Source organism: Juglans regia, chromosome 8 (genome assembly GCF_001411555.2).
Source record: "Juglans regia cultivar Chandler chromosome 8, Walnut 2.0, whole genome shotgun sequence".
Lineage (NCBI taxonomy): Eukaryota > Viridiplantae > Streptophyta > Magnoliopsida > Fagales > Juglandaceae > Juglans > Juglans regia.
Window position 1 is genome coordinate 4864894 of NC_049908.1, and position 66301 is coordinate 4931194.

Sequence of the window (66301 nt, forward strand, 5' to 3'; positions counted from 1 at the left end):
TTCTTCTTTCCATAGGTTTGATCCAATTGATTTATATTCACCATCCGGGATCTGGTTTACGAGAAGTTGTAGGGTACCGACGGTGTAAATGTGGGGAAACATGGATGAAAGTGAGTCCAAAACTTCTTGTTCTAAGGCCTCAAACGTATTAAAGATAAGAGCAGAAGCCTTTCGAGCTCTCTCGGTTTCGACCATCGCAAAACTTAACATATATTCATCAGGATCTGTGGTTCTAATGAAGCTTGGAAGATCCCTGAAACGGATACCTTTCATACCAGGAATCCAATCTATGACCATATCCAAATAGCCATTGGTTAAATAACTTGCATCTGCACATCAAAGAAATTGCACAATCGATACATCAGATCAGTTCATGCCAATAGTCAAAGTTCTACTTACAAGCTTAGAGTTTAGCCGAAGATGAAACGAGAATTAGCGGGTATGAAAATAAAAGAATGAAGTTATGCTTGAATGATAAGTTAGTTGGAGTACCTTTGAGTGGTGTTAGACCTTCCTCCACGAGACGGCGATATTGAGCGTAGGCCATGAAACCACAGGCGCTGGTCGTCCAGAAAAGAACCTCAGGGACGCCCAGTTCTGCTGCTGCGTCAAGAGTGAAACTCATGACACCGTCGGAAACTATGCAAGAGACTGGGGGGACGTTGGACAAAGAGGTGTCGTTCAGTTTCCGAAGAAGGTTTCTGAAGGGAGTTAAGCAATGTTTTTTCGTAGATTCGCAGAGGGACGGAATGTCCTGGGTGGCTTCGGCATCGGACTCAGGAAGGCCGTCGGGAATTGTTGTGAATCGGAAGGAGGGAAGGCCGTCGAGAGAGTTGGGACCTCGGGATTTCAGGAGACGTTTGTGGTTGAACTCTGAGTTGACGAAAGTGATATGAAAGCCTCTGTAGTGCAGGAGTTTGGCCAACTTTAGCATTGGGTTTATGTGGCCTTGAGCTGGGTAGGGGATGCAGACTGCATGGGGCTTCTCCATCAATTGAGGCCTTGGGAATCAACTCTCTCTCTCCCTCTCTCTCTAGGTACAGATCAATTGAAAATGGGATAATCTTGGCGAGAGAATTGGCATTGTTTTTATAGAGCTAGCAAGAGAAATTACGTACCCGACCCTCCTATCCCAACTCAGCCGCCAGATATTTGGAAGTCGGCCTGAAATCTTTAATAATATTATCAGCCAAAACGTAATACGGTCAATCTACGGCTCTACACCACCGACGTCAAGTCGTCAAAGCTACAGATAAATAAAGATGTCAGAACGGAACGAATTACGAGAATCATTAACCACACGTGGTTAATATAATATTTCTATTACTAATTATGGAAATTTGTACATCAAAATCAGATTTGTTTTCGAAACTTTAATATTCGTTCATCCGACGTGACGCCAGCTTCTAATCATTGTTACTGTGCACAATTCGTGATCGTGATAAAGTTCTACACGATTTGTTTATTTTATTATTTAATTGTAGCGGTAGGTTTTCGACTCTAACAAATTTGTAAACCATAAATTTTATAAAAATAAATTTATAAATTAATATGATTTTATATAATTATAAAATTATTTTTATTTTATATTAAATTTAATATATTATATAAACTCATAATAATTAATAAATTTATTTTTATAAAATCTCAATTTTCTTCAACAATTAAGACTACATTTAGATATTGAGTTCAGTTCAATTTTTTATAAATAATAGAGGAAATTATGTAAGATTCATCTAAACTGAGTTTAAAATGTATTTAATTGGTAAGATGAATTTAATACTTTTTATGAGAAGGCTAAAAAAATTGTGAATTTCATATATAAAGATATATTAAGTTGAAAAAAGTTTTGGATCTCGCGTGTAACAATATTTTGAGTTGAAATGAGTTTAATAATTTGAGAATTAGATATTTAGATGTTAGATTTAGATTAAAATTATATTTAACTTAACTGAATTTTACAATCAAATAGAACCAAAATTTATAAATTGACGACGTGATCTTCGGATGAAAGCAATATTGACGGATACACCAGAGATTCAAAATTATAACTTGATGATTTTGTTGTTCATGACTTTGTCATTAACATGGTGATTTAGATGAGATTCAATATCACTCTAATACTTAAAAGCGTGTATATATATGAACAGTAGTGAATAGTAGCAGCCTTTTTTTTTCTCGTTATTTTTTCTCAGTTCCAATTTTAATCTTGTTCTTGTTCTTCGTTCAGTTCCGATATCCAGTTCCGATTTCCACACTCAAAATATCTAATCGTTACATACAGATAAATGTAAAATAAATATCTGATCTTTACATATAAGAGATGAAATATCCGATCTACACACTTTCATCTCAAATTTACAGAACACAAAATTTACAGAACAATTCTCAAACTCAACTAAGGAAGAAAAAAATTTTCCGTGCTCTTCAGATTTCTTCCCCCCGTTGGTACGATTTTCTCTTCTAATCTCACCTCTAACTTCTCCATTTTTTTTTTTTTTTTCTGTTTCTCGCATATTTTTTTCTTCTTTCTCCGTGTGGGTTTTGGTGAAGGACACGGAGGCTGCGTGTGGGGGATTCCGAAGGTGGGTGCGATGGTCGGCGCCTTGAAGGGGACTCGTCGGTGGTGGTCGTGAGCTTCGGTGGCCACGTACGGCGGCGTAACGTGAAACAAATGGGTTTCACCCATTTCCATTCGGTTTCCGTGGGGGAGACGGAGATCTGCGCGTGGTCGACTTCGAAGGTGGCTGGGATGGTCGCCGCCTTGAGGAGGACTCCTCGGTGGTGGTCGTGACCTTCGGCGGCCGCGTATGGCGGCGGAATCTCACAAAAATCGGAGAAACCCATTTCGGTTCTCCTTCCACGGAGGACATCGATGGCTGCGCGTGGGGAAGAGTGGTAGTGCCAGGGATGCTCGTCGGCGTGAGGGGAACAGGCCGGTGTTGGCGGTGACGATGGCCGGGGCTCGGCGGCGGCGGGCAGCGATGGAGGAGAAGGAGCGGTGCTCCCGAATCGCCTAGGAGAGAGAGAGAGTTTACGAATTTGCCATTTTTCTTTAATTTGTCCTATTTATATGTGTTAAATAATAGTATTTTTTTTTTCTTTACAACTTTACTTTTGTTCTTACTAGAATATTACATTGTTGAATTTTTTACATAGGTTGAGCTCCGTGAAGTTGAAAGTGGAAACAAGATATCCCAACAATTAGCCACTCATAAAATTATCAAAAGTATGGATCCTTTAACTTTTTAATTTCATACTGTAAATTAATAACTGAATTAATTTATTTTGCTTCTCTGATTTTAGAATTTTTTAAGTCATTTATTTAATATCATTTATTCAATATTTATTCTGTATGAACTTTGAACTATTTCAAATTATAATTTTGAGTTTATTCTTTTTAAATTATTTCAAATTTTCTATTTATTATTCATATAATAAATATTTGATAAAAAAATAATAAAAATTAAAAATAATATGGAGTGTAGAGTGTTAGAAGGTTGTGAATATTTTTTTATAATAAATACTACTAACCAATATAAATAGTAATTAACAATGCTACAGTATGTGATACAATAATAAACAGTACTGAACATTACTCATGAACAATAATAAACAATTACAGTAATAAACATTTCTAAACAGTAAAATAAAGCTCCATGAAATTGAAAGTAGAAACAAAATATCTCAACAACTAGCTGCTTATAAAAATATCAAAAGTATAGATCTTTTAACTTTTTATTTCATACTGTGAACTAATAACTGAAATAGTTTATTTTCCTTCTCTGATTTTAGAATCTTTTAAATCAATTATTTAATATCATTTATTCAATATTTATTCTGTTTGAACTTTGAGCTGTATTAAATTATAATTTCAAATTAAATGTTATTCCAACATATTTAAATGTTATATCTTATTAGTTACATATGCATGTTTATACAAAAAAAAAATTTAAAAATTGTTATAAAATTACCCATAAAATTGTACCGACAAATTTAATTCTATATGTAAATACTTACATCAATATTTACAATTTTACCCATATAATTATACATGGTTGGATCCGGTTGAGGATTTTGTGTCAGAAAGGCGGACCCAAACCGCAAACCAATCCAGCTTGAAAATCACACGTAGGACGGAACGTAAGAGAGAAATTTATGGGGCTTTCCACAGCTGTCGGCCAATCAGATCCCTTGGTTTGTTTAACAATCCCAAGGTGGTCATGGCTTCTCTTTGCTCACGTTCCGTATTATATAGGGAATAAAGCTACAGATACCGATAAAAGCCATCGATGGTGGTTATCGAATGATTTTATTATTTTTTTTTTAAATTAAAAAAAAAACATCTGGCCTTATCGTGAAATTTCTCGTGCTACACGACCCTTAAGGCCCTCAACACGTCAGCACCACCTCCCTCCCCTCTTCCTCACAACATCAGCCTGCAGAGCTCTGGTCCCTATTGTCCTATGTATGCGCCTCTTCCCTTCTGTGCCTCTGACTTATTTGTCTTGGGCAATTCAAATTTTGTGTTTATTAGGAAAGGAAATGATGGTACTCATTTATTATTTTTTAATTTTTTTTTATTTAATGATTAAAAAAAATATTAATAAAATTATATTTTTTTTAATAATTAAAAATATTTTTAAAAAATCAAATACACAATAAAATAGTAAAAATTTGATAAAAAGATAGTAAGTACATCATTATTTGGTTTTTTTTTGGTTCTTGCCTTAAGATTAGTGTGTTGAATTTTGTTTCGTACAGGCCGAATAGTAAGTACATAGAAGACTCTTGTTTCGTATCGGTCGGTATCAATCGATACATCAAATTTCGGCCTTTACTTTTTTTTATTTTTTCGAATGGTAGGCTTATTTTTAGACTTCTAATTTAGATAAAATTATTTATAATTTTTATGTATATGTATGTATATATAATTTTTTTATATATAAAATATTTTGAAACGATATTTAAAATAATATTGATATCGAAATATTTCGTTTCTATATTTCAATCGAAAGGGTATTCAAAACATTACTTGAAATTGAGCTAATAATAAGGTTGTTAGAATTTCGAGCGATCTGGACATTATTTGATTTGCATTTTAAGCAAAACAAAGTGGTTAATTGGTCGTGGTTTTCTTTGTAAGGACAAATTATTTTTTTTTCCTTATTTTTGGTTAATATAGTTAATTTATACATTTAAAAAAAATAAATAATAGATATATTAAATTATTTAAACTATATCATACCAGTCCATGCCAATGGTAATAACAAAATTTAAAATGAAAAATCGTATTTTTCATTTATTAATTATGACTCGTGAGTGATTACAAAGAGAAAAATATTTGAGATAATTCATATTAGAGAAGTACTGCTGCTACAAAAAGATTTTATAAATTAAACCCACAAATTAACTGCATGATTTCACGTGATATACTGTATCGAATCAAGTTCATTTATGCATTTATTTTTATAAAATTACTTCATAACAAAAAAACTCTCCTTTTTGAAATAGCAATTTTCATAAACATAATCATTTTTCTTGATCAACATTAATATTTAATTGTTAAAAAAGAAGGAAGTTCAATGCTTTTTGAGGGATGGTTTAACTGCCCATCAATCAATAAACGCAGAGAATTCAATTGGAGGAACAAAAAAATAATAATAAAAAGACCAAGACCAATCTTGTAATGTTGGTTTATATATATAGATATATATATACTAGCGGTTGGGTAATGTGCGAGGCACATTTGCCCAGTTAAAAAATAATTTATTTTGTAAAATATAAATATGTTTTGGATTAAAAAAAAGAAAACGTAATCATAAGTAAAATAAGTAATATATAGAGAATTTTTTTATGAACTCAATTTCTGTACCTAACAAGTGAAAAGAGATGTGGAGAATTTTTGTGATAGTGATAGTACTTCACTGCATAAATCGAAGCAATCCAACCGAAGAAAAAAAAATGAGAAGTGGTAAAATGAAAGGTTGGATTTAAATCTTAAAAATTCTATGTAGCACTATCAAGAGTCAAGATTTCTGCTTCAGTAAAAGTTCTTATAAGACCAGTATCAACTCAAAATTGTGAAGAAGCTGAAACAAATAATATTGTTTATAAAAAATTACTAACACTAGCATATCCATCATAAACTTCTGTAAGTAATCAAATTTCAATATATACCTCTCAATTGAATACAATTTGTTTTTCCATTATGTAATTTTCAGAACTTCCTGTTTTTCTATTATTGAAATTGTCTTATTTAAATTCAATTGTTTAAACTAATATTTTTTTTCTCTTCATTTATAAGTAGGCTTCAACATGCGGACTATCTATACATCAATCAAAGACATTACTCCAAGTACAAGAAATTGGAGCATCAAGATGATTGTGTCAGACAAATCTCCCAAACGTACTGCACAACATTCACCGACAAAATATCAAAATCTGACATTGATAGACCCTGAGGTAACACATTGATATCATTATCATTCTTGCAAAAATATACTTAATATTTATATTATATTCCTTCACATGATATATCCAAAATAAATATGTTTTCCCCTTACAACATAGATTCATTCTAACTATATTCTCAGATTAAATCTTATATATATTTAATAAATACTATTTTACAATCAATAGAATAGAAATAACTATTCATTTATACAATATTATGCAGGGCAACCGACTACAAGCAACAATTTTCGGCAAAGATATAGACCTACGTAATGACATGTTGCACATCTTCCGGTCTTATTACATCAGTAATGCTTATGTTAAGCCTTTAGATCCCAGGCATAGAATTGAAGCGCATGAATACCAGTGGATCTTAAATTCAAGAACAATCATCGAAAACATTCCAGATGACGAAGTGGAATTATAACCACCAGAATATGATAATATCCCATTCACCAATCTGCATGAGTACAAAGACACTGTAACTGAAATAGGTAAATATCACATCGATATATTTAACGTACATCTTGATACTCTTATTCAGTTTTCACAAATTTTTTTTTTAACATAATTGGACAGCTATTCTGGCGATCGCAATATACATGAAACCTCCTAGAGAAATTACCTCAATACATGGGCCAACAAAAATTCAAGAAATATATGTTATCGACCAGAGGTAAAAAAGATTTCTCAACTATATATGTGATATTAATAAATTCTTTAATTAACTTATTTTCAATACTATTTCATCATGCTACACTTTTAAATATTTTCTCCTAAAATTTACAGCCTAATGCCCATATGGTTGACTATGTGGAGTCGATTTGTGGATGGTGAATGCCGAACAATCTCTGATATTATTGAAGCTAAGCCAACTCTACTCGCAACACGTATAAAAGTTGGTTCATACAATGGTATATTACACAACTTATAATATCAGCATTTATTAAAAATAGAATGTTATTATCTACTAACAAATATCTTTTCTTTATAATATAGGTCTCTCTCTTTCGTCTCAACCAACAAGTGTATTTACCTTAAATCCTGTCATCCCTGCTGCAACTCCATTATGTCAATGGTTTCTCTCATTCATTTTAAATTATTCTAAAAATATTTAGGACAATGCTAAACCATGCACTGCTTGAAGAAATCGTCGAAAAAAATCTACATCACACAACGGCATCAGCATCAGCATCGGCATCAAATGTTAACATGAAAGACATAATTAAGCTTGATGATCTTGCTGGTTTTCTTAAATCATTACAGCCAATGACGGTACATTTCTAACCTTATCTTAAGACTACATATTATTTACAACCACTAAAAATATATATCTGTTGCAAAATTAATGCAGAAAGCAAAATTTTGGATTAAAGCAACTATTTGTGTGGTTGATCTCCATCAAATATTCTTCTACATGTCCTGCATTGGATGTAAAAAGGGGACTGGATATGAACAAAATGAAAAATTTCAATGTTATCATTGCAAATACATGAGTAATGCACAACCACGGTATACATCTTATATTCATATTTTACGTCGTAAATGTTCCTTTAATTAATTTTATATTATATTCAAATTATTGCTTAATCATTTAGACTAAAAAATATAGTTTGTTTATATAGCTGTCGAGCTTACATCGACGTTGACGATGGTAATGGACGACTAGGAGCTGTCATGTTCGGTAAAATCGCAGAAGAAGCTCTAGGTTGCACATCAATCGAACTAATGGAACATACAGGAGAGGTAATCAACTTATTCATATTCCAATTTATACTTTAAAAACATTTAATTTTAGATATTCAAATAGGAAGTTATTAAAAATATATTTTACATTAAATTTATTCACCATACAGGAACATTTACCGTATATCCAAAATATTGTAAAATTATGTTCAACAAAAAAATGGATCATACAATTGGGTGCAGATTTAGATCAACTCCAAAAACAACGTCACAAAAACTTCAACGTTCTCTCCATAAATGCTGCGAATGAGGAGAACAATGCTGTGAATGAGGAGAACACACCACTTTGAATCTAATATTTAGTCGTTTTAGACTAAATATTATGTAATATTTAGTCATTTTAGACTCTACTTTCAGTAACCAAAAAAACAATTATGTAATATTCACTTTCCTGACTTGCTTAAACATATAGTCTGTCTAAATTTATTATCAGAGACTTTAAACAATTATAATTTACTTAAACAATTAATTATGTTATCTTCATAGACCTTATCATTAAATTCTCTTATTCTATACTAGATGTTTATATTTTAGAATAACCTAATACAGGGCAAACGTGCATCGCACGTACATACACTGCTAGTATAATGAAATGCCGTGAAGACTGGCCAATTATCATTTGGCTGTGAAATAATTGTGACTTTATATTTCTTCTCAAATAAAAAGGATAGAATGTTTAGTCGCTTAAAATTCTTTGGATATGAGGTGAGGAGATTAGTTCACAATTTGCCATTAATATTGAAAAGTCGACGGTCGCGTCTACCGAAGAAACTATTTTTCTTTTTCTTTTTTTAATCTTTTCAAAACTTATCAATAGAAACAAAAGAGAAAAAATATGGTGAAAAGTAACTTGTAAAAATATTTGCAAAGAGTAATGATATTTTATAATATATAATAGATATATATAATAAAATAATGGTACATGTATAATACTTTTTATAATTTTTTATATAATTATATTCTTTAAAAAATATTTATATAAAATGAATTTATTTTGAAAAATTATTTTATAAAAACTTATGGGAACCATAACAACATTCTGCGACGAAAATACCCTTTCTCGTTGCTTTTTCAATCGCCACATGTTTGTTAGAAATTTTTTTTTTTTAATTTTCTTTTTGCATAAAATTAGCAAACCGCAAAAAATCATCACAAATAGTGTATTATTTCAGGTGATTTAGCTAGTTGCAAATAGTTAACAATTCGCCGGAAATGTGTATCCCTTGGCCATAGGAAATCGTTGAGAAAAATATATTGCAATGATCTTTTTTCATCGCAAATACTAAAAATTGCCGCAAATAAATTTTTTCAACGAATATTTTTATCACGCTAAAAAATTATGGGAACCATAACAACGTTTTGCGACGAATATCATTTGCCGCAATTATAGATTTCCATTGATCTTGGATTTGTGGCAAATACAAAGTCGTTTTTTCCATCAAAAATTTTCGTTGCTTAAAGCTTATTTGCGGAGAAAATTGAGTTTTTTACATTGAATTGTAGTCGGCGGAAAAAGCCTGTTACAAATTTTTTTAAAAAAATACCAGTGAAAGTGTATGGCTTTCATAGCCTAATTAAACACAAAAATTTGTTACAATATATTATAAATACACTTGGCAGAAAAGATTAAAAAGAGAAGATATTTTCAATATTAAAAAGAGTAGAAACATTCTCTAATGCCAATGTTGAAGTAACATGCTGTAGCTTTGTGCCCATCAAAAGAACAAGCAGCACACAAATATGTATAACTTGATGACAAGACATTTACATGATCAGGGGAACTCAGAGCTATGTAATGTTGACTTTTCATGCTTTTTTTCATTTGGGAATACATATCTATTATACAAGCTGCACACAAACATGTATAATCTGCCGATCTATTAGATGAAGGATGAAAATTGTCCAAATCAGTGGCACGTGTGGCTCACGCACGGCTTACAGTGCGAGTAGGCCTCACGCGCCTATGCATTAGAAGGGGTTTCCAACCGCCATGCGTACCACCACCATGGCTAGCGGGCTCGGATCTTTAAGATCCGCCTGCTCTTTTCTTGCTCAGTGCGGCGAGTGTCCTACACGCGCCATTGCCGTCGGTTACGATCTTTTGCCGATGTATCGGGTCTTTTAGTTGCTATTTTTCTATGTTCTTGTTTTTCCTAACCAGCGATCAAGATGATATAGTCGTGATAGTCTCTTACAATCGGATCAGATCAACAAAATGTAGTTCGCCCCTATCGACTACAGCGTTTAGTCGTAGGTTTATAGTTTGTTTATCAGACTATAGTAAAACTGTTTTTGAGTGGCATCCCCTTGTGGGATCGGGTTGGAGTCAAACATTTGAATTATCCCTTTTTTATTTTATTTTTATTTTGGTATTGTTTTTTGTTTGTGTTAAAAAAATTATCAGAGACTTTCATTCTACTGAATTTTATATCTTTATAACTGTGTAATTTATTTATACAATACTTAACTTGCGAAAAGAAAAATAAAAAAAATAAAAATATCAAAGTTACTGAAAGGTCTTAGAGAGCAAATAGCCCTACTTGCAGGTGAAAGGTTTCGTGTATGTTTGGAAAAGTCTGTATGCTTTAAATGAACGTTTGCAGCACTGGTCAATAACACCCGAGTTCTCTCACTGTCATAACATTATAAAAACAAGGGCATGAGAAGAGGAAAAAGTCATTTTTTCTAAAAAGGCGTAGCTGTGTCTGCTTTGGGACTCTTTTGTTTTGTTTTTTTTGGTGTAGACACTAGACAGAGTAGATGCTGAATACTTGGCCCCTTCGTTGCCGAGAATCATCAGCAATGACAAATAGATAAAAAATCAGAAATTATATATACAATAATGAAATATATAAGTTTTGTATAAATCTTTTATAAAAAAATAAATTATATCATAAAAAAGTAAGATTTTTTTTTTATGAAATCTATATTTTTATAAAAAAAACTTATATATTTAAAATTTATAACTAGCATTACTCAAAAATTTTTATAACTATTTTATATCTCAAATTTGAATAGAAACCACAGTAAAACAAAAGAAAATTTTTACTCTTTGACCGCATCGAGCATATGTAAAGTATTCAAATAGTACAATTTGATTTAATATTATAAATCAGAATTTTACAATTTAAATTATGTATATAATATACTTTACACATTGAATTAAAAAGAGAATAACACAAACAAAATTATAAAACTATTATTATTTTATAAAAATAAAAATAATTTGAAGAGCAATTATTAAAAAAAAAAATAGAAGTGATCATTGAAGTCTAGCCACTACTCTTCTTCAAGTGGCGTTCCCTCGTGGGTGTAGGGATAGAGGAAGTTCAAGAAAACATTGATATGCGGATATGATCAAGCCAGCACTTCAATATTAGGTTTTTTTTTTAAAATAGTAAAGTGATGGATATAGCATGCTACTCACGCCATACATAAATAATATTTAATAGGGCTGTATAGGAACTGTCGAAATCGGCCGTGAACCGATTAGACCGACCGCTGGAGCTTGGAATCGGCAAAAAACCGGTCGGCGGTAGAGAAGAATTGAAGGAAAACCGATATCGGCGGTTCGGCGCCGATTTGAACACCTGGAAAACCGCTTAACCGGCCGATCCAGTCTATTTATATATATATATTTAATATATGTATATAAAATGGCGTCGTTTCATTTATAATAAGTGACACGATATCGTTTTAGAGCCTGAAAGTTTAAAAAAAAAATTATAATAGAATGGCACAAACGGTGCCGTTTTAAGATGAATTAATAACCCCCCCACGCCCCTCTTCTTCTTCCCCGAGTCGTCTTCTTCCTCTCTAACCTCTGCAACTCTTTTATTCTTCCATGACAGCGATGGCGAGACACTTCTTCACTCTTCCTCAATTACTCCTCCTTCACAGAAGATGCCGACGTTGGACCGAAGACCACGCTGACATACGTCGAGACCGATATGATCGGTTTTCTCTTTCCAAACCCTCGATTTTGACCGGTTCAACAGACCCATGGCAGACGTCGGTGGTGTCTCGATTTTACGCCGAACCCATCGGCGTACAACCATAATATTTAATATGTGTGTATCTACCCATTTTAACATATAATTATAACTTTTAAAGGAATATGTTGTTCCGACGTCATCTTATTAATTTATATAATTTTTAAAATCCTTTTATCTGATATTCTTTTCTTGTTTGCGTAGATAAGAGCACTGATATTATCCTAATCAAATTATAGCTAAAAGTGTTAAAATTGATCTATATTGAATTAGGCTTGAGCTTTGAGCTACAATAATCCCATTTGATTTTCTAAATTTGGCTAGTTACTGTAACAGGACCAAACATTATTTTATTGTGTAAGATTGGCTCCAACTTACTGCAGCTTGGCTGTAGTGGCGGAACCAACAATTGTGTTGAAGGGGGTCAACTTTTCTACTGTATGACACATTTATGTAAAGAATAATAATAGATACAATTATAGGATGTGAAAGCATTACGCATTCCCTTTGAAAGAAGCGCGAGGTTTACCATTAAAAAAATTATTTTTTCATGTGAGTTATAGAATTACCTACTTTTTTTAAAGGGAGTGGGCGAGACTTGCACATCCTAGAACTGCCAACATCATTTCTCTTATGTAAATTAAAAAGAGATTGAAAAATCATAAAAATATAACTACATGTAAAAGTATATCTTGGTAATTTGCTACCGTACATGTAGAAATAAAATTATAAAAACACAACTTAATATATGTTTCAGATTCTGATGATAATGTTTCATGGAATAATATTTAATATTCATCCATTGTTATTTTTGTAATGAAATATTTACAATTTATTTTCTTCATATAAACTATCAAGAGATCTTTTGGAATGTCATCTTTTATTCTAGTACGTAAGCCAATTTATCAGATTTCATGTAAAATCTAAATATTTTCGTATCACATTAAACATATAATGCTAATTGAAAGTTTAAATAAATTATTTTCCTACTCCATGAAGTCTAGAGAATAAAATCTCGCAACTATTTTTCTTTTAGATTATCGACTTTAAATAATTTTTCTTATATTTTTATTTTGGATTCCATATTAAGAAGCCCAATATTGTATAATAAAAAAATTTTGGGATCCATATTAATAAGCTTATTATTTCTCATAAACTTAGTTTTAAGTTTAATTTTGAAAAGGTCACATTCTTGAAAATAAATAATATATAGAAATTAAATAGAATTTTGGGACTATAAGAAAAAAGCTAGAGAGGGACTTTTCTGGGAGATCATTTTCTATATTTATAGAATTATGTATAAACAAAAAATTTGGGAGAAAATCTTCAGACCAATGACTCCTATAATGATAGAATATCAGAGACTATAGGAAAACAACACATAGCAAGCGCACATCTACTCCCCCTTGCTCTCTCATTGGATTCGACTCGTTTCTCTCATGAGCTCCCCCTCTTTGCCCTCTCGATCTCTCTCTGCCCTCTCTGGATCCAAAGAAAATCCGTTCAAGAGATCCACCACGCCTCTGCCTCTCATAAAAAAGTTCAGGCTGTCTCTCACCTGCTCTCTCGTGACCGAACCTGAGATTCAACTCTCTCGATTTCTCGTTAAATTCAACTTGGGTCTCTCACGCTGCCTCTCTCGATCTGAAAACTCCATCTTTGTCTCTCTTGTGATTGAACTTTAACGTGACATCGAGATCGAATGAGAGAGAGGGAGAGTCTTAGAATTTGTCGATTGATTTTAGGAAGATGCCGTGCGAGATCAAAGGAGAGAGAGAGAGAGAGAGAGAGAGAGAGAGAGAGAGAACCCAAGTTTTTGAAATCGTAAAGAGAGAGAGAGAGAGTCGAAGTAGAGAGAGAGAGAGAGGCCTTTCTGAATTCTAGGAGAAATCGAGAACGAAGGAGAGAGAGAAGCTTACTCGTATGCGTCCCCACGTTAGCATGTCATGGAAGGCTTACGTGTCAACCTGATTGGTCTCTGATAAATCTAAGTTATAGGTGACTCTTGTCTAAAGCGTTACTCAAAATTTGTGGTTGGGGGTGGGGGTGGGGGAGGGGGAGGAGGGGGCCTCCAAGTTGTTCAACGTGGGTCCGCCACAGCTTGGCTATACTGAAAGTTGCTGACTTTGAGATATTGATACTTGAAATGTTGTTAAATAAAATCCTTTCATTATAAATTGTTTTTTAATGTGTATTTGGTCCCCTCAAGTCCAAGTTGTCTAACGTGGGTCTGCCACTGCTTAGCTAATACTGAAAGTTGCTGACCTTGAGATTTTGATAATGAAATTTTGTTAATTAAAATTCTTTAATTATAAATTGTTTTTTAATTAAAATCCTTTCGTTATTTTTTTTAATTAATCGGATTTTTCAAACTAATGTCAATTTAAGATATATTAGTGTTGGGAAACAATAATTTTTTTTATTAATTAATATATGAAGTGTATTTGTAAAATATTAAAAAAATTAAAAAAATTTATTATTTAAATATATAATATTATATTATTATTTTAACTTTGAGATCACTAGTCCAATATGATAATTTGGATTTGGCAATGAATTATATATGCCAAATTTTTGACTTTGGGATGACTAGATAAGATGATATGAGATGAAAAATTTATGAATAGTAAACATCCCAAATTACCAATTTATTTATTTATTTTTTTGTTTTCTAATTTTTTATTATTTAAAAATTAATAATAATTAGTTTAAGTAAATTTTTTTATTAAAGAAATTCCTAAATTATGAAAAATAAAAAAACTAGCATTATCCCACCCAAAAGAGGGGGTTGCAAGCCCTATCAATTTGAATGATGGCAACCACAAAGGTGGTAGCCCAGTTGACAAATGTTAGAAAATAGTGTTTACCTCTCTTGCCCCAAGTCGTAGGGGTTCGAAACACCTCAAACTAAAATCACGAGGGGACTTTTACACGTTGAAAGGCAGCAGTGATGGATTAGCTATTTGTTAAACATTCCAATTTTCTGAACCACAACCCTCAATTCGAGCCCAACCTATCCCGTTTTGTATTTTTCGAAATTCCCATATGACGGTGCGGTCGTGAATTTTAAATAAAAAATATTTTGTATACTTGGTTAAAATATCTTTCGCTACAATACTTCCACATATTTATTTACACAGTAATTCTACGTGCAAATGTTATATCACACGTCTTCATATAATTAACACGTAATTTATTATTATTTTTCTTTCTATTTTAACGCTTAAATATATTTAAATTAAATATTAAAAATCACATATTTATTAAATAGAAGTCATTAACTTTGTGTGGTAAAACTTTTTTTGTAATACTTCTCATAATTTATTGCCCTTTGCTTGCTATTTTACTCCCATTGTCCAAGTGCGTCAGTCATTATGAATAATACCAAGTACAAATCTTAAATAAATAAGTTTCATATAATTTTTTTTTTGTAAAAAAATGAATTTTATTAATAAAAAATTTACTTTTTTTAAAAAATTTATATAAAATTTATCTATTTAAAAGTTTTGAATAAAAATAAAATGGAGGATCGGGGCTTTTCTGTTCATTTCAATAACAGCCTGAAACAATTTTAAGAAGGCCCTAAAGGAGAAAACCGGCTCCAAGGGTTCAGATTCCAGAATGGGCTCCTTTGAATTGGGTTCACTGGAGGCATAGCCTAATAGAATTTTAGGCTTGAAAGTACTGTCAATCTCGGACACAAGGAAATCGTCGATTATATATGATTAAGTAGGAACGATGAAAAACCCACCTACGTATCAGCATGTCTAGTGTTTAAAACAACTGTACAGTTATAAGAAAACAAATGGAAAAATCCTTTAGCCCTCATACACATGCCGACAAATTGTTAAAAAATAAATAAATAAATAACTGCAACTTTGCATTACCACAGCAGAAATTCTTCAACTAAAATGCATTGTACGTGAACCAGCTCATCTTCAATTTATAAAGATTTTTATATAGGCATGTATATATCAGAATTATGCTGAAATCATAAACAACAACGTGGTAGTTTTAATAGAAACAATCATCGGTCCTTTCCTTCTTAGAAGGGTGATCAGGCAGTGAAGTAAGGTTTCTCAAATACTACCAACGAGTTCAACTCAATCATGTCTCATACATGACCAAGGAAGTATTCAAATTGCAGCTTTACTCCTATCATGTCTGATCGTATACGACTACATGCCAAATTTAAGCTTGCTATCTCACCTTCATGGGCAGCACTCAGCAGAATGCCTTCTCGATTGGAACCGACGGATGAGTATTGCAGTTGGGGCTTCTGATGGAATTGCCTATCTTCACCAACAATCCACCCCTCATATTATCCATAGAGACATCAAAGCTAGCAATGTGTTGCTAGATTCCAATTTTCAGGCTCGGGTTGCTGATTTTGGATTCGCAAAGTTAATCCCTGATGGTGCAACACATGTGACTACTAGAGTTAAGGGCACCCTTGGCTACCTTGCACCTTTTTTTTTTATTTTATTTTATTTTATTATTTTTATTATTTAAAAAAAAAAAAAAGAGGATGGTACCCCAAGTCTATTAATTGCCCTCACTTGTGGAGGAGGAAAATCGTGGTTACAGCCCAACACCAAGTGGTTACATAAAGTCCGAAACCCGGGTGTCAAAAAACCAAACTAAAGGACAAACACTTACTAAAATAACCATATACATGGTAACCTGCAAGGGAGAAACAAATGACAAAAGAGAGTCAAGAGCATAACCAAACCAAAGAAGGGGTTACCTGATACAAACCTTACTGGACTCGTAGATGTGGAAGACCCAATTTGTCCATGCGAAGAAGACCTCTTAAACGATTAGGCCAGGTGTGATTGTCAGACCATTCCGAGTTTAAACCCTCGGCCCCACACTTTGCTAGGAAATCTGCCACCATGTTACCTTCGCGAAAGATATGACGCACAATATAATCTAACCTATTCAGGTAATCTTGGAGATCGTCCCAGTAGTCTTCTAGGTACCAGGTGTAACAGTCATCCTTAGTGATCCAATTTACAAGCAATTGGGAATCTGTCTCAATTTCAATACGGCGAAACCCAAGGGTATAACATCTGCGAATTCCTTCAAGAAGGCTTCTGAGTTCAGCAAAATTATTAGTACCCTGACCCAGAGAGACCGAATAAGCCAAAAGGAGACTGCCATTCTCATCCCGAATAACTCCCCCGGCACCAGAAAGGCCTGGATTTCCAAGACTACAGCCGTCAGTGTTAAGCTTAACCCAACCTTATTGGGGCCGAGTCCATCTTACCACCCTGACCCTCTGTGGCTTGGGAGGCAAAATCGAGATCTCCAGTCTATTCAAAATATCAATGTCCTTTTTGGAAACAGTGGAGATTTTCATAATCTGGTCCATGATACAGCGGAGCCAAACTTTAGAAGCGTGGCAAACCGACTGAGCCGTATGGCCCTTATCCTCATATCGGGCGTTACAACGTCTCTCCCAAAGTTTCCAAGAGATAATAGAGGGGATAAGGCCAAGAATAGTACGTAACTGAGAGGAGATACCCGCGCGGCGAAACCAGAAATTTGTCTGTTCCTTCCAAGTGAGGAACGGAGTCATGTGGACCCCAACTTGAATAGCAGCTAGCCGCCAAACATGTCTAGGGAGATCCCCGGTGCAGAGAACATGATTTAAGTCCTCAGTATGACCCTCTTGGCAGCAGTTGCATTTGGAAGCTATCGAAATGCCCACCATTTTAATCTTTTCATCAACACTGAGACAATTATTAGTGGCCTTCCACATCATGATGGACATTTTCTTAAGGAGATTTGAATGCCAGATCCACTAGGCCCAAGGTAAAGGAGGCGCCCGGACCCTAATGCAATCCCAGGCACTCTTGGTAGCAAAATTTCCATCCGGATCTTTCAACCAAACCAGCACATCATTGCCCTCCTTTCGTCTAGCCAAGTACTCATACAACTCGCTAGCCTTCTGATGACCCACTAAGCTATTCAAAAGAGACATATCCCACCCATTATCAATACGACAGTCCTTAATCTTTTGCAAAGGATGAGCGATCACAGGGATGTGACCATTGAGGGGACCTCCTGTATCCCAATTGTTATACCAAAAGGAGATGTTCCTTTCCCTCACAACCCATTTCAATCTTTTAAGGACCTCTGGGATGTTGCGGACAACAGATTTCCAAAAACGGGTCCCTTTGTAGGGCTCCAACAGCGATAAGTGAGTATCTTTGACATATTTGCCTCTGAAAAATTCCGCCCAGAGAGAGTTACCCTTGATAAGATTCCAGGCAAGCTTCATGTGTAAGGCTCTTTGGACATTCCCAAAGTCTCTAATCCCCAGCCCACCCTCATCAGTAGGGGTACATATATTCTTCCATGAAATCCATTTCCTGCAACCTTTACCTTCAGACTCTCCCCCAAAAAAGGAGCTCAGAAGCTTGTTTAGGCTAGTAATCACCACTTTGGGAACCTCTAACACAGCTAGAAGATGAGTGGCCATACTAGTTAGGACATGGCGCAAGAGAATAATTCTATCACCAGCAGAGAGCAATTTCATCTTCCAGCCCGCAATTTTTTTATTTACTTTGCCTAACAAGTCCCCAATATCACAAGCCTTCAACCTACCATCCACAATGGGAACCCCCAAGTACTGAAAAGGAAACTGGCCCTCAGTGAAGCCAGTGAGTCTGAGTAGGGAAAATTTCCTTGAAGCCGGAATTCTCTTTGAGAAAAAGGTGGCACTTTTCTCTTTGTTGAGGACTTGGCCTGTCCAGGCCTCATACTTTTTCAAAGCCTCCATAAGCCCTCGGATAGATCTCTTACCACCATTTGCAAATATAACGATATCATCGGCATACATAAGATGGGAGATAAGGGGGGTCCCTCTGGCTTGAGTAAAAGGTTCGATTTTTCCTTCCTCAAAATATTTCTTGATGAGACGAGAGAGAACTTTTTGCATAATGATGAACAGGTAAGGTGATAGAGGATCCCCTTGTCTAAGGCCCCTATCTCCTTTAAAGAAACCCATGGTGGTACCATTCATCATAACCGAGTACCACGGGGATGAGATACAGACATTGATCAAATCACAAACCTGAGAAGAGAAACCGAACTTGTACAGAGCGTGCAATAAAAACTTCCAATCCACTCGGTCGTAAGCCTTAGACATATCAAGTTTAATCAGAACATTTCCTCCCGTCGCCTTCCTATGAATGGTGTGGACCATTTCCTGAGTTAAACTGATGTTTTCAAAAATACTGCGACCTGGGATAAAGGCCCCTTGTTCCTGCGAAATCATTTTAGGGAGCAGCCTAGTTAAGCGAGCCACGATAATTTTAGAACAAATCTTATAAACCACGGAGCAGAGGCTAATAGGCCGAAATTTGTCAAAACTAGTAGGCTTGTCCATCTTAGGAATTAGCACTATCGCAAAAGCAGTATAACACCTAGGAAATAAGTGGTTCTGGAAAAAGTCCTGAGTAGCAACAAGAAGGTTATCTCTAACTAGATCCCAACAGACTCTGAAAAAACCCGAGCCGAAGCCATCAGGCTCGGGGCTACTTTCAATGGGAATGGTAAAGAGGGCATCCTTAACATCCTCTATGGTAGGGACTCTGCCAATGGCCAGGTTCTCCTCATTAGTAATAATTGGAGAGATCAGGTCATTTAAGTCCGGTAAGACACTAGTGCTCGACTGACCCAACAAATCTTGAAAATAGTCCACTGTAGCTTTATGAACTTCAAAAGGGGTAGATAAAACAGTCCCATTTGACAAACACATGTTCTGCACTCTTCTCTGGTTTTTGGCATTCAATAACGCATGAAAAAATTTGGAGTTCTGATCCCCATCTTTGAGCCAACTCTTTTTGGTCAGATGAGCAAGCCTAGTATTCTCTCTTTCCCTCCAAGCTGAGAGATCCAGCTTGGACTTTAAGAGTTCCTTATCATCCTCATCGTTAAAGGAGGCTTGAAGACGGGAATCCAAGGTTTCAATGCGGTCCTCTAATTCTTTTATTATTGTGTCAGTTTTACCAAAAACCCTTTTGTTCCACTCTTTTAAAGCCACCTTGATCTTTTTCAATTTAAACGAAAGGTTAACTAACCCATAACCAAACCCCTCACTCTTCCAAACCCCCTCCACAAAACTATAGAAATCAGAGTGATCAGTCCACATATACTGAAAACGAAAAGGACTAGGGCCATACCTAGAGAGGTCTACTCCCGTCTTAATAATCAGAGGAGAGTGGTCCGAAGTAGTGCGAGCCAACACCTGATAAAAAACATTAGGGAAAGAGTTAAGAAAATTAGTATCAATAAAGCATCTATCTAACCTGGCCCAGGTCCGAGCTAATCCTCCTTGACCATTGCACCAAGTCATTTTTGCGCCTCTGGATTGCATATCTATCAGACCGCAGGATTGGACACACTGATTGAATTCTTCCATGGCTGAGAAAGGTCGTGGGCGGCCGCCAATCCCCACAGAGAAGCCACAGGGAGCAATATTCCCCGTAGTCTCCAAGTCCGCCCAAAGCGCTCTTCGTTCCATTTGACTACACTTCGCATATATGACGGAGAGGAGAAAAACATGGCCATTATCCTCTACCTTCACAATGATGTAATGATTTGAGCCTGCCACCCATTGTATTGAGACTTCTGAATTCCACAGTAACCAGATTTTGCCACCATGCAACTCATTAGTAAGAAAGGAATTGCAATTTAATTTACCCAAGAGAGACAGAATCCTATCCTCTAATAAAAAAGGTTCAGCCAAAGCTAATATGTTAGGAGTAAAATTTTTGATGATTTTTTTCAGCCTTTTATTAGACGTGCCAACTCCTCTAATATTCCAAAAAATAATAGGTTTGATCATAAATTAAATTTAGAGGGGCGAGTTACCACCCTGATGGAGCTCCTCTTCTGCACTGGGTCTCTGGGTTCCTCAGCCTTTGTAAGGTATTCCTTACGCAGATCATCTTTTAACTTGTCTCTTTCACTTTCTTGGTCTGATAGCGAGCCACGTATGTCCTGCATTCTAATGCAGGAGGCCCCATCTCGAGCCGTCACTTTTTCCTTGCTGACACTTACCCACCCATCTTCTCCAATATCTTTTCCTTTTTGCAGGTCGTGGTCAACTTGCAGGGTGTGCACCAGCTCTTCTCTTCGCATCTTCTTCGAGAATTCTGGGTCTAAAGCTCCTCCTACGTCCTTTCGGGTCTCCGTGCTCTCAGTGTTGTGTTTCTCCACTCTCTTTTCGAAACCGAGGTTCCCCGAGCTCCTCCGTGATTTATGTTTCTTCGACTTCTTCCTCAGAGTTCTCAAGGAATTTTCCCAATCTTCACTTGATTCTTCCTCTACAGCCAAATTTATTAATACCGTATTATCTTGTACATGGAATGTCGATTTAACAAATTGCCGGCTCCACTCGTCTTGCTCGTGTAGCATATCCCCTGTGTCTTCAACAGAGGCTGCTTCGGGTTCCGCCATTGGAGAGGAAAGAAGCTTCTCTGGAAAAACATGACTCGGTTCAAGGTCTTCAACAATCCTCTCAAATCCTTGGGTCTCAGTCAGGTTCGGTTTCCCCTCATCGTTAGCTTGATTCATAGCTGCCAAATCCCGTACCTCCTCCACGAACTTCACCAGTGCCCCTTCATTTTCCACATGTTGCTCTTCCAGCTGGATCTCTTGTTCCCCGAGCTCCTCCTCTGGCAAGGTGATAGATTGTTTGACTCGGTACTCCTGCCGTGTGCGTTTCCGTGATTCCCCATCCTCTTTTGTTGTCTGGTGTTTCCCATTTTGCCTGCAAGTATTGTGATTGTGGCCCTGCTGATTACATGTTGTACAATAAGCGGGCAAGGTCTCATAGACCACCTCTTGTAATCGGCTCGAGAGTCTTCCGGGATGACCAATCCAAAAGGATTTGAGCGGCGGTTTGGAGGCATCCATTTCCACACAGATTCGAGCTCCGTCAGTGTGAGTGACACATTTCGTAGAGTTATCGCGTCTTATAAATTTGCCGATCTCTGCCGTGAGGATTCTTAGCGTCGATTTATGGTATAAGTGCGGTGGTAGTCCTGGTAAAAATACCCAAACAGGAACCAAAGGAGGTTCGGACTCCTCACTAAAATCAGGGGTCCATTGAAAAGCACGGTAGGGAACTCCCTCCATCTCACAAGATTCTCTCGAAAATGCCTTGTTAAAATCTTCTTCATTTGTCATTCTCACAAAGACATTTCGAGATTTCCTCATTGAAGAGACTAGACAAGTACCAGAGAGGCCCCATCTTGCTCTGGTGAAGGCTCTTTCTTATCCTGTCTAGAGAAGGCCTCTTGCGCAGGAACTTGATGACCATGGAAAATCTGAATGATGATGCAGCTTTGTCTATTTCTTCCCGAGAGAAGAGGAAGCAAAACTCGCCATCAATGATTTTCGGGGGTCTCATTGCTATCTCCACTTCTGGAAGGGGCTGGGGAGCTTGCAATAGATCTGCAAAAGAGCGGGGACCAGCAGGGGGGACCCCCTCTTCAAGGGGGTCGTCGGCGGCCAACGAGAATTTTCCAAACCCTAGCAGAGCAGAAAGTTTCTTTTTAGTCTCTGAGGACCGGGTCCCCCAGTTGAGGAAAAGTTTGCCACTCCGGTTTTTTTCTACCTTGCACCTGAATACGCTATGTTATAGGTAAAGCAAATGAGAGTTGTGATGTCTACAGCTTTGGGATACTTCTTCTAGAGCTTGCCAGAGGCTGGAAACCCCTTGAAAAACTGAGTGCAACAGTGAAACGCTCCACTACTGATTGGGCGCTGCCATTGGTATGTGAGAGAAAGTTTGGTGAACTAGCAGATCCGAAGCTTAATGGTAAGTATGTAGAGGATGCGTTGAAAAGACTTATCTTGGTTGCACTCGTATGTGCTAACAGTCGTCCTGAGAAGAGACCCACGATGCTTGAGGTGGTGGATCTTCTGAAGGGAATTTCAAAGGAGAAATTAGCTGAACTGGAAAAGCTTGAACTATTCAAGTCCCTTCAAGCTGCAGATTACAATGATGGGGCATCAGTCGCGGAAGACAGCTCAGACTTCATTTCGGAGGAGAAAGATTTTAAGCCTGAAAAGAAAGATGATCGGGGTTGGAAATGAGCGAGCAAGATCACTGAAACTACTAAGTGCAGTATAAATTTGATGTGGAAGTATGTACAATATTTGGATTTCTTGTGTCAAGGTGTATCAAGAAAGCATGTTTTTTTGCGAGTGCAGTACTGGGCTTTGTTTGTGGTTGGTTGCTCATCATCTTTTCTTTCTTTGTACTGGAACGAATGACATGGAAACTGTGTTAGATTTTCTGTTGGATTTTTGGCTCGAGAACTTCTATATACTTCATTGAATGAATTAAAAATAAAAATAAAAAATGTCTCATTGGGTGAAGAGAAACCACTTAAACTTATTGACCTCTAGGAACGTCTGCCCAAATTATAAACAAGAAGCTTTATGAGAGTTCTCTCACAAAGTAAACCAAATCAAAATACAATAAAATCTTCTTGTATAATGGCTGATGCAGAATACTTATGCAAGTATAATTATAAACATTGTAAATAGAATAATTTTCTTTACTATAAAATACAAATGCGGGCTTTGTGTTGGGGGGCACATAGGAGAAGTACTACCCAACTCATGTGAATGAGGTGTCGAGGTTTAATTGGCCATGAGTACTGGCCTCGCCTTGTCATGTGCCACTATATATATATATATAGAAAGTAGTCATAAGAGAAGCGTAATTATTCTGTAAACTAAAAATAAATTCTAGAAATGCATACATCATACATGATTTAGATAAATGATTGTGTTCGATTATGCTTAAATTAAAATAAAAAGAACTGTCGTGCATCATGCCTACTAGCTAATTGTGACTTGGCAGTGTAACACAAAGCCTAACGATGTTTGTACTTGTCCTGCATGGCTGAATCAAAATCCATGATTCCTCATGATCATGTGTCTTTGATCCATCTCCAGGCCATGCAGATATCTAGCATAAAACTGATTGATTTTCTAATTTATACTATATATGTTAATTATTGGGGTACAATTTGTAATTTATGTCTTCTAGCTAGCTAGATCCTTAGAATTTTAGATTGTTCAAGTGATCAGCTAGAGACAAGTTCAAGTTTCGGACCGTCAACTGAGTCCAATGCATTCTAGCTAGATACTATATATATTCTATAGCTTCGGGCAAATTGAGAATTTCTTTTCTACTTTTGATAAAAAAAAAAATGGTAATAGATCAATATCTTCTTAAAGGCTTCAATCGCAATTGATATGCTTGGGTAATGAGATGAGACGAGAAATTGTCAAAATTTATCACAATTTACTTTCCAAACATCACTCAAACATAAAATATTTTTTAATTTCAAATTTTGAACTTTTACATATAATTATTATCTAATCATTATAATTTTTACAAACTTCATTAGAGGTATATAACTGCCCGGATTATGGCAAGATGCTCAATGTAAAATGTTGTCGAGTTATAATCACACTGCTCAAGTTGATATATATACATGTGAGGAAAATGCCAATATAATTCCAAAGGAAAAATCTTCACAGAAGCCATTATTTCGATGCATCCATTGCACACATGACGTGTAGACCGAGTTCACTTAGACACTGAACCGGTTTGAGGCGTTCCGTCTCTCAGCCTCATTCCCATTTGCCATTTGCCATTTGCCATTTCGCCCCAAAGCCCTCGAAGCCCCCTCCCGAACCTCCATTTCAGACCCCAAGCCCTATGTCTCCATCTCGATGCCAAGCCCTCAAATCCCCCCCGAATCTTAGCCATCAAAGAACGCCAGCCCTCCTGAGCCTCTATTTTGCCTCCAAGCCCTCGAACCTCTCAGCCCTCATTCCCTTCCTTCAGCCCCCCAAACCTGTCCTAAGGCTATAACCAAACTAAATATTTAATACGTTTCCATAGACTTTCAACGCTCAACAGCGCCATTCTTGCTAAATTAAGAAGCCATGGGCCAGAGGATTCAAACTTATTTTCCTTTAAAATCGAAAAATTGACAAAAAGTACTCACAGTTGAGGATTATGACCCCCGAAGCATTTCGTTCAACTGCAATATTCCAGCCATCCTCTCTCTCAGAGTCTCAGCCTCTCTCTCGCCAGCTTTACCTTAAATCATAATATCTACCGACCTCAACCAAGTCTGCCATCTCATTATAATGAAAACCACTTTCCATTTAAAATATCATGAAGTAGTACTACTCGATCACAGGTGAGTTGATGCTAGTATTGCGCGCTCGTATATCATGAAACCATTTGAAATTTCTTTTAGCTTTGGTCTGTTAGCTACCTCTGATCCAGATCATACTGATACTGAGCCCCTCAAATCTTTTTCCAAGCGTGCACCACTATACTGATCTTCATGTGGCTCAACTAATCCAGATATAGTAGCTAATAATTATTTGATACCCACTCCCGAAGAAATCCACACCGGCTTCAGTCACGCGTGCGAGCATATCATAGGCCGAATTGAAGGATAGCACATGCTGCGCATCTATGACTCCCAGGAAAGGAAATAAATATAGGACTGAGATGAGATGATTTTGAGTGGAATCTTAATAATTTTAGTTTTCTCTGATTTCAAAACTTAACTCGTGAAAGTGGGAACAGAGGGTCGGTCAGGAACAATCTTGATCAATTCGATGATTTTTTACGGATTCCAACATTTAATGTCATGAGATTAATATCAATGTTGTATCTTTTCGAATAATAGAAAATGTTCGAAAAGAATGGTAGAAAACTAGTATGGTCATGTGTTAACAACTTGATTTTTCGTCCTCCACAAATAATTGACGAATCTCCCTATCAAGATTAATTAGTGCCTATTTTTTCTTTAAAAAATATGGGATTTTTCAGTGATTTATTTTTGACAATGGTGATGGGGATGGATGCCGTACCCCATGATGAGCATCTGAGAACATTTGGGAAATTAGTGAGTAACATAATGGGAGGTCTAACATTTTTGGGAGGTATTGCGATATTGCATGTGTTTTGATTCCACACATGGAATTGGGTGACGTAACATGGATTTGCAATGTTGATTTGTAGCATTACTATATGCTGCTACATATTATTCCAAGTATATACAGCAAATCATGATCAGTTTTTTAGAGTTGGAGGGTTGGATTCACGTTTGAGATGAGATGAAATCGTTTCTATATCGACCATGGAGGGGACATTCGAACCCCCTGGGCTCCGGGTTTCGGGCCCATCACCAAGACTAAGCCCATCACTAAGACTAAGAAAGTAAGCCCAATGTTTAAGGTTAGAAGCTCTACGGTCAGGGGACTCGTAACCACAAACCATGTGACGGATAACTTATAAAGAATTGGAAATAGAACCCATAGTTGGATACGATTATCTTAAGCGAGATCATTCACAAAACATGAGGTATCTTCTCCATTTAATAAGGGATCATGAAGGATACAAATATGAGACTGGTGATTAGAGTTAGTTACTATCATGCCACGTCCTTCTATAAATAATTTACGAGAGGTAACAAATATATTTATCTTTATTTTATATACATTTATCCTTATCTGTTACTGACAGTTTACTCAGGGCGATGAACATCGTCTCTTGAATGCCGAAGGTTATTTGTGCGCATCGTAGTGGTCCTCGTGAGTTTAAAATAGTTATCCCTGAAAAATTACAAAGTGCAGTAAATTGGTTTGGGTTACATTCATTGTAGAATTTAGATTTAGAAAAACAAAATTTTAAAATTCTATTTCTTTTTTATATAAATAAAACCAACATTCATTGAGAAAAAAACTAGTTCAGACAATACATCAGATCGGATACATATACAGGATACAAAGTCTACTCTCATGCAGAACGAATTAGCACTTGATTAATCATTTTATCTAAATTCGCGTAAGATGAGCCAATCGGTTTACTTGTGGCGGCCTCCTCCGCCAACCTCTTCCATTCTTCAGCTTTCTTTCTAAACTCTCTCCCCTTTTCTCCCAGCATCAGCTCTCTCACAAGGCTCTCTATTTTCTCTCTGCTTGCATCTCCCTCAATCTCCATGCCCACCCCCCATTCATTGCAAGAGAACCTACAATTGGTTTGTTGCTCAGCAAAGAACGGCCAACATACCATTGGCACTCCGCTGCTCAAGCTTTCGATCGTGGAATTCCATCCGCTGTGAGTCAGAAATCCTCCAACCGACGGATGGCTGAGAACTTGTTCTTGAGGACACCAACTTGCTAAAAGACTCCTTTCTTTGGTCTGTGCCAAGAACTCAGGTGGAAGAATGGACAAATCACCATCCACGAGATCAGGCCTTATAATCCACAGGAATGTTTGATTACTATTTGCAAGTCCCCAAGCAAAATCAATTAATTGCTTGCTTGTCATGACCGTTATGCTTCCAAAATTCACGTAAACAACGGAGTAGGGTTCTTTTTTGTCCAGCCATTCCAGACACGAATATTCTTCTTTCCATAGGTTTGATCCAATTGATTTATATTCACCATCCGGGATCTGGTTTACGAGAAGTTGTAGGGGACCAACGGTGTAAATGGGGGGAAACATGGATGAAAGTGAGTCCAAAACTTCTTCCTCTAAGGCCTCAAACGTATTAAAGATAAGAGCAGACGCTTTTCGAGCTCTCTCGGCTTCGACCATTGGAAAACTTAACATATATTCATCAGGATCTGTGGTTCTAATGAAGCTTGGAAGATCCCTAAAACGGATACCTTTCATACCAGGAATCCAATCTATGATCATATCCAAATACCCATTGGTTAAATAACTCGCATCTGCACATCAAACAAATTGCACAATCGATACATCAGATCAGTTCATGCCAATAGTCAAAGTTCTACTTACAAGTTTAGTGTTTAGCCAAAGATGAAACGAGAATTAGCGGGTATGAAAATAAAAGAATGAAGTTATACTTGATTGATAAGTTAGTAGTAGTACCTTTGAGTGGTGTTAGACCTTCCTCCACGAGACGGCGATATTGAGCGTAGCCCATGAAACCACAGGCGCTGGTCGTCCAGAAAATAACTTCAGGGACGCCCAGTTCTGCTGCCGCGTCAAGAGTGAAACTCATGACACCGTCTGAAACTATGCAAGAGACCGGGGGGACGTTGGACGAAGAGGTGTCGTTCAGTTTCCGAAGAAGGTTTCTGAAGGGAGTTAAGCAATGTTTTTTCGTGGATTCGCAGAGGGACGGAATGTCCTGGGTGGCTTCGGCATCGGACTCAGGAAGGCCGTCGGGAATTGTTGTGAATCGGAAGGAGGGAAGGCCGTCGAGAGAGTTGGGACCTCGGGATTTGAGGAGACGCTTGTGGTTGAACTCTGAGTTGACGAAAGTGATATGAAAGCCTCTGTAGTGCAGGAGTTTGGCCAACTTTAGCATTGGGTTGATATGGCCTTGAGCTGGGTAGGGGATGCAGACTGCATGGGGCTTCTCCATTAATTAAGGCCTTGGGAATCAATACTCTCTCTATCACTCTCTCTCGGGAAGATCAATTGAAAATGGGATAATCTTGGCGAGAGAATTGGCATTGTTTTTATAGAGCTAGCGAGGGAAATTACCCGACTCTCCTTTCCCACCTCCGCCGAATTGGAAGTCGGCCTGAAAATCTTTGATTTTGAATGTGTTTAGATGTTGAAGGGAGTTGAGTTGAATTAGATGATAAAATATTGTTAAAATATTAATTTTTAATATTATTATTATTTTAAAATTTGAAAAAATTAAATTATTTATTATATTTTATATTAAAATTTAAAAAATTTTAAATTGGGTTGGAATTTAAACGTTTATCTGCCAAAACGTAATACGGTCAATCTACGGCTCTACACCACCGACGTGTAGTAGTCAAAGCTACAGATAAATAAAGATGTCAGAACGGAACGAATTACGAGAATCATTAACCATACGTGATTAATATAATATTTCTATTACTAATTATGGGATAACACTCGTTCATCAGACGTGACGCCAGCTTCTAATCATTGTTACTGTGCACAATTCGTGATCGTGATAAAGATCTACACGATTTGTTTATTTTATTATTTAACGCTCCTACTGTGGAGAGCTCCCGTTGGGTACTCGTTAATGCTCATTGAATGTGTTTTTTTTTTTTTTTTTATATTTTTATATTTATTTTTTTAACACATTTAAATATATTTAAAAAAATAAAAAAATTATAATATTATTAAAAAATACTTATTTAATCATTAAGTAAAAAAAAATAACAATAAAAAAATAAAAACTCACAACGGTAAAATCTAACTAAGAATAATATTTTCCTTATTTAATTGTAGTCGTAGGTATTCGACTGTAACAAATTTGTAAACTATAAATTTTATAAAAATAAATTTATATAATTATAAAATTATTTTTATTTTATATTAAAGTTTTTTTTGTTTTGAAATATATGTTAAAGTTAATATATTATAGATGATCATAATAATTAATAAATTTATATTTAAAAAATATTTTTAGATTAAGTTTGTATATTGACGATGTGATCTTCGGATGAAAGCAATATTGACGCATACACTAGATATTCAAAATTATAAGTTGATGATTTTGTTTTTCCTGACTTTGTCATTAAGATGGTGATTTAGATGAGATTCAAATCTAAAATGATAACATGAAATGCCGTGAAGACCGGGCAATGTTGAACAACAGGGTTTACAGGTCTGCTTTGGGTCTCTGGTCTGCTTTATATCGCTCCGCGGCTTGTACAACAGGGTTTACAGTGGTCGCCAGTATAGGCTGTGGTTTGACGGCAACTTGTGAGTAATCGAAGGGCTCCATAAAGTTGAATAGTGATAGACTTATCACTCTTTCATTATATTTTTATTATTTTTTAATTTTTTTTATTTAATAATTAAGAAAGTAATTATTAATAAAATTATATATTTTTTAAAATTTTTTTAATGATTAAAAATATTAAAAAAAACTTAAAATAAATAAAAAAATAAATACACTAAAAATAATAAAATGATGATAAAATAATTATAATTCTATCATTATTCCATAAAATTAAGGCTGGCTCACATTTATAGCTATCTGTACGTGACAGTACGTGGGTACCTTAGCCCACGAGACAAATCTCAAAAATTGCATTAAATAATATATATATTTTTTTTTTTAAGTAGACGAGGGTAGCAACTAGCACGGCCCTTTTGTTTTGTTTTTATGGTGTAGACAGTAGGTGCTGAATAATTGGCCCCACTCTTCAGCAATGGCAAATAGATAAAAAATCAGAAATTATATATACAATTCTGAAATAAGTTTCACGTATGTTTTTATAAAACAAAAAATCTTCACAACCTCCTAACACTTCACACTCCACATTATTTTTAATTTTTATTATTTTTTTATTAAATATTTATTATATGAATAATGAATAAAAAATTTGAAATAATTTAAAAAGAATAAACTCAAAAAAAAATTTAAAAAAATATTAAAAATTTAAAAAATTTAAAAAAATATAGAGTGTGGAGTGTAGTGAAAGTTGTGTAGCAATACTCTTTATAAAAAATATAGAATTTACATTTTTATAAAAAACTTAAATAATTAAAAGTTATAACTAGCATTACTCAAAATCTTTTTATAACTATGTTATATCTCAAATCTGAATAGAAGCCACGATAAAACAAAAGCAAATTTTTACTCTTTGACCGCGTTGAGCATATGTAAAGTATTCAAATAGTATAATTTGATTTTAAAGATCAATTTAAAATTTAAATATTATAAATTTAAATTTTACATTTTAAATTATCAATATAGACTATAATATATACTTTACACATCAATTTGAAAAGAGAATAACATGAAACAAATTATAAAATTGTCATTATTTTATAAAAATACAAATCATTTGAAGAGCAATTATTAAAAAAAAAAAAAAAACTCTACTCATACTAATAGCTCGGTCTAGCTTTTCACACTCCACATGAAAATCCACCTGACAAACCGGTTCGTGTTCAGTCTCCGGTCCAATTCGAAATTCATTCCCAAAACTCATTTCTTCTTTCTTCCTAGAAAACCCTCCCCTGGACACTCCCTCTCTCGCCTTGCCCTCCCTGAAACTGAACTTCTTCCTCTCTCAATTGGGAGTAGCAGGACTCTTTCTTCCAACCCCACTCTCTTCTTCCTTCAATTTTCATCATTTTGTTTCATCCTCTCCCATATTCTCATAATCATGATCACCAGGTCGTGGGCTAGAGCTGTTGGAGCTACAAAGGCAAAAACTTTTTTTTATTTCCCAAATGCTTATTCTTAATATAATACACCCACTTGTTGTTTCTTTGCAAATTAACTTAGCTTTTATTGTTTTTTTGCAGAAGATAAACGAAGCCAAAGAAGCAGTACCACCACCAGGAAGCTACCAAAGTGCGGGCTTGGTGATTGGCGTGACTGGAATTGTGGGCAACAACCTCGCCGAAATCCTCCCTCTCCCTGACACTCTGGGAGGCACGTGGAAGGTCTATGGCGTGGCGCGTCGTCCTTATCCCAAGTGGAATGCGAAGCATCCAGTGCAACATCTCGAACTCAGAGGAATGAAACCTATCAAATATATTGTGATTTTTGGACAACAGTAGGAAAAAAAAAAAAACAAAAGTAAAGAAAAACCTAAATTTTATCTACTATTATTTTCGATGCTTTATTTTCTTTGCAATAGTTGACACAAGGGTAAATCGGAGCCCAACGTAGAACGGAACAAGCAGCATTGATGTGGAAGAACAAGCAGCACGTAAAGCCCCAAGCACGTCTAACATAAAAAAAAAAAAAAAAAAAAATGTCACATCACATTTCGTGTATCATATGAGAAAAAATGACAGGCGAATAGAAGGACTCTTTTATATCTCGTTTGATGAAATTAAATGATATTAAATAAATTGAATAAAATATTATTTTTTGATATTATTATTTTAAGATTTAAAAAAATTAAATTGTTTATTATATTTAATATATAAATTTAAAAAAATTATAATAATAAGATAGGTAAATTGAAACCATTTCATTATTCAACTATGCCTTCAAAAAATATGTTGTTCCTACTTCGTGTTATTAATTTATATCATTTTTAAAATCCTTTTATCTGGTTTTCTTTTCTTGTTTGGGTAGTTAATGCATCGTTTGATTGTATGGATAACATGATATTTGATGAAAAATTTGTAAATAATAATAAAATAATTTAAATTAAGATATTTTATGAAATTTTAGAAAATGAGATATAAAAAGTTGAATACAAATGTTATAAAGTTAAAATATTATTTTTATTTTAAAATTTGAAAAAGTTGAATTGTTTTTATTGTTTTGTTTGAAAGTTTGGAAAATTTGTAATGAGATGAAAATTTAAAATTGAATAAAATATTATTATAATATTATTTTTTAAGATTTGAAAAAGTTAAATTATTTATTTTATTTTGTGTGAAATTTAAAAATTTTGTAATGATTAGATGAGATGAAATTAGATAAGATTAAAAAAAAAATGTTTGTGTTCGATGTTGAGATTGGATAAGATGAGTTGAGGCCATATAAAACCAAACTTTTACAAGTAAAATTGATTTTTGTTAGAAAAATGATTTTTTCATATTTAATAGTTGCAATGTTTATGTCATACATCACAAGATTGATATGTTAACCACAACCATTTAAAACGTGTCAAATAAAAAAATAACATTATTCCACCGAAAAGAGGGGTAGTAAGCCCTAACAATTGGGATGATGCCAACCATCAAGTAGTAGTCCATTTGACAAAGGTTAGCAAATCGTATTTCCCTCTCTTGCTCGAAGTCATATACCTTTACACACCTTAATAAAGTCGCAGTGATAGACTTATCTAAACCGCAATTGTTAAACATGCCAACTTTGCTAAACCGCAACAATCAATTCGAGCCGAACCTCACGTTTTGTTTTTTTCGAAATTCCCATATGACAGGTGCGGTGATGGAAGTGTTGGATGTTCATGGCCATGGGCTTCCACTATTTTCAATGGGGAAGTATTTAATAAAATATGTAATAATAATCTGTCAATGGAGTGGAGTGGTTGTCTGCCCGGTCAAAAGGGGCAACGCTACTGTCAGTAGATGGTGCATTCTGACCCTCTTTTTCTTTGATTGAGTTATCCAAAATTGAATACCCAAAAAAAAAAACAAAATTGACCCCAATTCGTTGCCTTTTAATTTGGCTTTTCTAAGCCTGTAATCGTGCTTAATTGCTTATAACTATATTTATTTACAAATTATTCACCGAGAGCAGTGGCAGCAGTCAACCTAACACACACACACACACACATAAATATATGAATGAGCGTGAATTTTAAATAAAAAATATTTTGTAATGAATTAATCAAATACTTGGTTAAAATATCTTTCGCTACAATACTTCCACATATTTATTTGTAGAGTAATTTTACATGAAAATCTTATATCATTCATCTTCATATAATTAACATATGATTTATTATTTTATTTTTCTTTCTATATTAATACTTAAATATGTGTATTTAAATAAAAAGATAAAAATGATAAATTACATATTTATTAAATGGAAGTTTATAACTTGGTGCTGGGCTTCGTTTGGTTACCAAACATCTCTCAACTCATCTTAATTCATCATTACAACTTTTTTACTCGTATTGTCCAAGTGCGACAGTCATTATGAGTAATATTAAGTACAAGTCTCGAATAGATAAATCCTATATAATTTTTTTTAATAAAAAAAGAAGGTTTTATTAATAAAAAAATATTTTTTTTTACACTTTAATTTGGATCTACTTTTTTTTTTTAAAAAAAAACTAATATGATGTTTATCTATTTGGAAGTTTTGAATAAAAATAAAATGGAGGATCGGGGCTTTTCTGTTAATTTCAAAAACAGCCTGAAACAATTTTAAGAAGGCCCTAAGGAGAAAACCGGCTCCAAGGGGGTTCAGATTCCAGAATGGGCTTCCATTGAATTTGGGTTCACTGGAGGCATAGCCTAATACAATTTTAGGCTTGAAAGTACTGTCAATCTCGGACACAAGGAAATCGTCGATTATATATGATTAAGTAGGAATGATGAAAACCCCACGTACGTATCAGCATGTCTACTGTTTAAAACAACTGTACAGTTATAAGAAAACAAATGGAAAAATCCGTTAGCACTCATACACATGCCGACAAATTGTTAAAAAAAAAAAAATAAAATAACTGCAACTTTGCATTATCACAGCAGAAATTCTTCAACTAAAATGCACTGTACGTGAACCAGCTCATCTTCAATTTATAAAGATTTTTATATAACCATGTATATATCAGAATCATGCTGAAATCATAAACAACAACGTAGTAGTGTTAATAGAAACAATCATCACACAACTAAGAAATGGGAAAACAAAAGAATTAAAAGAAAGGGAAGGGGGCTTACAAGGCTCGTGAGAAAAGAGAGAGAGAGGTTCCAAACCAAAGACTAAAATCCCAAGAGAGAAAAACCAAGTGAGAGAGGTTTGAGCCTAATGAAAAATGTACCATCGATCAGATCGAATATTAATTGGCATCTCCCAAAATTATTTTGCTCGAATTTGACTTGATTAAACTCAAAATCGGCTCGAATAGTATATTAATTATGTATATATATAATATAATAACCAACGTTATATATGTATTATTAATTATGTATATAGAATTATAGTGACATATAGACTTTCTTCTACATATATTATAAATTTAATTTATAATATTAATATATCATAATGATATATTTATTTTATTCTGATCAAATATTGAATTGTCATATAAAAAGTTATGCTTACAGGTTATAGTCATAACTTATTAACTTATAACTTATGACGTATGATTCTATCATTCTATGAAGTACCATTGAAGATTTTACAATATTGTTATTAATCTATCATAATATCATTATTAAAGACTTAATACTTATGATTCTTAGATTCTATCATTATATATTCTATGAAGTTATATCATACTTTTGATTCTATCATTCTATAAAGTATTATTAATAACTTATCACTAGTTATTAATCTTATTACTTTATATACGATTAATCAATAATCACTGAACTCTAGTAATATTGTAATCATAAGATTATATAAACTATAGTAATATGCATTTTTGGTGTCAATATCCATTATTATTAATTAATAAGCTCATACTACTAGAATACTAGACTAGTGTCTATTGAGTATTGTGTAGTGACTCTAGTGACTAGTAGTAGTAGTAGTAGTAGTTTAGTATTAGTTGTTACATAATACATATGTATTATAAATTATAACTACAAGCATAAATAATATTTTTATTTTATGCAAATATAAGACCGTCGGTTATCAATGTTTAAGTATCAATATACTCATTTTGTAGTTAATATACGATATTAGTATAATAGTATTATTATATTATACTAATTAATATAACTATAATATTATATTATGAGTATTAAATTATAATGTTTGATAAAATATAATGTTAGACAATTTTATATAATTAAATACTATAAATAAATATAGTTTTTTTTTTTACAACACTAATTGCTTGTTTTAAAAATTATAGTATATAACAATTAACATGTATTTGTAATTTATAGACTATAGTAATTTTTTAAATAGAATAATATTTAATTAGTATAGACTAATAGTATTTAATTTTGTACTTAAACCTAGCAAATTGGTTCTGTGAGGGCCTGAGGCCGTTGGGTCAACCTAAGTATATTATAGAAGCTGTTGATTCTATTACCCTAGGGTTACAAACTTAAGTCTTTAGACTCTTTATTCTCACTTTTGCGTCATTTCACTCTCAACTCTCAAGTCTTGAATCTCAGACTCACACTTCTCTCATTCGGCAGACCCATCGAGAAATCCTAAACTCACACTTCGACCCACTACTTCCCTTCTCTCGTTGCGCGGAATGATGGAATCAAGGGTTCAATCCTTGATTCTCGAATGCTTATAGCCAGGGATTCTCGAGGGGCCTCGAGTGATACCGGCTGCAACTGCGAGAAACCCTAGCAGATGCAGCTAGTGGATGTATTTTCGGGGAGCCATGACAATAATCTCAGCCTCTGAGATCACAATCAGTCCTCGACAAATGGGTCATTAATTTCATGCATTTACGACTCCCAACCAACTGAATCCCTGATTCTATGGTTCATGGTTCGTCGATTTGTCCGTCTATGAGTCAATTACCCTAGTTATTTTCCTATTTCTAAGCATTTGGTTGGGATTTGGGAACTTGAGAGATTTGATTGATCTTATCTAGTTATAGTTTTATCTGAGTATTTTCGAGGATTCATTCTGGTTCTATCCTATTGTGTTGGCCCCCTCTTTAAAAAATTATCTTGGCCATCATCTATAAAATTATTTTGATCTTATAGATTATTTTGACTCAGAAATAGAATAAAAAATATTTTATTATAGTTTTAACTTTGTTCGGCCCTACAACAAATTCCTGATTCCGCCATTAGGTGGAGGAGTATGAAAATGAAAACTCTATTGGGATTAGCATAGTAGAGTCAATATCTGATGATGGAGACACTGCAAATATTGAGACTCTTAATACTGTCTCTACTGAGGGTCCAACAGAAGTTCAAATGGTAGCCTATGAAAGAAAAAATAGAAAGATGATTTCTGTTGCATGAAATGATTTTGTTGAAATTGAATGAGATAAGGCTAAACAGCCTCAATGTAAGTGGTGTAAAATTTTGTTTAAAGCATCTAAATCAAGTACTACTACTATACTATGTAGGCACTTGCTAACTTGTTTGTCTTACATGGAGTTTTAGAAAAAACATGAAGTCCTAGCAGTTGAGTCTAAAGAGGCAGATAGTGGCTTCACTGTCTCAAACTTTACCTATGATCATAGTAGGGTTCGAGAGTTTGCCTCTCATATAATACTTTACCATGAATATCCATTTTCTTTAATGGAGCATATAATATTTAATAAGTTCACGAGTGTAAACACTCCATATTGAGAAAAAATGTCTCGTGCTGCAGCAAAGAAGGAATGCATGATAACTTATGAGGCTGAAAAGACAAAATTAAAGATTTTGTTTAAATCCTTTAATAAATTTAATATCATAACCGACATGTGGACTTCTTGTAAAAAAACTTTCATATATGGTAGTAACATGTCATTTTATAGATACCGATAGGCATCTTCAGAGGCTTGTGTTGAACTTTTGTAATGTGCCACCTCCACATATTGACCCTTTTATTGTTGATGTTTTAGAAAAATGTTTCTAAGGTTAGATAATTGAGAATAAAATTAGTTCAATTATTATTGACAATGCAAGTTCTAATGATGAAGCCATTAAGATCTTGAAAGATGATTTTAGATTGAAAAAAATATTGTCTATAGGAGGGAAATTGTTTCATCTATGTTGTTGTACGCATATAACTAATTTACTTGTGCAGTATGGACTTGGGAAGAGTAGGGCGATCATTGATTGTGTGAGATATGGTGTAAAATATCTGGTAGCATCAGAGAATAGGCTAAAACAATTTAGTGAAATTGCAAAACAGTTGCAATTGCCCTCAAAGAAACTGATTTTAAATGTACCTAAAAGATGGAACAACACATAGTTAATGTTGGATGCTGCAATTCAATTTAAAGAAGTTTTTCCTACATATGGAGATAGATATAACAATTTTGAATGGATTTCAACTGTTGAAGAGTGGGGGCAAGTTGAGAATGTTTGTCAACTGCATGTTATTTTCAATTAAATAACTAATATTGTATTCGGAAGTGATTACCCAACAACAAACTTATTTCTTTCTAAAATATGGAGAATGAATACATGAAATCAAGTAAGGAAAATGAGTGCTAAGTTTGAGAAATATTGGGAGAAGTGTAATCTATTGATGGCAATTGTTGCGGTGTTAGACCCTAGATTCAAAATAGTCCTTATCCAGTTTTGTTTTCCTGTAATTTATCAAGAGCCGGATGCTTCTAACACACATTTTTTGAGAAGTGGAACAAAGGCACAAATCTCAAACCACTTGAAAGGACCAAATATGAAACACTGCATCATATATCAAGTAATAACAGCTTAAACAAAAGGAGCAAAAGGTTGAAAGCAAAACACAATTTAGGCAAGGAACAACAACAAATTAAGATATCTTAGTTATGATCATAAAAGAAACATTCATGCAGGCACATCATGTAAGTACAAAACTTGGCAACCCCATCAAGCATCATGAAATTCTCACCTAAAAAAAGATTGAAAATTAAAATCGAAACTTCAATGGGAAATATTTGCACCTCGATGGGAAAAAGTGAAAAACTATTGTTATAAAAGTATTCTATAAGCATTATGGAGAGACTGCCAACAATCACACCAGCTCATTCAGTGACAGTAAACAATACTGACACACTGATGGGAAGTTGCAGGGGGAATCAAATATCCACAAACTTTGAGAAGAGAACGGTCAGATGCAAAAGAGATATTCCATATTATGTTCCATTTTATCTTCCATTTTATGCCACATCAGGCCCAAGGATTCATACTTGTTATGGTTATAGAAAGAAAAAAGAGTAACAAAATTCTAGGAAATTCCTCGAGTTCATCAAAATATCAAAGATGCTCAAACTAAAGGATACACAAAGGATAAAAGGAAACAGGAAAGCATTCATACATATACCTGGAGATTAATGACAAGGATGAATTGAATCCTTTTTCCATTTTCTGACTGGAATTGAGAAGTGAATGGTCAGATAAGAGAAATTTCATATGAATAGCCAAGAATAAGATGCCCAAATTCCAAAATCACAATTTCAAAAGCCTGAAAGACTCCAAAAAATCACAATTCCACAAGGCTGAAAGAAAAATGTTTTATCCCCAATTTCCCAGGCATTTCTTTCAGCAGTTCTATTAGACCCACATGAAAAGTTAAATCTATATACTTGTTATGGTTATAGAAAGAAAAAAGAAATATTGATATCAAACAATATAAATATAAAAATACCAAACAAGTAACAGACCTGTAATGAGCAAGCCATTTGCTAGCTACCTAACAAGAAAAAATAACTTTTGATGTACTAAGCAATACCTCCCTGAAGGAGAGAGTCTCCGAGTGCAAAAACCAAACCAAAGGCCATGGTAGCTACTCCTACTCCAATCTGTTCCATGTCAAAACTGAGTTTGAGATATGTGTACCATTAAAGACAGTAACAATAATATCATGTTTCAAGTTAGAAAAGTGCAAACAGCTAAAAAAGTTTTACCTTGGTACCAAGTTAAGTTGTTTTCTTCAATTTGAATAAGTCATTTATGTGTGAATTTTGCGGAACAAATTTAGAAGTCCAATAATCAATAAATAGTCTTTATTATACACAAAGGAAACCAAACTCTCAAACGATGGAATTGTGAGTATTTTTTCAATATAGAGGCATCATTGCCAATTTGTGTGCTTATCATTATCATCAGTACACATAATCATTCTCTTCGTGCTAGTTTCTATATAGCGTCATGTTTTATTAAGCATCTTTGTTGTCTACTCTCTTTGATCGCTAGCCAGTCAAAACAAACACCATAGTTAAAAAAAACATCCTTTAAACTTAGCGTCATAACCACAATAACTCCTATATTTCATAATAATATATAGAAACTGAAACAAACCATGTGAGAAGATATTTTTTATCTCTACTATCATGTTAAGATCTTCTGGTACTGGCTACTAACTGCAGTACAAAAATTAGGCTCACAATATACAAGGATTCACAAAAACCACCATATACCACAGGCTTTATCAGATACTTAAAAGTTGCAGTAAGCTGTATACATAATACACAAATGTGGACTGAAGTTACAGCCATTACAACCTAAAACCAACAAGTAAGTCCCAATCCCAACAAAAAAAAAGGCTCATCTGCAGTCTAAAACTCAACTTCAAGTTATCAGAGAAAAAATAAATAAGTAGACAGCATAAACGAACACAAAGAACCAGCATGAGTCAACAATAAGTAGGTTTGAACCCCAAAACAAAACATCGACATCGAAAACCTTAACCAACTTCCAAGCTAGAAATCAGTGAAACAACAAAAAGCCATTAACCAAAACAAAGCAGAAGAAGAAGCATACAGCCAAAACAAACACGCCAAGAGAAATAGAAAATAGAAACCCCAATGTCATTGGGTTAGATGAACGGTTAGGGGTTTTGAGGAAATAAAAAAGAATAGCAAAGACAGAGAGTGAGATAGAGGGAGGTGGAGGCTTGAGAGACTTACCGGCTTCCCTCAGTGGCGACGACACGGCAGGCGCACAACAGTGGTAAGGGGCAACAGAAAATTTGGGAAAATGGAGAGAGAGAGTATCGAATTGGGGAAGAAAGGAAGAAGGGAGAGTGAGAGAAAAGAGATAGGTGTTAGGTTTCACGAGGGAAACTCACCGGAGAGAGAATGAGAGAGTACAAGAATGAAAGAAATGTCGGGATAGGCAAGGAGGAATACAAGGCTAATTTTGAAATCGCGACCTTTTCCGGCGACAACATTCGCCGTAAAAGGTTGCTCTGTAAGAAACTGTTTTCGTGGCTATGAAGTATCGCCGTAAAAGGCTAACAATCGCCGCAAATTAATTTGCGGTGGCAATATTCTCCTCTCAAAATTAGTGATTTCTGTTCATTTCGCGGCTGATTATTTTGCGGCGACATAAATGCGCCGCCAAAAGATGAATTTGTGGCGATTTTTCTCCGTTGCAAGAAAGATAATGCTGTTAAATCACTTTTTGCGGTTAAATTTAGTTGCCGAAAATAAATTTAGCGATAAATATATATTTTTCTTGTAGTAATATTAAAAAATATTAATGTTTTTATTTTATTTAAACTTATAATAGATTCTACTATAAATAGTATGCTAAGACACCAACTTATGTAAAATAGAACTCTTTGTAAAAGCCTACCTCTATTTAAGAGTAATTCTACATATTAGCCACTGTAGAGTCATAGACACCCCACACCTCGTACAAAACAACTCATCATTTTATTCTTTCTCCTCAATTCTCCTCATTCTCATTGAACCCGTATCTCAACAAGCTCTATCTTTTCTCAAATCTCTCATCTCATTAGACCCCTCATTCTCTCTCTTCAAATTCTTTTCAATTTTTTTTTCCTTCTCATTAGACTCCCCTCTATCTCTTAAGGGTGCTAGCCGTATGGTGCAGGGCGGGGGGACCTATGTCGCACCCCGCCCAGCACGATGCGGGGAGGGGTTTTTTCCCCCTCCCCTGGGAGGAGGGGCGTTTCGCCCCGCCCCCTGCCTAGGCCAACTCATTGGGTTTAAAAAATTATTTTGGATCTAACAAAATATTAAATTATAAATTATAAATACAAAAAGAACTTAAATTCATTAGAGTTATATTTTGGATTGTCTTGACCTCCTAGACTAACCTTTATATAGGACACTAAGCCAATATAATAGTGTCATACTTAAACAATGTAGAATTAATACTTGAATTACAATTTCAAGTCTTTAATAAATTGTACATATCTATATAAAAAATATTTATCTATATATATAAATATAAAAAAAAATATTTTTTTATATATGTGGAGTGGAGCGGGGTAGCGTGCTCGCCCATGCGGGGGTGGGGCGAATGGGGGTAGGGCAGCGAGGTACGGGCCCCCGTTGCCCACCCTACTCTCTCTCATCATTTCACTCTCTCTTTCTCTCTTGTCATTTTCACCCATCATTTCACTCTCTCTTATCTTATCGGACTCCCTTTTCATCAAACTGTCTCTCATCTCATCGGATCCCTCACTCTCTAATTCTATTGGACTCCTCTCTCTCATCAAACTCTCTCTCCTCAAACTCTCTCTCATTAAAAAAATAAAGAAAGTCCACGTAAGATTTGGAGTGTAGGATGGATATATAGGCTAATGAGAAGAATATTGTAGGATATATGTTATCGATTAAAGTAACGGTGTAATAATTTAAAACTAATATCAAGCCCTCTCAACATTTTATTTGCATATGTACACGTACATACAAACATCGTCACGACAAGCCACGCGTCTCCCCCAACTCCAAACACTCACGCAATCGTTGCACATTGTGAGGTAGAAGGGTCAAACACTGCTGGCAACAAGTACTTCCTCCCGCTCACACCGTGCGCATTGTAGCTTGCACCAGTTACCGAATCCAGCAGCAGCTCCCCGGCATAACCTGGATAGGCTCCCTTACCGTACACGCCTGTACAAGCCGACGCCGCCTCTAATGGCGCCGCGTCAGATCCGATGTAATATCCGTTCCCGAATGGATTCGTCACGGTCCCGGCCAAAAGACTCGCAATATTGACGATCATGCCATCCAACCCCACGTCCCCGTTTGGTGCACCCAGCGGCTCGGTTTGTGGTCCGTAGATGGGCTGGTGGAAAGGCCACGCGCACTGACCTGGGCACTGGGTCACCGAGTTACCGACCCAGATGAAAGCCGATTTGGGCATTGTGTTCGAGGCATGAAACCCGCAGCTACTCATGCAAAAGCCTTCAACCACGACGTCATTGGATGTAAGAACCAGGTTCAACCCACCGAGTTTTGAGTTCGCCCTCCCAGCCAACATGGAAATGTGGGATTTCTTTAAAATCTTGCCTAGAGAGCAGTTCTTGTCTGATATTTGGTTTGCCAAGACAACTCGGGTTTCTCTTTTTCCAGCATTCTTCATGTAAATTTGGAGGGTATTCCACCACTGAGAGACTGAGGGCTTTTGTCCTTTTCCTGGGCTAAGAGATAGAAGAAAGTCTGAGACAATGGATTTCTGAGCTGGTGAAAATTTCCCGTACCAAAGAATTGATACCGGCAGGTCTCCCTCAAGCAAAGCTCCATTGTGGTAAGTTGCAGACATGGGTGGTGGTTTATAAAGAGAATTCAGCTTTCTTGCACCGAAACACATGTTAACCAAGCTTAATTGAACAAGAAGGAAGAGGAGAGTAACCTTTTTCGCAAATTCGGAGAAGCCCATTTCAGACATTTGAGAATGATAGATTTTGAAGTAGGCAGAGATCAGAGAAAATTGATAGCTTTCTGATTGAGTGGTGAAGGAGATCAGGGAAAATGAATTATATATAGGGAGGTGGGTGCATGCACTGAGCTAGCGGGGTTTTATCCACAGCTTTCAGTTGCGAGTTCAGGTCATAAAACTGAAGGTTCGCGAGAACCGACAAAGATAAAGATAAACGGGGAAAATATGGCAAGAATCTTCTTTAAAGCTTCACGGATGATGAAGATCCGTGAGTTCCCGTCCGAAGTACTCCAGCAATAAAATACTTGTGGACCATGGGTCATGTACTATGGGATTTCTAAGAACTTTGTAAGCTCTTTAACGCCGTTTTTTAAATTCTGCCTCAGTTTTTGACTTTTTCCGCCCATGTTACGATCACCTTTTATTATTATTATTAATTTTTTATTACTATTGATCATTTGAAATCACTTACGACTCAAACATGGGATACAAAGAATATCTAAGATATTTTTAGAATATTTTTTTATTATTTATTATTTATTTTTATTATTATTCATTATTTTGTACTATTAATTAATATTTTATTAATATTTTTTTATTACTATCCACGACTATTCTCGATACTTTTCACTACTAGTCTTGATTGTTTGTTTTCTTCATTCTTCATTCTTATAAAGAGTTGGCCACGCTTACCGAATAGCTTTCTCATTCACGGGTGTAACACATGTCATATATCCTTGTGAGTCGCGATCGGATCCCTTACAATTATTGGTAGTGAATATTTTTAAAAAATAATAAACACACAACATTTCATATAATAATATTTTTAAAATATGAGTATTTTTTATAAAATACCTTATAAAACTAACATCATTTTATAAAAATATTCTTATTTTATAACATCTATTGTAAAAAGTGTTGTGTGTTAATCACTACTCAATATTTTTTATCTTTGGTGAAAGGATAGACGTCCATCATTTGCACATAAAATGTTTACTTTTTTATTTATTTATTTTTGATAGAAACCTCCTCTTTCATTCGTAGAGTGTCTACAATAAATTCTCTATCTTTCTGTAAACAAGATGAGATAAAAATAAGTGTCTCTTCTATCCACATCTTCTCTATGTCTAAGTGTATGGCTGCTTTAGCTAAGTTGTGTGCTATTGTGTCTATATTTCTAGTCGTGTACTGTACTTTCCAGTTAGGCCTATCTTGTAAAAAAACATTTTAGTTCTTCAATAATGTTTCCATAGCAAGATAAATCTTCATTCTAATCATTCACTGTATTGACAATAACATGTGCATCCCCTTCTAATATCACTATATTAAAACTCAAACCACTGAAAATTCCATTTTCTTTCCTAAGTGCCAAACTTTCTGTTAAAGCTGGTTGATCCACATAGTCTCTTGAGTCACAATATGCTGCCATCACCTCCCCATTTTCATTCCTAATAATCACCCCTATCTCCATCTTTCTTGACTTCACATCAAGGGATGCATCTCAATTAGACTTCAAACAGTTCTTGCCTAGTGGTCTCCACTGTTGTTCCACCCCTCCTGAGATGTTACTGCTTTATGGTTTCTCTGATCTGTCCTTAATTGTCTGAAATTCATCCAAGTTATCCTTTGCTGATCTGATTACACTGCAGTGGCTATGAAACTTTTTCTCAAATATAAAAGTGTTCCTTATGAGCCACAACCCTCTCATAATTGTTGTTGTTTCCTCCGTTTCAGTTTGAGTAAGCTTCTCTAATACTTCTTCCCACAACTTCAGTAAATCACCTTCTTCTATCCTCCATTTCTAAATTGGTTTTACAGCCACTGCCTACACATCATTCGTAGCAGGGCATTGCCACAATAATGCATCGCTGTCTCTTCTTCTTGTAAACAAATAAGACATATTGGTTCCTCTACAATCTTTTTAAGAAACAAGTTTTTTCTAGTAGCTAGGCGGCTGTTCTCTGCCTTCCAGAGAAAAAGTTTTACCTCTCTAGGTATTTTCAAGTCCCATATATTCTTCTAGCTTCTATCAATTTCAGCATGCACTGATGTTTCTTCCAGCACTACTCTTTTCCTTGGTTCCTCTAAGTAATAAGCAGTATTGACATTGAAAAACCTTTCTTAGATGGGCCCCATATCATTCTGTCCTCTACATTCCCTTTGCTTAGAGGTATACAACATATATGCTTAGCTTCCTCCCTCTTAAAGACTCTTATCAGACTCTCATTCCATTCTCTCTTCTCCTCGTGTATCAGTTCTTTAACCTTAGCATCACCATTCAACTTTGAGATAAGGGATTGAACACAGAATGAAGAAGGTTCTCTCATCCATCTTTGACCCCATATATTTATTTTATGGCCATTCCCCACCCTCTAAGTCCATCCTTCAGCAACCCAATTGAACTCCAAACACTCCTTCAAATCAAAGAGGGATCATTTCCCAAACTTGCTTCCAATAGTGAGGAGTTGCTAAAGTATTTCTCTCAGAATATTGTGGCAGCCATAGAGAAAGGATCCTGAAATATTCTCCATGCCTGCTTTGCCAATAAGGTTGTATTGAAACTTGCTAGATCTTTGAATCCCAAACCACCCTTCACTTTTGACTGTCCTATCTTCTCCCAACTTCTCTGATGAATATCATTTTTTTTTCTGCTAATTTCCCCACTAGAACTTGGAGAGCATCACATTAATTTCTTTACACAACTTTTTTGGCAGCTTGAAGACACTCATGGTGTCGGAAGGTATGGCTTGTAGAACAACCTTAATCATGATTTCCTTCCCTGCCCCCGAGAGAAAAAAAGTTCTTCCAATTGTTTTTTTTTTTTTACCACACTCTTTCTTTAATATGCCTAAATGTTTTGTACTTTGATTTACCTACCATAGTGGGCAATCCCAAGCATTTTTCACAACTACCCTGCACTAGAGCCCCTCCTTCCATTAAAACCTTCCTACTGTCTTCAAGAGGTGTGTTTTTGCTGAAAAAGATTGCTGTCTTTTCCTTGTTTAGATACTATCCAGATGCTTTTTCATATCTTAATAATAAGGCTTGCAATTTCCTCCATTTCTTCACACAAGCTCTTCCAAATAGAATATAGTCATCAGTAAAAAACAAGTGATTTACCCTTAGTCCCATTCTCACTACTGAAACCCCTCTTGTATCCCCCTTGTAATCTGAGTCATTAAGCAGAGAGCTCAACCCTTTAGCACACAAGATGAATAAATAGGGGGATAACGGAGCCCCCTGCCTTAGTCCCCTCGAAGGATACACTTTAGCTCCTAGCTTACCATTAATCAAGACTGAATATGAGAATGAATTGATACACTTCATTATTAATTCTGACCATTCATCACAGAAACCTAGCTTCTTCATAACAACTTCCACAAAAAGCTACTCTATTCTTTCATATGCCTTAAACATAACAAGTTTGATGGTCATACTACATTTTTTACCCTTCTTCCCCACCTTCATCAAATGCAAAACCTCATAAGCAACCATAATGTTGTCAGATATTATTCTACTTGGTATAACGACACTTTGGTTAGCAGATATAGTTTTTTTTACAACTTCTTTGAGTCTGTTAGCAATCATTTTAGACACAATTTTGTATATGACATTACAAACACTTATAAGCCTATATTCAGTAACAATCTTAGGGTCTTTTGTTTTGGGAATCAAAGCAATAAAAGTATAATTAACAATAGTGGAAGAAATGTTACCATTCAAGAGATCTAACACTGTTGAGCACACCTTTTCTCCTACTGTGGTCCAATGGTTCTGGTAAAAATAAGCACCAAAATCATCAAGACCTAGTGACTTCAAATGGGCCATATGCTTGATAGGTGCTTCAATCTCCAATCTGCAAAAAGGCCTTAACAGTTTCTCATTCATTTCACTTGTCACTTGAGGCTCAACATGTTGCAGGCATTCTTCCATGGTTGTTGTGCTTAGCTGGGATGTGGTGAATAACCTTTCAAAATAGCTTTTGAAAGCTCCATCAATCTCATTATGGCTTTTGCACACCCTTCCTTGCTCATCCACCACCTGATTTATGTTGTTTTTCCTTATTCTTTGATTTGCACAAGTATGAAAAAACTTGATATTTATGTCCCCCAAAGCATACCAGTTCCTTTTTGCTCTTTATTTCCACTTCACATCCTCATTTTCAAGCATGATCGCAATGTCCCTTTCAATCTTTTGATCTTTGCTGAATTATGACTACTCTTCTCATTGTGTAGCTTTTTTAAAATCTCAGTCTTTTCTTTTATTTATTTCACTTTATCCACATTATTCTGGTCACTCCATCTAATGAGAGCTTCTTTACACTTTTCCAACAGATTTTAATGTTTTTTGTTTGCTCTCCCTTCCTCCATAACTATTCCAAGCCTCTTTGATCACTTCTTCACAATGCTCCTCCTTAGCCCAGCTAGCTTTATATCTGAACACTTTCCTTCCTCTCCATGCTTTCCTTCATTCCTTGTTCATAGTCAACAATAGTGGCCTATGGTCTAAACTTCTACCAGTTAATACTTCCACCCAGTATTCTCTGAACATAGTCAACAACATAAAATGTTTACTTCAATGCATTTAATAAGATTCGTTTAGATAGTAATATAACATGAGATGAGATGAAATGATTTTTGTATCCAAACAAGCCTGATCCATATTACATAGAGAAAATTAAATAATTAACTGACGATCAAAATATCGCAGCCATGTCTATGTCATGAGGATAAGTCCATGGTGTGTGTGTGCATATCGTTTATTGAGGCAAAGACCAAGTCATCCTCATCAGCAACAAACTCAAATTCAAAACTAGATAAAGATTCCGAAGATAACTCCAACAACCTCCATCTTCTTTGTCAAATACAATAGAGGATGATAAGATTAGATAATATGTATCTTTGTTTTTTAAATTTGATTAAGTAACAAATCACATGTATATTCATTTATAAATAATACACCTCAGCTCCCAAAATGATTATGGGAAGCACACTCCAAAATCATTACATGGTATCAATAAGCAATTGCTCCCTACTCTCTGCAATGTCCTCCTCCACCACCTTGTATCACCCTTCAGCCTTTCCCATTCATCCTACCCATCAGATCACCCTTGAGCTAAATCGTGACAACTACCTCTCTTGGAAATCCTAACTCCATGCTTACCTACGTGGCCAGAAACTTTATTGCTATGTTAATGGCAGTCATCCTACCCCTCCACAGTTCTTACCCACCTCTTTTCCCTCCGAAGCTCCTCTCATAAATCCCAACTATGAGTGATGGTTTGAACAAGATCAATTGATCTTGAGCACCCTAATCTCCTCTATTTCAGAATCTACTCTTACATAGGTCGTCAGTCTTGACACCTCCTGTGATGTCTGATTACTCTTGAGAAGATGTGTTCCACTATGTCTCGAGCCCAAAAAATGAACACCTTATACCAACTCAGCACGTTGAAGAAAGGTAATCTCTCAATCTAAGATTATTTTCAAAAAGCCAAGAGCTTTGTTGATGTGTTATCTACTATTGGTCAACCACTTGGTGACTCTGAACTCATCTCTTATATTCTTGCTAGATTACCTAGCGAATATGATCCTCTAATTACCTCGGTCAACACTCGCTTCGAGCCTATGTTGCTTGATGAATTTTATGGCCATTTGATCACACATGAACATTGCCTAGAGTAAATTGATGCTGCTTCTGATGTTAGCTTTCCATCTTCTAATATGGCTACTCAAAATTTTTCATAAAATGGTCGTAGTCGCAACAATTCAAATATGTCCTCTTGTGCCTTTGGTGGATGTAATCGTGGTCGAGGCCATGGTCACTTTAACTCCTCTTTTTCATCAACAAACTCCTTCGACTCTTCTCGACTATTTTGCCAAATTTGTTTCAAAGTGCTTCCCATAATCATTTTGGGAGCTGAGGTGTATTATTTATAGATAAATATACATGTGATCTATTACAACAATCAAATTCAAAAAAAAAAGATATGTATTATCTAATCTTATCATCATCTATTGTATTTGACAAAGAAAATGGTGGAGATAAACTTGTGTTGTTGGAGTTTGGAATCTCTATTTGGTTTTGAATTTGAGTTTGTTGCAGATGAGGATGACTTGGTCTTTGCCTCAATATCGTTGATGCGTGTTTTGTAACCACCAGCTCTGAACCATGCCAAGTGTCTGCAAACGAATGAATAGGGGGTGGCGGGTGTGTCCATGACACCTCTAAAGCCAAAGTAAAAAAATAATCTCACTAGAAGAAAAGAGAGAAAGAGTAAGAGTTTGATGATAGTGATTAAACTATCTCCTTTGCTTGCTCTCACCTATTTATATCCTGTCCCGGGAGCTTGGATGAGTCTCTGACTTCCCAGCCTTTGTAATGATCACCTTCTGTTCTGGATGGCATGGCGTTGTATTTAATGCAGTTGTTCCTATCAGGGATAGGTCCTCGACTTCTGGTGCAAGCCATTTTGCGTCGCATTTAAGGCGGTTAATTCTGTCGAATACAAGAATATAAACCAAGCCATGCATGAAACTTTTGAGAGTTTCGCATATTATGCATATTATGTGAGAAATGAAATTCTGAGGATACAAAATAAATGGGCAAAAAACTTTATGAATTTGCATGCCGCTCAGTAACAAGATTCTCTAATTTAATTAAATTCTACAACTTAGAGTTGTAGAGGCTTGTTAATTAAGCATATATAATACTGTTTGTGTTAAGGATAAGGATGTGGAAGAAGATAAAGATGCCGTAGAAGTCTAGGAGATAAACATAAGTAGAAGATCAGAAACTCAATCTCATTAGCCGTAGTTATCTTGATAAGAATATTCTGTTATTTCATTCTTAATATTTGTTATGAGTCCTACAACTATTATATCTGTACTCAACAACTTCACTTATTAATAAGAGAAACAACACATTGGAAGTGTGGTTGATATTTTCCTCAACATGGTATCAAGAGCCTAAGACTAACGTCGACTATGGCAGATTCTAATACCCCTATATCAGAGACTAATGTCTCCTTTCCCTTCCCACCCATATTTATATCAAATCCCTTCCCTACACCTGTTACTTCTCTTCCTAACTTCACTCCTATTAAACTTATGAGATACAATTACCTGTTATGGAAAGCACAGGTTATCCCCTAACTCAAAGATCAACATCTTTTTTCTTTCATTGATGGGTCATCTATCTGCCCTTCACCCATGATTACCACGACCACCAACCAAACAGTGGCTAATCCGGCCTTTATGCAGTGGATCTTGCAAGATCAGTTGATCCTTTCTGCTTTAAATTCCTCCCTTTCCTAAACCGTGCTTGCTCATGTTACAAAATGTCGAACCTCTCGTCAAGTATGGTTGACGCTAGAATGGATGTTCACTTCCACGTCCCGTGCTCGTTCAATGAATCTCCATTATCAATTAGCCACACTTAAGAAGGTAGCTCCTCAATCTCGGATTATTTTCACAAATTTACTACTCTAGCCGATATGTTGGCTACGGCTGATCAATCTCTAAATGATTTTGAGCTGGTCTCTTTTTTGCTTGTTGGCCTTGGACCGGAATATGATTCATTTGTCACCTCCGTGACAACCCGAGTTGACCCACTCTCCATGGACGATCTTTATGGCTATTTAATTGCACACGAAATACGCCTGGAACAACACCAAACGACAAACGAACTTCATCTGGCCGGTGCTAATTACACATCACATGGTTCTCACGTCTCAGTAAATGACTTCTGGACTTAGGCTTCCATGGGTCACGATCGGATACGTCCCTGTTTATTCACACTTCATCCAAGTTCACAATGTATATTCTTATTTATCTTGATGATATCCTAGTCACTTGTTTAGACAAGCATGCCATTGATGAACTGTTAAACACTCTACATTGTGACTTTGCAATAAAAGATCTGGGCAGCTTGAATTTTTTCTTGGGTATTGAGACTCTTCATTCAAAAGGGCAGCTTATATTATCTCAACGTTGATACATTATGGATTTACTCCTCAAGACAAAAATGCATGAAGCCAAACCCATTAGTACTCCCATGGCCACCTCCACTAGTCTTAGTGCCTTTGATAATGAGGATTTCAATGAATCCACGTTATTTCGCAGCACAGTTGGAGCCCTACAATACTTGTTAGTCACTCGGCTAAACACAGCCTTCACAATTAATAAGTTATCCTAGTTCATGCACTCACCAAAATTAGATCACTGGCAAGCAACAAAACGTCTACTTCGGTATCTAAAACAAACAATTAGCTATGATCTTTCTTTTAGCAAGTCAGCCAACACTACTCTACAAGCTTTTTCAAATGCTAATTGGGCAGGTTCTCGTGATGATTGATGCTCAACAGGAGGTTTTTGTGTATTTCTTGGGCCGAACCTTATCTCATGGAGTTGTAAAAAGCAAGCCACAGTTGCTCGTTCAAGCACTGAAGCGGAATACAAAGCACTCACCAATACAGATGTTGAACTAAAATGGCTTCAGTCCCTACTACAAGAACTTGGCCTGAAAGCCTTGGCTCCCCCTACTTTATGGTGTGACAACATAGGAGCTACATATCTATTAGCAAATCTAGTTTTTCATGCTCGCACAAATCATGTGGAGATTGATTTTTTCACTTTGTGCGCGATATGGTAGCCAAGAAACTTATTGAAGTCAAGTTTTTATCCTCTAAAGATCATCTAGTAGATATTTTTACAAAGCCTCTATCTTCATTCAGATTTACAACACTTCGTTCCAAGCTCAATGTAGTTTCCACTTCATTGAACTTGAGGGGGCATGTTAAGGATAAGGATATGGAAGAAGATAAAGATGCTATAGAAGCCGTAGAAGACTAGGAGATAAACATCAGTAGAAGATCATAAACTCAATCTCATTAGCCATAGTTATCTTGATAAGAATATTCTGTTATTTCATTCTTAATATTTGTTATGAGTCCTACAACTATTATATATGTACTCAACAACTTCACTTATTAATAAGAGAAACAGCACACTCTTATTAAAAAAAAAAAAAAAAAGAGATAGAAACAACACACTGGAAGTGTGGTTGATATTTTCCTCAACAGTTTGGGAGACCTATATATAGGAATTACAAGAACAGATATTGTAGAATCTACACAGTTAATTTATACCTTGCTCCAGACCTAAACTGTGGTTTCTCCCGTTCTTCAGTTTTTGTGCAGAAGTTCACTCAACTGACACATCATGGGATTCCAAAACCTTAGCTTCGATATTCAGATAATAAGAACTCATGTATATACCTAATAACCTTCATATTATATATAGTTGTGTGGGGATCCGACAATGCCATGTAATATGCCTGGTTTGTTTGCCAGTTGCACGCCAATTTATAAGCATATATAGGTGTAGATGTACGTGCATTACATGATCACTCATCCAATGCGTTAAGTTTCATCCAGTACTGAGTTCGATTAACGAGATACTATATATGAATATTCTGGAATAATATAGTGGCCCGCTACCCATGCATGCTTCCCTCCAATGACTGTTTGTAGCCTGCTGAGTGATATTCAATGCTACAATATTCTATTGAGTTTTTATCTTTGTCACTATAATTCCACCAAGGATTTTATCACACCTGAAATAATCCCGACTCTCTAAAATCTGAGATCTCAGCCATGTTAGCTAATTTATAATTTGAGAAACCATAAGGTACAGTAATTACTTGAATCCCTTGTAGGGGCGGGGGAGAAAAACATTTCTTGAGGCGTCTCTACTGCGCAAGAAATGAGCATTATTGCAGACGTTTAGTGGATATGTACTCAGAGTTACGTTATGAATACACACACACACACACACGCCAATCGTGCAAGTTTAAACAACTCGAATTATCATTAATTGAGGAGACCGTGGGTGTTTGCAAACATGCGCTCTTTAAGCTCATCAACGTTGACCTCAAGACAGGCTAGCTAGCTGGATGCTCTGGTTGTGCTCGCCGGAAACTGGTCGCATAAAAGGAGTCTAAATCCGCTGCTATTGGAATTTAAAATTTCCCTGACATGAATGTATGTACGTAGAAAAACCTTGGAGTACTCTTCAATTGTAATATCAATCATATATAGTTTATGATATTAAGAGTTGTAATATCATTCTTCTTTTAATGACATGACTTCTTATTTTAGGTTGCTCTAATTCATTTCTTTATCATGGTCAATATTTTTAATCTTATTCATTCTCATCTCATCTATAGTACCCATCTATATGAAATTTTTAAATGTGACTTTTTAGAATTGAAACAAATTTACAACGAACCAACCCATTGGTTTTTCTTCAGAGAAATCAACTATTTAATATTTTGTTTGATTTAGCTGGAATATTCGAAATATATATAATCTACGCAAATGCCCAATCAGTTCTAGTTTCAAATATTCGGATCTATCCGGATATTGGCCCGGGTCATAACCTAGCGGTTAATAACTTAATTATCCAGGTCGTGTGACATACTTGGGTCTAGGTATATATTCGGACTTGGATCTGGATGAACAATCCGGATTCTGACAGGTTGTTCAAAAGAACTCTCACTCTTTACGATCAAATATTCGGATCTATCCGGATATTGGCCCGGGTCATAACCTAGTGGTTAATAACTTAATTATCTAGGTCGTGTGACATACTTGGGTCCGGGTATATATCCATACTTGGATCTGGATGAACAATCCCAATTCTGACAGGTTGTTCAAAAGAACTCTCACTCTTTATGATCTTTTTAAGTATCAACAATGCTATATACAACTAACGGGCATAACCATTGGGTAACCGACTGACACTCAGCCTATATATTTAAATAAAAAATAAAATAAAAAAGATGAAACTGGAGGGAAGAATTCAAAATTTCAATACAAAACGTGAAAGAACAGCTCTGTTTCCTCACTGCTTTGTCGTCGTCAAACAACCTGTGGTTGGGGGAAACCCGTAGCCCCAGAATATAAGCTAGCTTTATGTGAACTGAGTTCCCTCTTGTCACAGATTTTACACTCCCTCTTATCACGCCCACAATATTCTCTCCCTCTCCATACTTTGCAACCTGTTCTAATCAGAAAACAGAGAACCAAGAATTATATATGCCTGAAGTAGCATAGCCCATGCAATCCAACTACAAAATTTAGACACTCTGTTCAACTATCGATCTTAACTTTCCTTTCTCGTGTTTTGGAAACCAAAAAAGGAAAATGATAACTTTCTTCCATAATGCTTAACATCAGAGTAAATTTTCAAGCTTATGTTATGACTTTCTTTGTATTGACAAATGTAAATAGAGTGTTAGGTTGCAATGAATGAAATCAGAAATACTAGCATGATGTGCAGTGGCAAACTTCGGGCACGGCATAAAGGGTCGCCCATTAGGTCAGTGACAAGCGAAGGCTTGCCCTACGGCTCCACTTCATACTGCCTTTCCAACTCCTCCACTTCCACCTTATCTCTCTCTTCATCATACTCTCTTACCACCACTCCTTCGTCTATGAGCTTTGTAATGTAAAGATCAGTTAATTTACCTCAAAATAATTTTTCCCACGAAAATAATGTAGATCGAGTGCTTGACTGACCAAACATGCTTTCTTCCCAACACTCTGTTTGACTATCCATGATCCCTGATAAATCAATTGAAACCAATGCAAAATCTGAAGAACATGGCCAACCTGTTTCCAGAGGTGGGGAAGAAGACGGCTTCATGGCTCGGAAGATTTGGGGAAGACGAGGTAGAGGCAGAGATTCGTCGGCTTCGTCTGGGTCCTCAAACATTCGTTGCTTGGGGAAGACGAAGGGAAGGGGGATTTCGTGGGGTAAGGGCTTCGATTTCATCGGGCTTAGGGCAGAGATTTCATGTGGAAGACGAATGGAGGGAAGACGGCTTCGATTTCGTAGGGCTTAGGGCAGGGGTTTCATGTGGAAGACGAAGGGAGGGAAGACGAAGCATCGATTGAGTTCGTGGGGAAGACGAAGGGAGGGAGAGAGAGCTGGACTACTGAATGAGTTCGAGGGTTGAAGATGATTGAAGGGAGAAGGGGTTCGGGGGCAATCCAGGGCTAAAGGAAAAAATGAAACTCGCCATTTTGATAAATATCAAAACTCGCCGTTTCATTTTCCACGGGGGCAACGGTTCCCCGTGGTGCCCCATTGCGGTTGCCAACAACATTTTTTTTAAGTATATCCTATTATCTTAAAATCTCGTTTCACAGTTGAGATGAAATGAGATAGAATTTAAAAATTGAATAAAGTATTATTAGAATATATTTTTTTTAATATTTTAAAAAAATTGAATTGTTTATTTTATTTTGTATGAGAATTTTAAAAAGTTGTAATGATTAGATGAGATGAGATGAATTGAAAAATTTCCTGAAAACAAAGGAGACCTAAGTTAATATTTATATTAAACTAGGACGTTGTGCATTACTTTTCAATGTTTCCCCTAGAGTTTTTACATGATACACACAAGACTGTTAATGTCTTTCGGGGAAGACGCGTTAGTACTGACTTTGTGCATCAGGGCTTGTTCCCTGGCTCAGATTAAACAACATGCAGCATCAGCTATATGTCTTAGTTCGACTAAAATGAAACACGTACAGCTACGTTGAATGGTGACAAAATGCATAGACCAATAATATTATATGGGTTTAGACAAGTTTCTTATTCCTAAAGCACCAGACATATTCTGCACGACTATTACATAGAAATTAATAGTACTACTGGTGCGAGGCTAAACATCTGGCCTCGCTGTAAGCCCATAAAAGAATGCAAGGGCAAACGTACACAAAGCCATTATCTGTAACTACTACCTAATTTTCAATCGTCTCTTAAACTATAAATCTTGACAATCATTGGCCTTCTCAAATCAAGAGAAGGAAAGAATCGATCGAGCATATTTTTCATAGACCTTATGCCTTAATTAGGCTTGTCATCCAGGAACTTGTTCAAAAATAATGTAATGAAAGGAACATATATAGGAGTTACAGCTAGCCAATTAAAAATTCTCGCATGAATTATCAAAAAATTGCAATGACCCTCTTTAAATTACCTCAAACGTAGATGCTCTAGGCTAAGCGTCTCTCAGTGGTTCTATTTCAGAAAGTTAGATGGTAGTTTGAGGGTACTTTCTGAATTTCTTCCCATTAAAGTTATATATATTATACACACTCAAATTAATATGTATATAGAATAAATCTATTCATCATCATTTTTCTCATCATCCTTTTATCATCTCATAATATGGCGTCTCTAATTATCTAATGACACATCATAAAATGATGAAAAAAATTAAAGATGATGAATTGCATTACTCATGTATATAACAATGACCATGGTCACGAAATAAGTACTCAAACTCAAGATACACTCCGGAATACGAAAAGATAATAATATAAATAGACGAAGAAGCGACAATGACAACTATAAGCCTTCGACATCACAGACAAAAAGAATCCACGATGAACATAAAACTTCGTCAACATTCTCTAATTCCATAAACATGACTCAGGTTTTTATAGGTGGGTTTGATTCGTAGGACCTCGCCCATCAGATCGACTACAAACCATGTTAAACTGTTTAATGGGTCGTGTCATGTCTCCAAAGTTTGAAACAAAGGCGGCTATATATGTATATCTCCAGCGATGAATTCCACCATCAGACACGCTGCTGCACATAATATCTTTTGCTTCTATCGAGAATTTAGGGCATTGTAAGTGGACGTGCTGCCAAACGTTACGTTTGCTTTGAATATATAACAAAAAGAAGCAAGAATCTCGTAATTAAATATGTTAATATATAGTGCCTCCCTCGTGAATGCCATGGTAAGATTAATTTTAAATTTGATCGTAAGCTAGCTCGTGAAATCAGGTTGTGGATAGGATCGATGACAATGGCCTTTCCATCTAACTACATGTGACCATTTGTTTATGTGCCAATTGCAAATAATAGAAACAGGCATAAAATATTTTGTTAATCAGTGTTTAATCATCACTTATCTCAAAAATTTAACCTGATGGAAAGATGTATATTTTATTATTTATTTTATATCTTAATAATCTCCCTCAATAGATGGCTTAGGACCAACACATGAAGCATTTAATTAAATGTGGTAGAATATAGACTCAGGATTCGAACTCAATACTTCTACTTTGATACCATATGTAATTATCACTTATCCTAACAATCAGTTAGACATCTATACTATACCCTCTATTAAAGTATTATGTATTACCTTGAAGTTATTCGTGTTGTTAAATTCCTTGTCATGCAGATCGTAATTGGGATGTGAGAATGTTTAATTCACACGCAAAATTCAAACTTTTTTAATAGAGATTCTGTCCAATTTCTTGATAGAATTTGATTGTCTAGTTATAGAGAAAAATAGATGCATTATTTAGGTCTTACATACAGCATTTAATGATGCCCGTATAGGAGTTTTGGACAGTGTGAATCCTATATAAACATTTAATTAATGTTGTATCTATTTTTATTTGCATTGGACTATTTAATTCAATTAAGCAATTTGAGACGATCTCAATTGAAACTTCTGCCACTAGTCCCTTGTATATTGTTTCGGCTAAAAGAAAAAGGTCGACCACAAGTTTGCAATTAGAGCCCAACTAATCGAGCATGTGTCTAGTGCAGTGTTCCCACTGATTTCATTTTAATAATCTTTATGCCTTCTATCTTTTTTTGATCAGTAGATGCAAACATAGTGTTCCCTAGCAAGCACGATGCCACTTGACCCAGAAATGGACCCAACTCAGCCTGCTGTAATCCACCTGCCCTCGTGGCTCCACCAAGGTGCATTCATGACATGGTAGACCCTGTGAAGTGAGGAGGAAAGTAAGATTTCATCTTTTAGTTCAGTGAATTGTTACAAAACTAGCTAGGAAAGAAATACACAGGAAAATTGGCAGGTGCCAACAAAAATAAGATCATATATATATTCTATTTAGTTTAAAATACTGGATTTTTTTTTTATCATTATATTTTAAAAAATGATTAAATATATAAGTTAAATGATTATTAAAAAAAAAAACCCATATTTTATACAACACTTATCTTAGTTGAAATGGAGATCATGGTTTCTATCTTGCTGTAGGAGGTTAGTCTAACCAATTTGCTGTACTATTTGAAGGGAAGGGACCAAGATTCAAAACCAATTCAATGCTTCGTTCGAAAAAGAGGAATGATATTTGTAATTATAAATGTATAGTATTATATAATTATTTTAAAAAAAATAAAAAAGTAAATATATGATTTATATAAAAAGAAATTAATTTTTTAATAATAAATTTTATTTTTTTTAAAATAATTATATAATATTTATATATTTTATAACTATACGTAATATTATTAATTGAAAAATAGGTGGTAAGGCTGGACTACCTAGTGCCTGCCTGGCTTGATAGCTTGATCCAACTGGACTGGATCGCACCACTAAAAACCCCCCAGCTCACTCTCACGAGTTTCGTATTTCTACCATAATTTTGGCAATGTTGCGCGTCACCTCACATCGGATCCCCACTGTCGTCCTGCCAAACGCTGACCGCCAAATACCCAACCCAACTCTGATGGCCAGTTGGATCATTACACGTTTCCCAATACAATTAATTATATTCATTCAAGGTAGCCTCCAGCCTGTACTCCTCCTAGCGTCTTCTTTTCTACACTTTCTCTTTGAGGTCCTTCTCACCCTTCCGTGCTCAAAGTTGGGAATTAGGATAATTTCGTCAATAGAGAACACTGCTGCATTCTGTAGCTGAGCTGTGATGCTTTTTTGTTTTGTAGTGAGGAAAAGGTTCTCCTGCTTTTCGAGCTCACGAATCCACGGATTACCTCCTGCTAATCCCCTCACGCTCCGCAATTATATTTTCTGTTTTGAGTCATGTAATTTAAGTAATTATTATTTGAGCGACAAAAATCCATATTTATGTGTTTGGAGCGTGGAGACAGGCGGGTGATGATAGCGTGAAAGAAGCATTTTCTCTGTTTTTGAGATAAAGAAAACGCGCTCGGGAGTACCGTTGGAGGGAGATCTCTTTTCGTTACTTACTGGCCAAGTCGCTACTCGTAAATGGGAAAGCCATCTCCCATAGACGCATCGATACACGCACTGTCTTTACCCCTCTTTCTGAGCAGATTCCTTCGCTAAAACCAAACCCCCCCCGCTTTCTTTAATTCAAAATTACAATCTAATAACCAGCTCCGTCTCAGACCTGTATATAAACACACACCACTTCTTCATTCTCCATCCCAACACGAACACCAGCAATATCAGCCTCTTCTTTCTTTTATACATTGAACCTAATCTTGTTTTTTAAAATGGCCTCTTTTGCTTCTTTTGTTCTCCCAAAACTACTGCTTTTAATCTCTCTGTTCCAAATCTCTTTGGCTACGAGAAAGCTTAATGGGCTTGTGCAAGACAAGCCTCAGCTCTTGCAATACCACAATGGCCCTCTTCTTTCGGGCAGGATCTCCGTTAACCTCATCTGGTACGGCAAGTTCAAGCCTCCCCAAAGAGCCATTATCTCCAATTTCATCACTTCCCTTTCATCTTCAGCATACCAAAATGCCCAACCCTCTGTTTCCACATGGTGGAAAACCACCGAGAAATACTATCACCTTACCTCCAAGAGACATTCATCTCTTTCTCTCAATTTGGGAAAGCAAATACTAGACGAGAGCTACTCCCTGGGAAAGTCACTTACAACCAAACAAATTGTTGAATTGGCTTCCAAGGGGGACCAAAAGAATGCCATCAACATTGTTCTCACTTCCTCGGACGTGGCCGTTGAAGGTTTTTGCCTAAGCCGATGCGGTACTCATGGCTCTTCATTGGGGTCAAAGAGCGGTCACATCAAGGGCAAGAACTACAAATTCGCGTATATCTGGGTGGGTAACTCGGAGACACAGTGCCCTGGCCAATGCGCCTGGCCATTCCACCAGCCCATCTACGGACCACAGAGCGAACCCCTGGTCGCGCCCAACAATGACGTGGGTCTGGACGGCATGGTTATTAACCTGGCTAGCCTCTTGGCCGGGACCGTCACGAACCCATTTGGCAACGGCTACTTCCAGGGCCCGGCCGAGGCACCTTTAGAGGCTGCATCGGCTTGTCCAGGGGTTTACGGCAAAGGAGCTTACCCAGGTTATCCGGGAAGCTTGTTGGTGGATCCGACGACGGGAGCTAGTTACAATGCACATGGAGGTAATGGGAGGAAGTACTTGCTTCCTGCTCTGTATGATCCTTCTACGTCATCTTGTTCGACTCAAGTCTGAGAAAGGAATTGGCAGATTAGTATGTTTGGAGCAGCATATGCAGACGCTATAGAGAGAGTTCTAGATACTGTAATTCATTTATTTGTTATATATTGTTTTGGTTTTCGAACTAATAATAGAAGAGAGCAAATTACTTTGGTTTGCTTCATATTTTGCATCATCTCTTTTTGGTAAAATTGACATCCATCAATTATAAAAAAATCGTTGTCAATGGGCCATCACATTTAGGCCTCGTTTGGTTGTTTAACTCTTCTCAATTCATTATTATAATTTTTTTAAATTTTAATATAAAATATAATAAATAATTCAATTTTTTTAAGTTTTAAAATAATAATAAATAATATTTTATTATTTCAATTCAACTCAACTCGATTTATTTCAACATCTAAACACAATTTTAATCGATTGGAGAGCAGAATACTGGAAAAAAGATTTAAAGAGTAGATATGAATGTACTGCAGTAATTGTAGAGAACCAGCAACAACAAGGCCTTAGCAAAATATACAACAGCAGGAACAGATTCCTTCTAGAAAAGAACAGTAGATAAAACAGTTATTTTTTTTTCTACATTTTATGTCACAAACAAATATTCTTTTATTCTCTTTTCACTGTGTATAAATACTCACTATCGATCAATGAAAGATTCAAGGAAGAAATTTCATAAACTTCACTCTGACTAACATACCATCATCCAAGAAAACCAATAAAAACAAGCACATATATACCAACCCAGAAACTAGTACTGGCACGACTTGAGCAATGAAGACGGGCGGTCCAATTAATGGGAAAAAAAAAAGAAAAAAAAAGAAGGTGATTTTCTTCTAATTTTGGTAGGGCTGTACAACAAACCGAAGAACCGGCAGGTCAATCTCGGAACAGGCCGAAATTGGTGGAGAACCGGTCGGTATGCGGTACAACATTAAGAAAACTAATATAGGCCAATTCGGCATCGGTTCAAACTGCTGAACCAATTGACTAAATAAAATAATTTTTTTTATATATTTTGTACTCAAAACTATGCCGTTTTAATCCTATGGTTGTGTTTTAAACACAATTGAAATTATGTTAAACCAAACGGCGTGTTTTGATATAAATTTGTCTTCTTTCTCATTTTTTTCTATTTTTCCTTTTTTTACTCTTTTCATCTGTCATTTATTTTTTCTTAGATGAAAATTATATAATTAATTTATACAACTACTATATATAATAATATTATATATATAATTTTTAAATATATATACATTCGATCGGTCTCAATCCGGTCCAATAAAAAAATCCATACTCTGAAACTGACCGAACCGAACCTATAGGCTTACACCCCTTGGGCCTGGTATGGTTTGACCTACTATTTTTATCCCCTTAAGTTTGCATTTCTAATTTTTTCTCATTATTTTTTAGTTTACTTGATATATCGTTAAAAAATAACAATTTACATCCTAAATCTAGCAATTTAGGATTATATCACTTGTCCAATTTTTGGATTGATATTATATAAGGCAAATTTCGAAGACTTTTAGTGCAAATTGAAGAACCTTTTAGGACTCAAAATGTAATTCCCTTTTTTTAATTTTGGTGGCCGGAAAATCACAAATAAATGTTAATTATAATAAGCCACTTACTGAAGACATAAGTTGAAACTGCTTGCAGAAGTAGTGCCTAACCAAGAGTCTATGGGATGGGTGTTAGACCAGCTACAACTTGGTGGTGCTGTGGTGATGGGCTCGCCAATTAGGCAATAGATATGGCTCAAACCGGACATTTCACAATGGAGAGGGACTCCTATAATCACGCCCAGGAAAGGTAACTACGCTGGTCTCCCCCACCTCCCCTTTTTGCTTAAGGGGAAAAAAAATGCCACTTGCCGAAGAGAACTTTCGCATGAGACCTTACCAGCATGGGTTTTTAACTCATTTTTCTTTCAATTTATAAGGCTGTGTTTGAGTGTTAAATTGAACTCAATTGAGTTAAGTTCTTTATAAATAGTAGTGAGTTGAATAGTAAAAATAATTATGTGGGACCCATCTAAACTAAGTTTAAAGTGTGTTTGGATGTTAAGATGAGTTTAATACTTTTTATTATAAATTGAAAAAAGGTTGTGGGTCCCACGTATAAAGATGTTTTAAATTGAAAAAGATTGTGGATCTCATGTGTAAGAAGGTTTTGAGTTGAGATGAGTTTAGTAATTTGAAAGCTAAGTATTTGAATACTAGACACTGTTTAAAATTAGACTATTATTTTTTAAAAAGGTTGTGGGTCCCATGTATAAAGATGTAAATGCTGTAAAAAAGAACTCGAGTTGCTTTAACTTCTCAAGACTATTACAACATAAGAAATAATATTTATAATTATGGAATGTGTAATTATTGCATAATTATTTTTTTTAAATAATAAATACATAAAAAAATTTAATTAATTTTTTTAATAATAAACTATACTTTTTATAAAATATATTACATGAAGCTTAGCTCCACGACTATCTAACGTTACTCAGGGTGAGTTTGGATGTTAAAATGAGTTGAGTTGAGATGATAAAATATTATGAGAAACTCTTGTTGCAATCGTCTAGAGGAATCTTTGCGTAACCGGCACGCCTTTTGATAAAAACTTTCATTTTGTTCCACTCTCTCCATTTCGTTCTCCCTCTCTCCCTTTCTATCAATTATGTACAAAAGCAACGTAAAAACTCCAACTATCACTTTTCTCCCCTATTTTATTTCTCTAAACTCAGAGCCTCTCTCTCTCTCTCTCAATGAGGATGAAGATAGAAAAAAAGTACTGAGAAATATAGCGTCTGAGAGAGACAGTGCCTTCACACTTGTGGTGTTGCACATACTGTTCACGTTGCACATGATGGATATAAGCTCTGGTCTTGGGGTCGGGGAAAGAGTGGGGTTCTTGGAAATGGTAATGGATGAGATACTGTTCTTGCGCTTGTAATACAATTCATTGTTTTACTCCCACTATGGTATTATGGCTACCCATTATGGAAGATTCCAAACAAGAGGAATCGAAGACCTCTGGTGAGAAAGATAACATTGGAGCAGAGGATTCTCAGAAGCAGAAAGAAGATTGTCTTTAGCAATGGATGAGATGAAGCTACTTCAATCAAAACTTTTTGCAATAGAAAGGTATGCTAGCGTACTTCATGGCTCAATTTTTGGAAAACCGTAAAATATCTTCTTCAACGGGACCAAAGCGACAAGACTAGCGAGATGAGGTGCATTTTATTCTGAAAAAAGATGTGTCTAGATGAGGAAGGTGAATTGGCTAGTCCACGTTTGATTTGTATGCTTCAGAATAAATGGTGTTTTATTCAGTACAGCTTCACAAAAGTGTATTTCCTTGCAGTTTCTCGTTTTAATCTTTTTGGGATAACGATGGAGATGAACAGCATGACTACCCTGCATCGTTGAGATGGAGATGAAAATCAAGAAAATTAATAGAAATTTCAATTCACTCATTTTCTTGTATTTGGAGTCTTAGAAACTTGTTGTTGGTTTGGTTGTTGTATCAAGGAAGAAACGCTGTAGATGCAGAACAACTGCTATGATTTGGGCTAAGAATGCATGTAAAGTGTTTGATAAATTGTTAAAAAAAAATCACTTAGCTGGTTTCTCCTTCAACCTCAATGCATTAATAGCGACTACTTTCTCTCTTCTTTCGTTCCGTTTTTTTTTTTTTTTTTTTTTATCATTTGATGAGGCAAAATTTTATCAGCCGATTACATTGTTGTTTCCCACCGCGGTTGTATGTAGCAATTCTGAAATATTATTAAAATATTATTTTTTAATATTATTATTATTTTGAGATTTGAAAAAATTGAATTATTTATTATATTTTGTGTTGGAATTTAAAAAAATTATAATGATGAATTGAGATGAATTGAGAGTAATTTATGTTCCAAACGCACCCTCAATAACACATCCGGTAAGCGTTTTCGTTTCCCGGATAATGGATATACCTTTCGCAAAGGGGGCACAGTTTCGTCCTCTTCCATTCTAACGAAGCTGGGTTTTGTCCCATTACCCCAATAGCTGGCCGAAAGGCGAAAGCTGTTATATTCTGTTGACTGAAAAGTAGATCGATGTAGCTGAAAGCGAACTATACGGCTCGCAAAATTCGACAAAAAGAAAACTCGAGCTCACTGAAAAACCAAAAGAAAAAAAAACTCAGCAGTGAATTGCAGAACCGTATTTTTCTATTTCTTTATATTTTCAGATTTTGATTGTTTTGTTCTGGTTTATCTTTTCTATTTTTGAATGAATTCTCACTTTTTTGTGATTCCTCGTAGAAGTCAAGACCAGTAGCACTCATTTTTTGGGTCCCCTGGCTATTGGCTGGCCTAAACCTGTAATGTTGGTGATTACTTTGTTGACTCAATGTAAAGTAGATTATGCCAAGAACGAGAGTAGGTTGCTCATAAATCCTTTTTTTTTTTGTCTTTTTTTTTTTAATAAAAGATAACGCGTTACCTACGGCTGGCTGGCACCTCACTCTCCAGCAATATTAGTTATCATTTTCAATGTCAAATGCCTCTGTTCGGTCCCTTCCTCGTAGTTTCTCACCCGTGCTTTTGACCCCTATATATATTCCTCCCCACTTGCTCCTCTTCTCCACATCTCAACTCCGCAAAGCTTCCTCTCAATTCTTACCTCATTTTCTGCGCTTGCTAACCCTGTCTCGGATATTTCTGTCCATAAATTTATAATGTCGTCTTTAGTTTGCACCAATCTATTACTTCAACTACTCCTGGTCATCTCCCTCTTCCATTTCTGCTTGGCGGCGAGGAGACTCGTTGAGTCGGATGAAACCCAAAACACCCTGCTTTTCCAATATCACAAAGGCCCTCTTATTACTGGCCAAACTTCTATAAATCTGATATGGTATGGCAAATTTAAGCCATCTCAACGAGCCATTATCTCAGATTTCATTACATCCCTTTCTACTTCCAATCCCACGGCGGCGCAACCGTCGGTTTCCAAGTGGTGGAAAACCACCGAAAAATACTACCACCTCGTTAACACCAAGAAGCCTTCCGCTCTTGTCCTCTCATTGGGTACCCAGATTGTTGATGAGAGCTACTATCTGGGTAAATCACTCTCGAATAAGCAAATAGTTGAGTTGGCATCGAAGGGAGGCCAGAAAAATGCCATTAACGTGGTTCTGACCTCAGCGGACGTGACCGTGGAAGGGTTCTGCTCCAGCAAATGCGGTACCCATGGATCTTCCAAGGGTGCATCCTTGAAGGGTAAGACCTACAGGTTTGCTTACATTTGGGTTGGCAATTCGGAGACTCAGTGCCCGGGACAATGCGCGTGGCCATTCCACCAGCCCATCTACGGGCCCCAGAGCCCACCTTTGGTTGCTCCCAACAACGACGTGGGTCTGGACGGCATGGTCATCAACCTGGCTAGCCTTTTAGCTGGTACAGCCACCAACCCTTTCGGTAATGGCTACTTCCAGGGTCCAAAGGAGGCGCCACTTGAAGCTGCGTCGGCTTGTCCTGGTGTGTATGGCAAGGGAGCCTACCCCGGCTATGCTGGGGACCTTTTATCGGACCCCACAACTGGTGCTAGCTATAATGCAAATGGTGCTAATGGAAGGAAATACTTACTTCCAGCTCTGTTCGACCCCTTAACCAAAACCTGTTCGACTCTGGTCTAAGAGAAGATCCCGTAACGTGCAAAAATGTAGCCCATTAATGTATACATGATAGTGGACCGTAGAAAATAGAGATAAGAAAGAGATTTAATTGTTTAATTCATTATTTATTTTGTAATCCCATGAAATAATAAACATTTGCTTTAAATTTATTTCGTTTTATCGTGCCCAAAACCTAAATGAATCCTAATCTTAAGGAT

At 35.8% G+C, this 66301-nt stretch overlaps 8 protein-coding genes, 1 long non-coding RNA gene and 1 other non-coding gene across 10 annotated transcripts in view; 5 read left to right on the forward strand and 5 right to left on the reverse strand.

Moving 5' to 3' along the window:
• Positions 1–1061, reverse strand: part of LOC109008477 (7-deoxyloganetin glucosyltransferase-like) — a 1893-nt gene extending 832 nt beyond the window's left edge. Inside the window, exons 1-2 of the mRNA XM_018988582.2 lie at positions 493–1061; positions 1–329 (exon numbers count right to left, since the gene is read on the reverse strand). The exon at positions 1–329 is cut by the window's left edge and continues 832 nt beyond it. Coding sequence (XP_018844127.1) covers positions 1–329; positions 493–991 — 828 coding nt within the window. The 5' untranslated portion in view covers positions 992–1061. The remainder of the gene's footprint in view (positions 330–492) is intronic.
• An 18537-nt stretch (positions 1062–19598) lies between these two features.
• LOC109008472 lies at positions 19599–20774 on the reverse strand. Its single transcript, XM_018988572.1, has 3 exons — positions 20592–20774; positions 19702–20451; positions 19599–19604 (listed from the first exon to the last, which is right to left on the reverse strand). Exons 1-3 carry the CDS (start codon positions 20772–20774, stop codon positions 19599–19601), a joined length of 939 nt encoding a protein of 312 aa, XP_018844117.1.
• Positions 20775–22528: 1754 nt separating this feature from the next.
• LOC109008473 (PTI1-like tyrosine-protein kinase At3g15890) lies at positions 22529–23527 on the forward strand. Its single transcript, XM_018988573.2, has 2 exons — positions 22529–22757; positions 22840–23527. The coding sequence occupies exons 1-2, from the start codon at positions 22529–22531 to the stop codon at positions 23307–23309; spliced, it is 699 nt and encodes a 232-aa protein (XP_018844118.2). The 3' UTR covers positions 23310–23527.
• Positions 23528–26928: 3401 nt separating this feature from the next.
• On the reverse strand, positions 26929–28728 carry LOC109008476 (7-deoxyloganetin glucosyltransferase-like). The gene is made up of 2 exons (XM_018988580.2): positions 28156–28728; positions 26929–27992 (listed from the first exon to the last, which is right to left on the reverse strand). The coding sequence occupies exons 1-2, from the start codon at positions 28652–28654 to the stop codon at positions 27055–27057; spliced, it is 1437 nt and encodes a 478-aa protein (XP_018844125.1). The 5' UTR covers positions 28655–28728; the 3' UTR covers positions 26929–27054.
• Positions 28729–31180: 2452 nt separating this feature from the next.
• On the forward strand, positions 31181–31896 carry LOC118349264 ((S)-8-oxocitronellyl enol synthase CYC1-like). The gene is made up of 2 exons (XM_035693205.1): positions 31181–31442; positions 31543–31896. Exons 1-2 carry the CDS (start codon positions 31401–31403, stop codon positions 31798–31800), a joined length of 300 nt encoding a protein of 99 aa, XP_035549098.1. The 5' UTR covers positions 31181–31400; the 3' UTR covers positions 31801–31896.
• Positions 31897–34222: 2326 nt separating this feature from the next.
• On the reverse strand, positions 34223–40601 carry LOC118349265. Its single transcript, XR_004802245.1, has 4 exons — positions 40428–40601; positions 39251–39320; positions 38843–38890; positions 34223–34310 (listed from the first exon to the last, which is right to left on the reverse strand). It is a non-coding gene; the product is annotated as an uncharacterized LOC118349265 (long non-coding RNA).
• A 1470-nt stretch (positions 40602–42071) lies between these two features.
• Positions 42072–43324, reverse strand: LOC109008478 (protein PHOSPHATE-INDUCED 1-like). Its single transcript, XM_018988583.2, has one exon. It carries the CDS (start codon positions 43162–43164, stop codon positions 42229–42231), a length of 936 nt encoding a protein of 311 aa, XP_018844128.2. The 5' UTR covers positions 43165–43324; the 3' UTR covers positions 42072–42228.
• A 5362-nt stretch (positions 43325–48686) lies between these two features.
• On the forward strand, positions 48687–48825 carry LOC118349372. The gene has a single exon (XR_004802342.1). It is a non-coding gene; the product is annotated as a small nucleolar RNA Z247 (small nucleolar RNA).
• Positions 48826–59243: 10418 nt separating this feature from the next.
• Positions 59244–60600, forward strand: LOC109008479 (protein PHOSPHATE-INDUCED 1-like). Its single transcript, XM_018988584.2, has one exon. It carries the CDS (start codon positions 59484–59486, stop codon positions 60438–60440), a length of 957 nt encoding a protein of 318 aa, XP_018844129.2. The 5' UTR covers positions 59244–59483; the 3' UTR covers positions 60441–60600.
• A 4443-nt stretch (positions 60601–65043) lies between these two features.
• LOC108981791 (protein PHOSPHATE-INDUCED 1-like) lies at positions 65044–66257 on the forward strand. The gene has a single exon (XM_018953042.2). The coding sequence runs from the start codon at positions 65148–65150 to the stop codon at positions 66102–66104; it is 957 nt and encodes a 318-aa protein (XP_018808587.2). The 5' UTR covers positions 65044–65147; the 3' UTR covers positions 66105–66257.
• Positions 66258–66301: the final 44 nt, after the last annotated feature.

What these genes read in the sequence shown, in the direction of transcription:
- LOC118349264 (XM_035693205.1), top strand. Translation starts at nt 31,401, where the DNA reads ATGATCACCAGGTCGTGGGCTAGAGCTGTTGGAGCTACAAAG. An exon ending in GAGCTGTTGGAGCTACAAAG is followed by an intron (nt 31,443 to 31,542) that starts GCAAAAACTTTT and finishes GTTTTTTTGCAG; the next exon opens with AAGATAAACGAAGCCAAAGA.
- LOC109008472 (XM_018988572.1), bottom strand. Translation starts at nt 20,774, where the DNA reads ATGGCCATGTTTTTCTCCTCTCCGTCATATATGCGAAGTGTAGTCAAA. An exon ending in TCAGTGTGTCCAATCCTGCG is followed by an intron (nt 20,452 to 20,591) that starts GTCTGATAGATA and finishes GTTTTTTATCAG; the next exon opens with GTGTTGGCTCGCACTACTTC.
- LOC109008476 (XM_018988580.2), bottom strand. Translation starts at nt 28,654, where the DNA reads ATGGAGAAGCCCCATGCAGTCTGCATCCCCTACCCAGCTCAAGGCCAT. An exon ending in AGGTCTAACACCACTCAAAG is followed by an intron (nt 27,993 to 28,155) that starts GTACTACTACTA and finishes TTTGATGTGCAG; the next exon opens with ATGCGAGTTATTTAACCAAT.
- LOC109008478 (XM_018988583.2), bottom strand. Translation starts at nt 43,164, where the DNA reads ATGTCTGAAATGGGCTTCTCCGAATTTGCGAAAAAGGTTACTCTCCTC.
- LOC108981791 (XM_018953042.2), top strand. Translation starts at nt 65,148, where the DNA reads ATGTCGTCTTTAGTTTGCACCAATCTATTACTTCAACTACTCCTGGTC.
- LOC109008479 (XM_018988584.2), top strand. Translation starts at nt 59,484, where the DNA reads ATGGCCTCTTTTGCTTCTTTTGTTCTCCCAAAACTACTGCTTTTAATC.
- LOC109008473 (XM_018988573.2), top strand. Translation starts at nt 22,529, where the DNA reads ATGGAAAATCTGAATGATGATGCAGCTTTGTCTATTTCTTCCCGAGAG. An exon ending in AAACCCTAGCAGAGCAGAAA is followed by an intron (nt 22,758 to 22,839) that starts GTTTCTTTTTAG and finishes CTTGCACCTGAA; the next exon opens with TACGCTATGTTATAGGTAAA.